Raw genomic sequence first — 70,866 nt, forward strand, 5'->3', positions numbered from 1 at the left:
ACATCCCCAAAGTCAGAGGCACAGGAACAAACACAAACTAAAGTGGCACTCCCTGGGAGCTCAGGGAACAACACTGCCTTCAGTAGCGGAGGTACTCAGCACTGAAATGGGAATCAATCAGATCTGTTATTGTAATCTACTTCCCAAAAGTTGGAGCAGCTAGCTGGATTGCCTGCTTTGAGCAGTGGTGCAGAGTGAGAGAGCTCCAAGGGCCTTTCTTTACCCCTTCCCTGCTCTAATCCTGCAGATATAATTACTCCAGACTCCTGCCCTGGTTCAAAGCAGCCTTTTCCTCTGGCTGCTGAACTCGTCTGTCTCCCTGCACTGTGGCTGCCTAAGGAGTGGAACTAATGCAGTTTAAGGGTGCATAATTCCCATTCATGTCAGGAAGGAGAGGATTTCTATGGAGATCAGCATCTCCTGATTGCATGGCTAATCACTGCCTCCCCACTTCACAGGCGAGGGAAATAAATATTTTTCCTGGGAGTGAATAAATGCCGAGGTGACAGCTGAAGTGATGGAAGTTAATGGGGAGAGCAGCAATTCAGTGGGAGGAGTGATAAATAAACCCTGAGCTCTCAGGACACTTCACCAAACCTGGGGGACAAGGCTCTGCCCTGCCCAGAGCATCCCACAGAGAGGAACAGGTCAGCCCAAAACCAAACAGAGAGGAAAAAAGGGGGAAATCCTTGGAGTGAGAAAGGTCTCTGGAATGAGCAGGGCTCTGGCTCAGCCCCATCCTTTCTGCACTCCTCAGGGTCCCAGAATCTGGGGCAGAGTGGAAGAGTCACCACCTCCTGCCTTGCTCTGGGGGGATACAGGGAATTTCACCATCTGCTGGGATCATTAGGAGCTCACAGGAAAGGGAGCAGCAACAGGGAGAATGCCTGGGCAAGCAATTCTGCACCTTGCATATCAGGAAAATAAATTTGTGTGTACTGGCAGGACTGCCTGGGGTTTATTCTTCTGATTAAAGATGGTACTGCCCTCCAAGTTTTACTTTCCAGAAGCATTTGAATGGTTCCATGATGGAAAACAAGTGGAGAGTGGATGGTGAGAACTGTGCCAACATAACCCCCAAACAGACCAGGCAGGTGACAGCCTCACCTGAGAGCATCCAGTCACCAAATTCAGAAATCATCCTCATGTTAAACCCCAGTTCCACAGCCTTAAACAGTTGTCTCACCTTGGTTAATCAGAACCAGAATGATCTGCTTTTATTTTTCTGTCCCAGCATGTTTTTTTTTTTTTAATTTTAGCTTTCCTGTTCACAGCCACAACTTAACATCTATTTTAACCACAGCTACGTCCCCCTGCCAAGAATAACTGAAGTAGCAGCTGGTTTTAGGTGCTCAGCAATTTGCTGGCTCCAGAGCAGGATCTCAGCACACCTTCTGCTGGCATCTCATGGTTCCACTGCAGAGCAGAGAGTCAGGAATATTTGATGTGGCAGGCACAGGTGTTATTAAATTATTGGCACTCTGCAGATTTCCAAGCTTACATTGCTTTTCATCTCTGGCTAAATGGCCTCATTCCCTGTTTGACCACAGGCAAAACCAAAGTGCATGCTGTGGGCACAGCAGAGACCAGGAGTGTTTAATTCAAATATAATCCATTCCCTGCGTGGTATTTACAAATCTTTATTCCATCTCTTTTCTTCAGGATGACAGAGGTTGTTTTTATTTCTTCTCATGTGTCCAGCTGAAAGATGCATTGCAGGAATTACACATCCCTGTCATGGCTTTGCTGTGTCCTGCTCCCCACAATTCCTGCTGCTCCCAGGAGGGTGGCAGCTCCTGGCAGCCCTTGCCAAGGACAGGGAGAGCACTCTGGGCTCCAAACAAAATGGGCATTTAATAAAGCAACATTAAAAGGCCCTTCCTTGCATTTGTTAAGATTTGTTAAGTTCACAGCAGAATATGTAAGTAGAGGACAAAAGGTTGGGAAAGTCAGGCCAGAAATCTGAGAGACAAAATTAAAGCAATTGCCAGATTTTAACTGTGGTTTGGGAGAAATTCTCCCCAAAAAAAAAAAAAAAAAAAAAAAACCCCCAAAAAAACCAAACCAAACAAAAAAAAAAAAAAATCACCAAAAAACCCAACCAAAAGCATCTTAATGAGCACAAGTAATTAAATCTGTTTTTATGTATTCTTTAACACATAATTTGTCCAGTAGGACCAGATCCTTCCCTGCACTGTTTTATGTGGTCCTCATCCCATTGTTTCTGAAAATGGCAGGATTTGTACTACAGGATTGTCCTGGGGACTGCAAGTGTGGCATTCCCACTGTGAGGATGTGGAAAATTAAATATTACAGAATCCTGGAATGGTTTGGGTGGGAAGGGACCCTAAAGCCCACCCAGTGTCCCCCCTGCCATGGCAGGGACACCTTCACAGCCTGGCCTTGGAACTCCAGGGATGCAGGGGCAGCAAAGAGGGAAGGAGTAACTCCAGGCTGGGCTGGAATAGAGCCTGGATGCCCAGGCCCAGGTGGGCATTGCTGGGTTCCTCACCTGAGCCCACAAATTCCTCCCACAGCCCCACATCCCTTCGGGAGTCCCGGGCGCTCCCCGGGTCCTCGGCAGCCCGGGGGGCAGGGGATGCGGGGGGGTCACAGAGCAGGGATAAACCCGGGAGAATTTTGGGGATTTCCTGCCCCAGCCGGGTCCGGGGCAGTGCTGGGCGTGGATCCCAGTGCCAGGACAAGGCTGGCATGCCGGGATCCCAGTGCCAGGACAAGGCTGGCATGAATATGTAAGTAGAGGACACAAGGTTGGGAAAGTCAAGCCAGAAATCTGAGAGACAAAATTAAAGCAATTGCCAGATTTTAACTGTGGTTTGGGAGAAATTCTCCCAAAAAAAAAAAACCCAAAAAAACCCCCCAAAAAAACCTCAAAAAAACAAACAAACAAAAAAAAACCCCCAAAAAAACCAAACCAAACAAAAAAAAAAAAAAATCACCAAAAAACCCAACCAAAAGCATCTTAATGAGCACAAGTAATTAAATCTGTTTTTATGTATTCTTTAACACATAATTTGTCCAGTAGGACCAGATCCTTCCCTGCACTGTTTTATGTGGTCCTCATCCCATTGTTTCTGAAAATGGCAGGATTTGTACTACAGGATTGTCCTGGGGACTGCAAGTGTGGCATTCCCACTGTGAGGATGTGGAAAATTAAATATTACAGAATCCTGGAATGGTTTGGGTGGGAAGGGACCCTAAAGCCCACCCAGTGTCCCCCCTGCCATGGCAGGGACACCTTCACAGCCTGGCCTTGGAACTCCAGGGATGCAGGGGCAGCAAAGAGGGAAGGAGTAACTCCAGGCTGGGCTGGAATAGAGCCTGGATGCCCAGGCCCAGGTGGGCATTGCTGGGTTCCTCACCTGAGCCCACAAATTCCTCCCACAGCCCCAGATCCCTTCGGGAGTCCCGGGCGCTCCCCGGGTCCGCGGCAGCCCGGGGGCAGGGGATGCGGGGGGGTCACAGAGCAGGGATAAACCCGGGAGAATTTTGGGGATTTCCTGCCCCAGCCAGGTCCGGGGCAGTGCTGGGCGTGGATCCCAGTGCCAGGACAAGGCTGGCATGCCGGGATCCCAGTGCCAGGACAAGCCCGGGCAGGGCTGGGTGTGGATCCTATAGCCAGGACAAGGCTGGCATCCCCGGATCTCACTGCCAGGACAAGGCTGGCATCCCGTGGCAGCCACTGGCATCACGCCCGGCCAAACACTCCCGGCTCCTCCTGCTCATCTCCTTATCCCCTTATCTCCTTATCCCCTTATCCCCTTATTCCTGTATCCCCTTATTCCCTTATCCCCTTATTCACTTATCTCCTTATTCCCTGTATCCTGCAGCTGGAAAACCAAAAATTCATCTCACCAGTGCGAAAAAATCAGTCTTGCAATGGCTTAGAGCAGATGAACCCCTCCCTCCTTTTACCTGCAAGATTCCCAGAGCGTAGAAAAGCCGGGAAAACACTCATGGACAAAGCAATCATCCTGAATGCCTCAGCACCTAATTATCTTTTTTTTTTTTTTTTTGGATTGTCTAGACTTACTATCTTTCTTTATAAGGTTTTTTAAGGTTAAAGTATTTAATTAAGAAATTACACTTAAATTATTTTTATTTTTAACTTAACTAATCAAGTCTGCAATGTGGACTTTTTTTGTCTAATTACAACATACTACTTAAACTTATGAAGGAGAAGGTAAAGGAGAAGGACTAGTTTCTGCCTTAAAATTTGTATCTTGTATTATAAATATTACTCTATTTTAAAGTTTTCTACTACGTGATATTACACACCTCTAATCAAACTACACACTTGCAATCCCAGCGCTATCCATCAATTTTGGAAGCCTCCTCCACAGCCTCAGGTCAAACGTAGTGCTCTTCTTCTGGGGGTCAGAATTTGCCAGCACAGAAAGTCTCAAACTCTCAGCATCCAGATCTCCAACATCAGAACCCACAGGCAATAAAAAGCAACCACAGCAAACTTCTCCCTGCATTTGTAAATCCAGAAGAGTGGAGCAATCAATAGAGCAGAGGTCTGGGTTGTAATCAGAGCCTTCTGTGTGAAACCAGCTTTTCTTTAAACACTACAGGCTCGTGGTAGGGGCAGAATATTCCCTAAAAACCAGAGAATGGTTCATTAGTGTTCATGGGAACAGAGGATCAATCTGCCCCTGTGAAAGTTAATGAGTCCAGCAGATTTCACACCCCGGCACTGATCTCTGTGCCTGAGGCTGCAGGGTTGTTAGCACTCCCCAAACTCAGCAGCAGGGCTCAGCTACAACTCTCCTGGAATTAATTCCATCTGTGTGACTATTTAAATAATTGCCAATCTGCCTGCGAGTCACAAACTTCTAGAGATGCTCACCTGCTTAAATATTAATGAAGCTTTTCTGCTGTAAGGTGCAAGGGAAAGGAAAACTAAACACAATTATAAGAATTAGAATTGACAGCAGGGAAAGCTGGAAAAATAAAAGGTGTTTCACTCAGACAAATGCTCAACCAACCCACTTTAATCACTGCCTTCCCTCAAGGAGGCAAAAATTGCTTTATTAAATCTTGATCAAGAAAAAAATGGAAGATCTCCCTTATTTAAGGGAAAAAAAAAAAGGTTTGAACAATGATAAAAATACTTCGAGGTTTTGAGCAACTTCTAGCAAGTCCTGGTGCAAATCCAGGTGTCCCTTCATCCCTTCAAATGGGAATGGAGATGATGTGACCCATCCCATTTCTCCCAGCAGCACCAGGATTTACTTCCAGCAGCTGTGTTGCCCTCTGCGCTATTTAAATCATGCCACTTGCATTTTGTTACCTGCAATAAAAACATCTACAAAAAAGAAATGCAATGGGAAGTCTTGATATTAGATTTTTTTTTTTCCTCATTAATTTGATTCCAAGATTGGCATTTTAGGAGCATTACCTGCTGTGGTCTGGACTCTCTCCCTGTGTGCTATTCCAGTTTGTTGGTTCAAGAACTGGAATAACTTCTCAGCGTGGATCTGAGCAGTGGGGTGAGCAGCTCCACTCTTCCTCCCTGCTCCCTTTTCCCCCTCCCCTAACACACATCCTTCCATCTCCCCTGCTCTGGCCTGCAGGTGCATTTTGTGGGATGAAAGGGCCCAGGGGTTCAGCATCTCCCTGAGGCTGAAGGATGTAAAAAAGGCCATGCAGGAATCCCATGGGGCAACTGAAACCAGTCTGTAAATTGGCTTTTATTGTCCTTTTTACCCAGAGCCCAACCCCTTGGTGAGGGGCTGTTTTTGTGCAGGGCAGTCTCTGGAGATGAGGAATTCTCAGGGATGTGGCACCCACTGAGCCCTGGAGCCCAGAGCCCCACAAAGGGCTTGCAGCACCTTTTCTGAGTTCTTCTCCAGCCAGAAGCACCTGGAGGATCCACGGCAGCTCCTGCCAGGTGTGCCAGCACCCATGGAGGCTGAAGAGCCAGCTCCAAACTCAGGGAGCCCTTCCCACTGCCAGGAGGCCATTCCCCCCAGGAGCAGCAAATCCCCTCAGCTTTCTGAGCCAGCAGGGATGGAAAATAACTTCACGTGCTGCCACCAAAAATCAAACCCAAGCAGCTTCTCCATCCTGTGCCATCCCCACCCAGTGACTCACAGCAAAGTGAGTCCCAGGCTGTTTCCCAGCCTTCCCAGGCAGTTTCACTGGCAAGAATAATCTCAGAGCTGGTTGATTTAATGACCCTTCATTTAAAGGCCAAGGTTAGAGTGGCTTTTTTTGGGTCTTTTGTGTAATTGGACTGTTCAGCCACGGCTAGCTGCATTCTATCAATCACTGCATGAGTGAAAGGTGAATAAAAGCATTTACTGGAATGTCATCTCCAGATGAAACAGCAGCTGCTGCCAGGGAGGGGATGCATCAGCAGAAGCAAACCTGGAGGATAAAGACTTATTAGTCACAACATGCCTTTCAATCCCTTCTTGGTGTGAGCAGTTCAGCTCTGGGATGAACAAAATCCTCATTTACAATAAATTAAGCTTATCTTTGCACTGTGGGGCACGTCCCACAAGGATGGCAGATTGATTTTACTTCCTTCAGAAATGCATCTGCCTGCACCACCCTCAGGGTTTGGCTTCCCTGAGAGCCTCCCTCCCCTCCAGCTCTGTTCCACAACATTCCTGCACTTGGAAATCCAGCATTTACCTTTTTTAACTCAAAGTCCCAGACCACGATTCTGGCCTAGAAGAAAATTAGCTTGTGCTAATTGAGTGACAAAATAAAAGAAACGAACACTGCTCCACAAATTGCATGGGACTTTTTTTTTTATTTTCAATGTTTACAGAGATGGAAATAAATACAGGAAAGAGGAGATTCTTTTAAAAGAAATCAATCAAGTCTTCAAACAGGAAAAATTGTATCCAAGAGCTGCTTCAAACTGGCCACCATTCCAGAGATCAGGAACAGGGTAACAATGATGGGAATAACTGAAGATAAGCATTGCCACAAACCAGTGTCAGGAGACAAAATAACCACACTACAGCAGGAGTCTCACATATTTACAACATACCTATCATACAAAATCAGTGGGAAGTGTTTAGGGAGTGATTTCTTCTCTGTCCAGTGTATATAAAAGATACACCAGAGGGTTTGGTGGCTTGGTTCCTCTCCCCAGCATCCACAGAAGCGTTTCTGCTTTTGGCAAAGTTTAAAAAATCCTTTGTATTGCAAGAACTCTTCATCCAGGCTGAACTTGTGTGCGTTCCCAGCCCTGGCTGTCAGCAGCACTGGCGTGCCCTGGGGCAGCTGGCCGGAGGACAGAGTTTGAGAAGCTCTGCCTGGATTTCTATCGGGGCTCTGACCTGCAGGCTGGGAACGTGTCCGTGCGGTGCAGCTTCAGCGGGCTGGAAACATCTTCAGAGAGCCAGGAGGAAACAGAACAGCCCAGTTAGACACAGCACCCCAGCCATGGTTTACACACACATCAATTAATTCACTCTAACCCTGCTTAATGTGCTGCTCCAGCTCAGAAATACCCACACAGATTTTCTTTGCCCCTTCCTTCAGAAAGAAACTTATGAAAAGTAAATTAATTTGTTTTCAAAGTTCTGGCTTGCATTTAAAAAGTAAAAATGCTCTTTTAGATCCTTTCTTCCCACTCTTAACAAGCAGGATGTTTTTCTAAACATATAACAAGTGGTTTGTACCCCTGCAGTCTATTTCCCTCGTGCCAGCTCCATGCTGGATCACTGATTTAATTAATGGCTCTGTGGAAGGGCACAGCAGGGCCAGACTGTGCCACAGGCTGCCACCAGCAGCTCCTCCTGCCATGCCCCCACGCATGGAACAGCTCTGAGCAGGCAGGGAAGCGCTGCTTTCCCCTCCATCCCTGCTCTGGATGGAGCTTTCCATGGGCTGCCTGCCCCCTCTAGTGTTGGAAAGAAAGAACCGGGAAAAATATTTCCTTTAAGGAAATATTTTTGTTTGTTTGTTTTTTCTGGGTTTTGAATTCTGAAAACAAACACAACTCCACGGTGCTGACTTTGGCCCAGCTCCTCTGAGGTCTGAGCACCTCCTTTTATTTCCCCTCATGTCCCTGCTCTGGGGGATGTGGTTGTTTTGAATTTTAACAAGTACACAAAATGAATAATGAAGGATCTCAGCACAAGGCAGCCATGCAGAGGAGGGGAGCCAAGGGGCACAAAAAGCATGAAGAGTTTGGGGCAGGTCTGTCCTGAGCCTCCTCTGCTCCAGGACGAGCACCCCCAGCTCCTCACGGGATTTGTGCTCCAGACCTTCCCAGCCGTGGTGCAAAACCTCAGCTGGGACAGCCGAGGTGCAGGGCAGGAATCCTGTCCTGCTCCTGCTGGCCACAGCCTCCCGAGCTCTGTGCCAACAGGACACGCCTGTCCCCAGAGAGCTGAGCAGGGTTCAGGCGAGTGCCACTCCCGAGCTCTGTGCCAACAGGACACGCCTGTCCCCAGAGAGCCGAGCAGGGTGCCACCCATCAGTGCCACCCCCATGAGTGCCATCCCCACAAGTGCCACCCCCATGGAGCACAGCAGCATTCAGGCTGAGTGTCATCCCATGAGTGTCACCCCCACAAGTGTCACCATCATGAGTGCCATCCCCAAGAGTGTCACCCTCATGGAGCAGAGCAGCATTCAGGCTGAGTGTCACCCCCCGTGAGTGCCACCCCTGTAAGTGTCACTCCCATGAATGCCACCCCCATGGAGCAGAGCAGCAGTCAGGCTCAGTGTCACCCTGGGACAGGTCACATGTGGCTCAGTGCCACCCTGGGGCAGTGTCACATGTGGCTCAGTGCCACCCTGGGGCAGTGTCACGGGTGGCTCAGTGCCACCCTGGGGCAGTGTCACATGTGGCTCAGTGCCACCCTGGGGCAGTGTCACATGTGGCTCAGTGCCACCCTGGGGCAGTGTCACGGGTGGCTCAGTGCCACCCTGGGGCAGTGCCCGCTGGCAGTGTCCTTACCTGGCAGGCCCAGCAGCTGCCCGGTGCTGTGCTGGCGGGTGATGTGGTGCCAGTAGGCGCTGCGGGGCAGGGGCACCACGGTGCTCAGTGACACTGCCCGCTCGCTCCTCCTCAGCTGCAGCTGCAAGGCACGACACGGGTCAGGGGCTGTTGCCACATTCTCCTCACAGAGAAAAGCAAGGCACAGTTCTTCCCAAGAATATTTCTGAGATTTACATGCTCTGAACCTCAGAGAGAGCGAAAGCACAATTCCTATCTCTTGCTGTGCCTGTGCTGTACCAGAGTGGAATGCAAGGTGGAGATTTTTCACCCAGAGTGAGGATGTTCTATCAGGGCCAAGTGTGTGTGTGAATCTGGACTGTCATGAGAGAGTCACGAGAGAGTCAGAGATGAGTGCGGCTCTGTGCAGTTGTGAGCAAGGGTGAGTGCAAGGCAGACTCAGTTTAGATGAAATGTACATAGTGTAGAATAATAAAGTAATTATTTAGCCTTCTGATAAGACAGAAGGCATCGTTCTCTCCCCTGTGCAGTGACAAGGGCCAGCCTGCAGCTCTGGGACAGCAGCCCCGGGCACGGCGGCACTGCAGGGCCCAGAACTGCACTCGGGGCCGGGTCTGAGGCTGGACTGGGCTGTGTGTCTGTTCCTGGCCGTGGGCACTGAGCTTCTGCTCAGTTTGCTTTATCTCTTCCACAACCAATCCGTGTGCATGTCCTTGCTGGTTTTATCCTTGAACAGGAATTCCAGTTATACAGATTGCTCTATATTTTATAATCAAGCAGAATATAATAATAATAATAGTAGTAGTAGTAGTAATAATAATGATAAATTTAAGAATAATAGTAAATTTAAGAATAATAATAAATTTGAGAACAATATATAGTAATAATAATATACAACAATAATAATGATGATGATAAATTTAAATTTAAGAATAATAGTAAATTTAGGAATAATATATAGTAATCATAATATACAATAATAAGAATGATAATAAATTTAAGAATGATAATAAATTTAAGAATAAGAATATATTTAAGAATAATAATAAACTTAAGAATAATATATAGTAATATTAATATACAATAATAAGAATAATATTTCAAGAATAATAATAAATTTCAGAATAATATATAGTAATAGTAATATACAATAATAAAAATGATGATGATAATAAATTTAAGAACAATAATAAATTTAAGAATGATAATAAATTTAAGAATAATATATAATAATAGTAATATATTATAATAATAATAATGACAATGATAATAAATTTAAGCATAATAATATATTTAAGAATAATAATAAATTTAAGAATAATATATAGTAATAGTAATATACAATAATAAGAATGATAAATTCAATAATAATAAATTTAAGAAAAATAATAAATTTAAGAATAATATATAGTAATAGTAATATACAATAATAAGAATGATAAATTCAATAATAATAAATTTAAGAAAAATAATAAATTTAAGAATAATATATAGTAATAGTAATATACAATAATAAGAATGATAAATTCAATAATAATAAATTTAAGAAAAATAATAAATTTAAGAATAATATATAGTAATAGTAATATACAATAATAAAAATGATGATGATAATGAATTTAAGAACAATAATAAATTTAAGAATAATAATAAATTTGATAATAATATATAGTAAAGTAACATACAACAATAAGAACAGTAACAATAACAAAACACAATTACACCGATAACGACGACTACGACAACAACAACAACAACAACAACATCAACCCCCCTGAGGCAGCCCAGCCTGGGTGGGTGCCCAGCGTGTCCCCTCCCAGTGTCCCCAGCCGTGTCCCTACCATGGCATCCTTGGCGCTCTGCAGCAGCCGCTCGTGCTGCTCGGCGATGGCCAGGGCAGCCGCGTGCACCTTCTGGTAGATGGCCTCGCCATGCCGGGTCTGGAAGATGAAGAGCCCTTCTCCCGTGTCACACATCCTGCCGGGGGACGAGCACAGGGCAGCCCAGTGGCAGGGGGAAGCTGCGGCCCAGCAGAAGCTCCCCGCGCTGCCCTGAAGTGCCCAACACAACGGGGAGGAAATCAGGAGGGGAACAAAGTTATTTCCACCTTTTTTCTGTCTTTTCTCAACGTGGAAATGGAACTCGGTGTCATTTAGTAAGGAGGTAATGTAAGAGTGGATAAAGATCCACCGGGGCACTTGTGGAATGATGTCCACCCCCACAGGGTGCACCCAGAGCCAGCAGAAGCTCCCCGCGCTGCCCTGAAGTGCCCTCACACAACGGGGAGGAAATCTGGAGGGAACAAAGTTATTTCCACCTTTTTTCTGTCTTTTCTCAACGGGGAAATTAAACTCGGGATCATTTAATAAGGAGGTAATGTAAGAGTGGATCTTTATCCAGGGGCAGTTGTGGAATGATGTCCACCCCCACAGGGTGCACCAGGACCCAGCAGAAGCTCCCCACACTGCCCTGAAGTGCCCAACACAACGGGGAGGAAATCAGGAGGGAAAAAAGTTATTTCCAGCTGTTTTCTGCCTTTTCTCAACGTGGAAATGGAACTCGGGGTCATTTAGTAAGGAGGTAATGTAAGAGTGGATAAAGATCCACTTGTGGAATGATGCCCACAAAATCCACCCCCACGGGGTGCACCCAGAGCCAGCAGAACCTCCCTGTGCTGCCCTGAAGTGCCCTCACACAACGGGGAGGAAATCTGGAGGGAACAAAGTTATTTCCACCTTTTTTCTGTCTTTTCTCAACGGGGAAATTAAACTCGGGATCATTTAATAAGGAGGTAATGTAAGAGTGGATAAAGATCCACCGGGGCACTTGTGGAATGATGTCCACCCCCACAGGGTGCACCCAGAGCCAGCAGAAGCTCCCCGCGCTGCCCTGAAGTGCCCTCACACAACGGGGAGGAAATCTGGAGGGAACAAAGTTATTTCCACCTTTTTTTCTGTCTTTTCTCAACGTGGAAATTAAACTTGGGATCCTTGAATAAGGAGACAATGTAAGAGTGGATCTTTATCCAGGGGCAGTTGTGGAATGATGTCCACAAAAGCCAACCCCATAGAGGTGAGGACATCTTATAGGTTTTAGGAAATGAACATAATTAATAAAAAGCACCAATTAGGAGGACAAGAGGTGATGCAGTTTTGCCATTCCCCCCAGGTCAAACCCCATCTCTGGAGTGCCCCCTGGCCCTGGCTGTGCTCTGCCCATGAAACATCTCTGGGAGTTGTTCTCAGCTTTGGTTCCCAGCAAGAGCCAAACGAGCACCGGGGCCCTGTGCCCCCAGGACTTGGAGATCTGGAATTCATTTTTATTTTCTGCCAAGGGAAAAGCCACGGAAAAGCAGCCACTGATACCACAGGCCACAGAGCTGCAAATGTAATGTGCAAAGAACACAGGGAACACCAAAAAAAAGTCAAAAACTGAAGGGCATCATTTCTGCCTGTGTGCAGCCCTGGTGCATTTACTGCCCCAGGCTGTGCTTGGGTTGCTCTCTCCAAACTCAGCTGGTCCTTCACAAGTGCAAAAGCTCTGCAGATTTCCTGCACAAACCCAGATTTTTTATATTTAGGCTCTATCTGGAATCTGTGCCAGGCAGGATTCATTTGTCTTCCCCTTTTGGACTTTTAATGAGTAATGCAGACTTTTGTCTTCCCCTTGAAACAATAAATACAAATTTTATTTGGTTTTTTTAGGGGTGTATATTTGTTTCAGTATTTTAACTGGGCTGCATATTTGTTTCAGTATTTTAATTGGGGTTTTTAGGGGGGTTATAATTGTTTCTGTATTTTAATTGGTGTGGGGGGTTATATTTGTCTGAGTATTTGAATTGGTTGGTTTTGGGGAGGGTTTATATTTGTTTCAGTATTTTAATTGGGTTTTTTGGAGATAATACATACTTCAGTATTTTAATTGCATTGTTTTGGGGGAGGTTTATATTTGTTTCAGGATTTTAATTGCATTGTTTTGGGGGAGGTTTATATTTGTTTCAGTATTTTAATTGGGCTTTTTAGGGGCTTATACTTGTTTCAACATTTTAAGTGTATTTTTTAGGAGAGGCTATATTTGTTTCAATGTATTAATATGGTTTTTTTTGGGGGGGTTATACATACTTCAGTATTTTAATTGCATTGTTTTGGGGGAGGTTTATATTTGTTTCAGGATTTTAACTGCATTGTTTTGGGGGAGGTTTATATTTGTTTCAGGATTTTAACTGCATTGTTTTGGGGGAGGTTTATATTTGTTTCAGTATTTTAATTGTATTTTTTGGGGGAGGTTTATATTTGTTTCAGGATTTTAATTGCATTGTTTTGGGGGAGGTTTATATTTGTTTCAGTATTTTAATTGTATTTTTTGGGGGAGGTTTATATTTGTTTCAGGATTTTAATTGCATTGTTTTGGGAGGGGTTACATTTCTTTCAGCATTTTAATTTGGTTTTTGTGCAGGGTTACATTTGCTTCAGCATTTTAATTTGCTTTCCAGGGGTGTTATATTTGTTTCACTATTTTAACTGGGTTTTTATGGGGGGGATTTATACTTGTTTCAACACTTAAATTGCATTTTTTTTTTTGAAGCTATGGATCCAGGCTGGCCTCTGGCTGCAGATCAGCTCCCACATCCTTGGGAACCCTCTGGAGGAGGCTGAGGCACCCCAGGAAGGCAGAGCAGGAGCAGAGGGTGACCTACCTGCCTGCCTCGAAGGTGAACCAGGCTGGGTCCCGCCCGTAGCGCCGCAGGGCACTGAGTGGCCACGAGACCAGTTTGACTCTGGGATTCTGGATGTCCCAAAGACAGATATTCTCAAATGTTATCTGCAAGGTACATTCCCCATGCACATCTAAATTAGGGGATGGCATCAAATACACATTGAATCTCTCTGGGAGAAAAACAAAAGGTTAGTCTAAAATCCCTGCCCAGCAGCACATGTGCAAGTCATTCAAGGAATTTCCTATTTTCCATCTCTATTTCTACTATTGCTTCCACTTAGAACTGTTCATTCCCACACAAAGAATTCCTTCCTGCAGCTCTGTAAGCCCCACGTTTGGGGGCAGTCAAATGCTGCACCCAAAGGGCATCAAATATTTGTGTGTGCACTCAGAGCCTGAGGAGAAGTGCACCAGCATAATCCCGGTATTTGCAAACAGCTCATAAAGTTGTGAGCAATTTGTGAATAAATCCATTGCCTGTGCAGGTAATGAGCTCATTTGCACAGGGAAGTGGAGTAGCCACGGGCTCAGGTTTTGCATGCAATTACTGTTATTTATTATTCTCTTTACAAAGCCTCAGCCACTGACATCACACCAGAAAACCACACAACAAATAGTTCCCATCTCCAGGAGCAACTAACTCATCTGAGAAAGGGAAGTGCTACTCCAAAATAATTCTAGATAACTTATTTATTATCTCTGGTAGCAAGACCCAAAAATAAACCCCCAGCCAACCAAAACCAACCCCCCAAAACAGCAAAGAGGGCTTGGAAAAACAGTTTTGCTCCTCTTTATTTCCAATACCCGTATGTACACTCTAAAAGGCTTGAAATTAATGCAATTAAAAATTCAAAAGGTCGGTATTTCTGTACCTACCACTCTGCTCCCTCTCTACTCCAGATGCCAACAAGTCAGGCTCTCCAAGGCTAATGTCATTAATTCGTGTTCCCAGGCACTCCATCTGCAGCACCTTGCACCACTCATCTGCCTCAAGCTCTGCAGAAATGCCCAGAAAATCTGCGTGTAGGTACATCATATTTACAATTTCACACTCCGTGCTCCGAGGGTTCCCATTTGACCCACCTGAGTCACAAGCAAAGGTTCTGGAGGTGTCATCACTGAAATAAATGCCCACTGCGTGTTTCTTGGTGCTTTTGGGCAGCCTCGAGATATTCTTCACGTTATTGAGCTCTGTGACCTGGAAAAGCACAATTTGGGATTTTAATGAGGAGCCTGGCAAGAGATCTGTCCATTCTTGGCTGGGCAAGGGGAGGAGAGAAGGGAAAGGAAGAGGGAGAGAAAGGTGAGACAGCATCAGCAGGCTCTGAGTGTCTGTGATGGAGATGCAGGCTGGCCAGGAGCCACCTCGGAAATCCCAGGGGAAATTCCATCCTCCACTGGGAGCTGCAGCAGCCACGTCCTCCAGCTCTCCAGGACATCAGTGTGACACCATCCTGAGGGAACTGCAGCCAAGGGAGAGGTGGAACCAAAGCTGCCTCCAGCCTGAGCAATATTCACACGAGGGGCAGAGAAACACCAACCTGGAGCAGCAGAAGCAAAGAGAGGTGGAGATGGAAACCCAAGGGATTCACCCACGTGGAGCTCCAGCACTGCCAGGTCCAGCACGGAGGGCAAAACACTGCTGAAAAGCTGCTCTCTGTATTATATTTTTTATTGAGGGAAAGTTGAGGATTTGTTAGACTGGTTCACTTCAAAAAAAAAAAAAAAAGGCAAAAATAAAGTCAGAGTTTTCGTTATCAGAAAGTGTTTTAGTGTTAAAGATTCAGAAACAGATTTCTGTTGTCTGGGTGCCAAACAATGATTGGAAAAATAGCTTTTACACCAAAAATATATAAAATTGGTATTACCTTGTGCACAGCTTCAGAAAATACACAACACAGTGATTTAATTTTTCTAGCATGAACGAAGCTTTTAAAACACCTCTCAGTTGCCCCAGCTCTGGGTCAGAAAAGGGCACAATCTGACAGAAGCCCTCTGGAAAAATCAGAATATCTGCCCTGCCCAGCCCCCCTGGCACCACAGATGGTCCAAACTGTCTGGCACATCCTCCTGGAGCTGCCACTGCAGCCTGCAAACACCCCACGCTCCTGGAACCAGCAGAGCAGGCAGCAAACACCTGCAAATATTTGAGGCTGAAGTTTGGGTTTTTTCCCCCCTTTTTTTTTTTTAATTTTGCATTTTAAAATAGCTCTCCTCCTGCCAGGCTCTTGCAAAACGAATGTTTTTGTGGTTAGTCTAATTCATGTGTGTTTTATTTATCTGAGATCAAAACTAATGTACATTTATCAACTGAGTTCTAAAATGGGGGTTACACCACAAATACCAGACCTGAGACAGTATTAACAGAGAAGCCAAAAAATGACATTTTGTTGAGGTTTAAAACCTCTCTTTGCATATTTCTCCCCTCCTTCTCCCTTCCAAACCTCCTTTGGATTAAAATGACAATCCACAGAATTGAAATGCATTTGATTAGATTAAAAACTCAAATACCTGCAGAGCTGTGCAGTGAGGGAGGTCTGAAGCAGCAGCAGGGATTAATCCATCAGTCACTTCCCAGCTGGCAGAACAAGCAGAGTTCCAGCCTGCCACATCCACTCAGCCAAAATTCTTCCTTCCATCCCTCCCATTTGCACCAAAAAGCATTCCAAGAAATGATCCTCAGCATTCCAAGTATTGTTTGAATCAGTGCAGGATTCTCAGGGATGGGGAGCACTCAGAGCATCACACCAGGGATTGCATTTATTGCCTGCACAACGCTTCCCAAGCACCCTGGGTTTTAATCTTAATTAAGGATTCGTGGCTCTGTCTTGGCTTACTGAAAATTGCCCCCATGATGAGAACCAACAAAACATTTCCCAGGAAACCCCAGGGGAACATTTAATGGAAAATATTATTGCTCACTCCTGCCTGCACATCTCTAACCTGCTGAGTATAAATAACAGATTTAATTTTATATAAAATCATGGAAGGGTTTGGGTTGGAGGGACCTAAAAGCTCATCCAGGTCGAACTTCTCCTTCTTTCTCTTCTCTTCTCTTCTCTTCTCTTCTCTTCTCTTCTCTTCTCTTCTCTTCTCTTCTCTTCTCTTCTCTTCTCTTCTCTTCTCTTCTCTTCTCTTCTCTTCTCTTCTCTTCTCATTTTCTTCTTCTCTCCTCCTCACAAGCATTCCACAGAACTCTCCTGGGTGGAATTTCAGTGCAGACACCAAAACCCCCTGAAAAGTTCCTTTAATTCTGCTGAAGGCCTGAACCTGGTGCCTCACTCCCAGCTAAGTGACAGCACTCATTAAAATAAATGTTCAACAGCTCCTCCTCAGCAGAGTGCTCAGACTGGAAACATTTCATTTGCCACTGATACAGTTTTGCCTGGAAAACAATTACAAGTTCCACAATCTAATTTTCCAAATGGATTATTCCATAAGCAGACAGAAAAGACTGCTTAAATGACTGACTTTAAATGAATGTTTAAATGACTCCTGCTGTTTCAAGGCAAGATTAATACAATGGGATTAAAACTCAGCCCTGGAGGGCTCAGTGTTTTCCTGTCAGCAGGAAACAATTAGTTCAGTTTTTATTGGAATATTGAGGATTCTTCTGGCACATCCCTAAGTCAAAAGAAATAAGAATTTCTTCCTTCCTCCAGTATTATTTATTCAAGAATGTGGCAATTTGTGGTTGCTTATTTATTTTTAACAAGTGAAAATCAGACATTCACCTGAAAAGCAACTCTGTGCAGATTTTGCAGCCTGAATTCTAATTATTTTCCCTCCCTTGTGGGACCAAAGGAATTAGGTGGGCAATTTGCTTTGTGTATGCAAATTCCCAGTTCACTCCATAAATCCCAGCTGACTGTGCCCACATTCCTTTATTTTAGGGCACTGTGACCTTTCCACTTTTAAAAAACAGAGCAAGATTAGATGAGAAAGGATTTAAAGGTCAATATTACACAAAAAAAAGTGCTTATTTCTGTTTTACACCTCCCTGGTGAGGATGCCCAGACTCGGGCCCTGTGCAGAGCTAAGACAAGGACACACTCAGATGCAAACATTTGGGACTCCCCAAAATAACAGAAGCAGCAGCAAGACAGTGCTGGCGACCCAAAATTCAAATGGAGAAGGAAAGGAGCTTCATCCTCAGCCCCAGGGATTGGAGCCACCACAAGCAGGGCCCTGCCAGCCCCTCTGCACCAACAAATCAAGGAAAATCTTGCACTTTAATCCACCCCAGAAAAAAGGACAAGGCCCCAGAAGGGAACACTTGAGTGAAGGAGGCAGGTGCTGCTGAAAAATGAGCTCCATTCATCATTTTCCTTTTCCCCCCTTTAGCGTTTTATGATGGATTAAACCTCTCCCAGGACTGATGGGCTGAGTGAGGGCTCTTCAGGTTTTGTATTTTTATCAATTATTGTATCAATAATTTTAGGTTATCAATAATTTTATCAATAATTAACTATGATTTCCATAAGAATCATTCAGCTACAGAGCAGCAGAGACAAGTTCTCTTTTTCCAGCAGCTCATATTTAATACTCTCAGAAGCTCCATCATTCAAATTTAAATTTCAACACATTTACAAGGCTTATTTTAAAAAAACCCTGCATTTTTATCCACCTGTGCTCTTTACAAATGAGCACATTTTGCCCAGAAATGCCATTTAATATTCATTAGCTCCCTCTCAGGGAGGTTTGTTAAAAATAAAGGAGCCCTGTCAGTTTGGAGAGCTGATGACTCTAAACCAGAGAACAGCCTCTCTCAACATCCCATCCCAGTTCCCTCTCTGCCTGAAAATATTCTCAAAATCCAAATGAAAATCAGAATTTTCCCGATTTCATCACCCTGGAAGTGTCCAAGGCTGGGCTTGGAGCAGCCTGGGATAGGGGAAGGTGTCCCTGAGGAAGAGCTGGGTCCTGTCCACATGATTGGCAAAGTTCTGATAAAAACCACACCAAATTTGTGTGTTAGTTCTCAGCGACTCATTTTGGACTTTGACCCTTGTTCATTCCTGTCAAATCAGCTACCAGAGAAATCCAGAAATTCAACTGGTAGGAGAAGCAGCAGTTTTAAATGAAGTAAGTGTTAAGGAGAGACAAAACTTGGCTTAAAACTGAAAATCCCACAGAGGGATTTTCATGATTTTCAGGTTTTTTCAGATTTTCATGAAAATCTGAACTCAATTTTCAGATTTTCATGAAAACCTGAACTCAGTTTTCAGATTTTCATGGAGCCAGTGAGGCTTTCCATGGTGCTTTGCTCTGCACATCCAGGCTGCTGTGGGTTAAACATCTGCAAACAGGTGCTAACCTGTGGAATTTCATGAAAGAAGAGAAGAAATTCCATGCTCATTCAGGCTCCTCTTGGATATCATATCCATTGCCCAAGTGCTACTCACATATTGCATTGACACAATGGGAAAAACACAGATTTGCATCAATTATTGACAGAGTTATAACAAAATAAATGCAGTGTTTGACACAGGGCTGCAGTTCCTGCACACACTGTGCAGCCCTCCCACAACAAAGGGAATAAAACCTCATTATTTCTGAAAGTTGCCTAATAGAAATGTGAATTATTTCTGGGCCTGACTTATTAGAAATAGCCAGGGGTTTTATGGCAAATCAATTCCAGGTTCTGTGGCATTCAGAGGCAGGATTCCCCCAGGATCTCCTCCCAAATGTCTGTCAGTGAGTGCAGAGCAGCCTCCAGCTCCTGGGAATTTATGCCCACAATTCCTAACCTGCAGTTTCTGCCTGCAATTATTATCAATTAAAAGGTTTCTTATTTCCACCTCCATGCCCAGGAGAATGACACATGGAAGTTCTCAGGTGAATGTGAGATGTGCATCATTCCAGAGCAGTGCCTGGGGGGAAATTCTTCATTCTTTTAACAGCAGTGAGTTTAGCAGAGCTCTGCACCGCTGTAAAATGTCCTTCATGTCTGCAGCTGCCTCCTGGCTTCCACAGAGGCAAAATCCCAGGAAATGGGAACCTCCAGGTGCCTTTGGAATTTTGGAATTCCCACCTTCCCTGGGATGGCTGTTCCTGTAAATATGAAGAGCCACTGCAGAGTATTTCAGATGTGATTTTAAAGGTCCGAGGAGAGGAATGCCAAATGCTTTAACAAATAAAGTCATTTTCCACTTGCTTAGCAAGATATTTGCTACAAAGAACATTTATTTTGCCTCTGCTTTACTGAATGAAAGCACACACAGAGGTTTAGGACCTTAAGAGTTAAAAAAAAAAAAAAATTCAATTTTCAGTAATACACAAAACTTTAGATTTTAGTAAGCAATAAAAGTAATCAAGTAATGGAAATTTGAGAGAACCTCGTGCCTTACCTTGTGGTAGCACCTGAAGTAAGCAGCTCGTTCATCTGAGAACTTCTCCAGCCTCTTGGGCCCTTTGCTTGAAGCTTTTTTGAACACTAACCAGCATCTCTGGTAAATCTGGAGACAAAAAGAATAAACTTGGCATCTCCACTGACCTGAACATCACCAACACTCACAGAGAAGTGAAATCCTGAATCAGCTGTGCACTCCCAGAAGTTTAGAGGGAACACAAGCCCAGGCTGCTGGGGAGCTCCATCTATTTTCTTTGGGTCCAGCCAGAAATTCTTGTGTGTGAGGAGTATTTTTGTGACTTCTGTATTTTGTGAACTCTGTGCATTTTGTGAATAACACAAAGGAGCAGGAACTGAATAATGGCAATGAAAAAAGCAGATTATTTAACTGTAGAACCCAAGATTTGGCTCCCAGGGTCTAACTGAATTTAAATCCAAGTCATTTGGGGCAGGCTCTGGTTTTCAAACCACCTTTTCCAGCTCTCCTGCCACCCTTCCCTGCAGCCCTCCCAGAGTTACCAGCCCTGCCAGCTGCTCACAGCCCACTCTCCAGCAGCAACTCCAAAGCAACACCTGAAATAAATCCCAGCTGCCACCAAAGTTAGTGGGATTTCAAGAGCAAAACAAAAAAATAACCAGACAGGCCCTCAGCAAGTGGTTCCCAGCACAGATTCAGTGATGACAACAGCCCAGTCATCAGACCTAGATACCATTTATTTAACTTATTCAAGCCAAAAAAAGCCATTCTCAACCTGTTTAGTCGATTTACCAGTAAACAATGAACCAATACCACAAAATATCTCTCCAAATCTTTCACAATTCATTACCAATCCCACTAAAAAGTAGAATATCTAAACCAAATTTCTCCCTAGAACACCCTTGTGAACCTCAAAATTTAAAATTATATTATATTGTGTTAAATTGTGTTATGTCATATTATGTTATGTCATATATAATTATTACATTATATGATATTATATTGTATTATGTTATGTATATTATGTTATGTTATATTATGTTATATTATGTTATATTATGTTATACATAATTACTATATTATATCATATTATGTTATGTATATGATAATATATTATATTATAATATATTATCATATATTATAATATATTACATTATATTATTCCTTAGTATGGCTGAGTAAAACGGAAAAAAACTCTTCTGATTTTCTCAGCTTGGGGATTTGTGAATATTCTGAGGCAGAGAGGGAATCTGAAACCAGGGGCTGCTGTGCTGGGTGATGAGCCAAACCCTGGAGCACCCTGGAAATGAGGGTGGCAGGGAGACCTGGCAGCCCTCAGCTCCTCAGTGAGCACAGCACCACCAGCCCTGCATTTCCTAGTGCCTCAAATGCTCCTCCTTATCTATGAAACACAAATTATCCCACCCAGTAAGCATGGAATGGAATATTCCACATGATAAGAAACACAAGGTTTGAATTCAGAAGTTGAAATCTGCATTACTGTGCCTCGACCCTCATTATTTCTGTTCAGGAACCGATTTAAATAAACATCTGAAAACGGCCAAATATTTAGAAATTGGAGGGGGGAATGTTATTTTTCACATCTTGAGGCAGGAGGGTTAAAATGGCTGTTTGAAAAACTAAGATACTATTATCTATTACTAGTATCTAAGATACTATTATACTGTTATTGTGGCTTCCACCACACTCCAGGAAAGCACAGAGATTTTACTACCAATACAAACAATTTCTGTTTGTTATTTCAGAGGGGCCCAGAGGTCACAAACAGCAGCACAAAATCTCATCTGGCAAATTCCTCCTCTGAGGACAAGTGAAGCTCCAGGGGCAGCTGCCCTGGTCTGTTCCTCTGCTGAGTTTTTCTGCACTTTGCCCTAAAACCAAGAATTCCAACGAGCTGCATTTCCAGGGACACTGACCTTGCTGTCAAACAAACACAAACTTTGCTTTTTTTCCAAAGCAGGAGCTGCAAGTTCTCCCAAGCAGCTTGGGATGCCTCCAGAAACCCTGGGACATTGCCAGGATTTAATTTTGTGACTCTGGTAACCTCCAGAAAGAGATAAAACAGTAAAGGCACAGCACAACGCTCAAGAAACTCCTCAGTCTCTTCTGAAATTTGCCTCTTTTTTAAATTTTATAGGAAAAAAGGTGCTGCCCCTTTACCCAAGGCTGGTAGAAGCTCTCACCCTGAGGGCTGCAGGAAAACCATTGGAGTTTTTGTTGGACTTTGGCAGGGAGTCTCCAGTGGGCTGGAATTCCAGTCCAAGGTCCTTCCAACAGGGAAGTTCACACAGGCAACCAGCCAGGGTTTGCATCTTCATTCTTCTATTTAAGGAAAAAGTCTTAATTTATCACTTCATGGTCCAAAGGTGGGAAACGAGCCCTGAAATCATTCCCAGTGCAAAGGAAATTCGGGAGGGGACGGGATGAAGCTGTGCCAAGAGCCAGGCTCAGCTCCTTTGTGCCATCCCACCAGGAATCTGCTCCCATGGAAAGCTGCAGGGCTGCTTCCACACAGAGCTCTGGGTACCACCAGCTCTGCTCTGTCTCCCGTCTGAACAGGACTGGCTGGCCCTAGAGAACACCCACAATCTTCCTAAGAGTTCACAAACTGTTTAATTGGAATTATTTCCTCCATAAAATTACAGCTTGCCTCTCCTTCTCCTACCCAGCAGCTCCTTCAGGCCAATCTCACCCTGAAAAGCCACAACAGAAGCATGGAACAATTACCAAGAGATGGATCACGGGGAAAAAAAAAATCCCTGGAGGTCTCTGGGTGGAATTGTGTCCAGCAGGAGTTGGGTGATGTCCAAGAGATGGATCATGGGGAAAAAAAAATCCCTGGAGGTCTCTGAGTGGAATTGTGTCCAGCAGTAGTTGGGTGATGCCTGCAGAGGGGAGCAGGGGCTGTGTGAAAGCAGCAGCAGAGCTGCCCACGTGCTGTCTGTAGAGCTGCTCCTGGCAGCAAGGCAATTTCTCTGTCCCAAAATACCCATTCCATGTGGCAGGAGTGAGCCACATTCCCTGCACCAGCTCACCATGACTGCATCAATCAAGGCTGCTTTGCATCCTGCTGTTCCCTTCTCCTGGGCACCACAGAAAATCAGCTCGATTTTCCTTCTCCCCTGAGAACACATTTGGGGAAGGATGAACCTCCCTCCTTCCCCACCATCAATGTTTTACAGCAGAGTCAGCCACAGCTGCTAATAGGGACTGAGGCTGTAATTTTGTTTCTGATTGCTCTCAGAGCGCACAGTGCTACTCAGAAAGGTTTTTTCCTCAAGTCACAAACCCCAGCTTTGGCACTGGCCAGGGCACAGAGAAATGCCTGGCAGACCCTGAGCAATCTGTGCACCTCTAACTCCTGCTAATGCAAGTCACAACAGATTGCTACTGCTCTGAAGCATCAGGCACTTGAGGGCTTTTCCCTTCCAAAGCTCTCCCCTCCCCAGCTGGAATCACACCAGCCAGAAGTGGGATTTTTGTTCAAGGTTCAGGCTCAGAGCCCTTTCTCCAGCCTCAGCTTCAAACACCAAGAGCTGCACTGGACCCACAGATGCATTCCTGCTTGACACCGTAACCAGAAGGCAGCTTTGTCCTACATCCTCATTTATTTGGGGTTTTTTGGTCCCTCAGGACTACACGGGGTTGATTCCAGAGAGAAGATTCCCTGCCAAAGCCCTGAAATCTGTGACACTGTCTGAGGCACCCAGAGCTGGGGAGCATCAGCGAGGCTGAGTGTCAGGAAAAGGTTTTTACTGGAAGAGTGATGAAGTACTGGAATGTTGCAGTAAGAGAGAAAAATCATCAAGAAAAGCTTCATAAAATCAGCCTGCTCTGGCTGGCCTGTCATTTCTTCTAAGGCAAGCTGGCACTTTGCAATTCCCATGTGAAGCAATCCTGGTGTGAGCAGTTGTTAACATAACAATCTGCTCCTGGGTGAAAAACAACTAGCACCTGTGTAAACTGGTTTTACACTGTTAGAAAAATGAAAACTATCTCTCACAAACAACTTTCCCTGCACTACACACCAGAGTTTGACCAATCAATACAGGATAACAACTTGTTACTGACCAATAAAGTGATTGGCAAGAAAGCTACTAACCCACAAGGTCTGTAAAAATGTATAAAAACCAGTTATGTGAATAAAGAATGGGCTTTTGGGGTTTTTTATAGACCATACACAGAGCAGGTTATAATTCAGGGCTGCTTAAGGCCATCAGGGGAGAGAAGAGCCATTCCAAAAGAAGAGCCAAGAAGCATTTACAGCAGAAACCCTCCCTTGGCAGTGACAGCTGAAAAAAACCAGCCAGGCTGGAGCTAAGTATCAGATTTGGCTCCTTGAACATCTGCTGAGCTTTGTACACGGGCACAGTTAATTCTGGGCATGAAACTGGATAGGAGAGAATCAGCCTGGGACTGGAAGTGAGGAGGAGAAATAGTAAAGGCTCCCCTGGAGGCTAAAGCTGGGCTCTGTGCAGGCAGCACAGCTGGATTTGCAGCTGGATTTGCAGCTGGGTGTGCTGCCCTGCTGGGCCAGCCATGGCACAACCCTGGCAATCAGCCCTGTGAGGGATCAGGGAGCTGCACAACAGGGTCTGCACTGATTCCTTTGTGCCAGAGTATCTGACTGTCAGTTCTACAGGCTGTGGGGCACTGCTGCAGCTCATTAACAGCTCACAAAGCTCGCTAATTAGGACATGGGATGCTCTGGGTGACAGCCACCCCAGCTGTGCCAAGGACAGTCCTGCTAAGCAGGGCAGCAGGGAGGTGTCCCCAGCGGGCACAGCTGGGACCTGCCCCTTGCCTGGACTCGCTCACAACTCACCTTTTCATCCCCCCACAGCACACAAACACCAGTGGGAGCTGCATTTCAGAGCTGCACTTGTTGCATTTCAGAGCTGGACTCGTAATTTTCAGATGACACCTAAGGAGACCCAAAAAAAGGGCAGAAGCTGCACAGGAACGAGGCCTTTCTGTCAGTAAAACAGTTTTTCCAGCACTGAGCTGCCAGCATCCAAAGCCAGCCATGGGAGAAGGGCTGCAGCTGTACCTGAAAACAGGATAAAAACCCTGCAAAACTCGGGTAATGATGCTTGTTAGGAGCTGCCTGGAGAGCCGAGGTGAAAAATGCCCTGCAAGCATCCCACAGCAGATGGGATAATGGGAATAACTTCCCACTGCTGGCCTGCTGTCCCCCTCTGCCATCCACCTGTGAGCTGCAGGAAGAGCAGAGCAGTTTCTGTGATAAATGCAGCTCCTGCCATCCCTGCAGACAGCTCCAGGTGTGCAGCCGAGCCCTGTCTCAGCACGAGGTAAATTCATCCCATTCCTTCCACATTTCCCCTGCACTCCTGGCATCAAACCCTGCAGGCACAGCTCACTGCCCGGGCTGCTGGGCAGCAGCTTTGAAATCCAAGGGAGTGGGCATGAAAGAGCAAATGGTGCTGCCAGGGAGTGCCCGCAGGCTGGGCTGCACCAGAACCGGGCTCTGGCAGCAGGGGGAGTGACACTGCCCCTCTGCTGGGCACATCTGGGGTGACACTGCCCCTCTGCTGGGCACATCTGGGGTGACACTGCCCCCCCAGCACATCTGGAGTGACACTGCCCCTCTGCTGGGCACATCTGGGGTGACACTGCTCCTCTGCTGGGCACATCTGGAGGGATCCTGTCCTTCCCCAGCCTGTAGAGCACATCTGGAGTGACACTCCCCCCCAGCACACCTGGAGTGACACTGCCCCTCTGCTCAGCACACCTGGAGTGATCCTGTCCCTCTGCTCAGCACATCTGGAGTGAACCTGCCCCTCTGACCAGCCCCATGAGGCACATCTGGAGTGCTGTGTCCAGCTCTGGCCTCCTCAGGACACCAAACTCCTTTTCATTTGTTTTTATTTCTTTTGATTTAGGGGAATGGACCAATACTGACTTAAAGAAACACTGAACAAAACAAGGATTCCAGAGCCAGTTTTTCCCTGGTAGAATTCCAAGGATTCCAGAGCCAGTATTTCCCTGTAGAATTCCAAGGATTCCAGAGCCAGTATTTCCCTTTTCCACAGGCTCCTGCAGCCCTCCTGCCCTTTTCCAGGTTGCTCCATGGAGAAACCCAGCTCATATGAATTTCTCATGTCCCAGCTGGGTAATTAAATACAGAGTTCAGGAGTTCATTCACATTTAGGAAGATCCAAACTGGGGAAAGCTGCATTAAAATGTCTATAAAAGCTTTTCACTCCTCCATTTACCAGGGAGTAGCCACTTGTATTTTACCACAAGCACCGTGCCAGGAGTCTGCCACTCAATGGGATGAGCTCATTCAGAGCATATTAATTCAGAACATCAGCAAACATCCCCCCTCACCTTCCTGGAGACATTCACAGGAAATTTTCCATTGCCAGACACAGAGAATTCATGGAGAGTTCCCCAGACAAGCATTACTTGGCAAGTAAAGGGACAATTTCACCTCTTACATTGACATTACTGAGGGGAAATACCACTCTTTTTACCCTATTGATCTTCTGAACTGAAACAAGTGACATTATCAGCAAAGTGAAATAAAAAAAAAAAAAAAAAAAAAAAAAAAAAAATGAACCACCAATATTCATTTCAACAGCTTGAACTCTCACTGGTATTTCTGACAGCACTTGATGAAGCCAGACAAAAAGATAATGGAACAGTCCATCATCTTCCCCAGCATTCCTGAAGCTACACAAACACCAAATTAAGATGTCAGGCTCAAATTAAGATGTCAGTCTCAGGAGCAGCCCTTGCATCTGTTACTTTCTTTCAAGTGTTTCCACAGCCTCTGCAAAATGTTATTTATCCCTGATCTCACTCCAGGGCAATGCCCCTGCACAGCAGCGGGAGAATTTCACACTGGGAAAGGAATGATGATGAAAAGGCACCAGAACCACCACAGAGTGAATTTCACCTGTTTATTATTAGGTTTTCTTTCTTTTCACTGCCTGTACAATCATCCCTGACACACCCTGGCAAGACTGGGGCTGTCACCTCCAGAAATCACAGGTTTTTCTACCAAAGGAAGGCAAACAGGGAAAAGAGAGCCAGAATCCACAACCAGCAGGTCAGGGAAGTGTTTGGGATAAAGGAAAAAGGGTCAGATTTGCTTTAAACTTGTTGCAATAAAATATATATCTTAAACAAGACAGCAAATGGGTAAGAGGCACTTGTTTGGGAGTCAGTTCAGCCCATGAAAACATTTGGAATTGATTGCTTGACTTCAAAAACTCAGCTCATCTTCCAAAGAACACAGAAGGTGATTTATCTGAAAACAGGCTGGAAAGCACAAAAAAAGCCATTCCTCCTCCTAAAATGTGCCAGCATCAAAGCAAGAGTCTCATACTCCAAATCATGATCTGTACAATGTTTTGGGGGAAAACCAGGAGTAGTTCTGAGGTTTGTCCTTTTTGGGTTTTGGAGGGGTTCTTTGCGAACAAATTAAGACCCTCTTCACTCCATGCTGTTCCCACAAGTCAAACACTAAAAGAAACAAAATGTAATTCCAGCATGGGAGCTCCAACACTTCCCTTTACCTCCCCCAGAGCCAGGCTGAGCACCCTGATCCCCCAGCACAGGGGTGACACGGGGTGACAGCACCCAAAGGACAAACCCTTCTCCAAGCCCAGAGCTGACCCCACAAGGACACAGACCTGGCCTCTCATCCCACATCTCTATGCCACAGAAAACCCAAAGAGTTTTCTGTCCCAGTGCCCAGAGAGAGCTGCTCTGGTCTTTACTGGGATCCCTCCCCTCCTCAGCTCCAGGAGAATGCTCCAACTTCCCCAGGAATGTTCTGGATCCCATCCCTGCTGCCACTGACAAGCTCCAAGCAATAAGAAATCTTAATATCTGTGAATATATTCTAACACGTTATCTGGCAGCTCGGGAGAACTCTGAATTTCCAGTGGGATTAATATCCTGCAGGTTGCAGTTGGTGCCTGAGAAATCTGTTCAGTTTTTCCCTCTCTCCAACTTCCAGACTGAAAGGAGCTGCAGAGGTGAACAGTTTTATTAATAAAGCTGCTTCAAATGAAGAGACAGGCAACTTTTTTCCTTCTCCTTCCCCCTTCCCCCAGCCTTACATCATTCTTCTTTCCAGTTTTCACAGCTCAGGCTCTAAAATGCTCATATTAACTTGCTGGCACATGTATTCAAGCACCAAATCTTTCCCACCATATGGTTCCAGTCCTGCAGATTGTCTCTCCCCCACTCTACCTCTCCTCCCACAGGGTTTCACAGCATCAGAGCTGTGCAGAACTTGTCAAAGTACATGTCACAGGCAACGTGCAGCACCAGGCTCCTCAATGAAGCTGCCACAGGACTCACTCTAATTAAAACCAAGCACAGCAAACCCTGAGAGCTTGAATCTCTCTGCAGCTTCCCACAATCAAACGTTTCTGCTGAATTGGACAAGCCCTGAGCTTTATGCACGAGTTTCTCCAAATTTCTAGGCACGAGGCAGAAGTTTTTCCACCCAAAATGAGGGTGTGCAGCCAGCATTGGTGCTCTGCTTCCTCAGGAACAACCCACAGGACAAAAGTGCTGGATGCTCCCAGCTCAACCTTGCACAGGGAACTCCTCACCCAACACTCAAATAAACACAGGAAGGCTCCACACCCTCCACACCCTCCTCACTTCAGGTGAAAGTTTAATACTGCCACAAAATCACTAATCAAAGCAAAGCAGGCAATCCAGAAAACTAAGAATTATTTTTTTCCGCTGAGTTTTTTAATCAATCCAGAAACACTTGAGCACTGCTGACACCGCTTCAGCATTTCCCAGGAACAAACAGCTGGCTGCAGAGCTGTGGCAGCCTCAGCTCCCCCCTGTCACAAGCTGAAGGCTGAATTATTAGAAACCCCGAATGCTGCAGGACACCCCTGACACCACATTCCTTCCCCCTGATGTGATGAAGATGTTTTGGGGCAGTCAGGCCCATCATGCACAGAAACCTGACCCCCTCAGATCCCATTGCTGTCCTCAAGGAGGGTCACACTAAAGAGGGAACAGCTCCACTGCTGTAGTCCCAGCAGTCACATCTTCCACCAGAGCTCAGGAGTGGACACAGGAAGGAGAAGTTCAGCCCAAAAAGTGAGCCTGGAAGCAGCACAGAGCACTGGAGCCTCCCACCCTCCACAGAGCCTCAACTCCCTTTTCCCTGGTACAGCTCCTCATGCTTACCAGTGCTGCAAACCCCTCCAGCTCAAATATCTGCTCCTGTTTTGATTTTAATTGGTATTTTTAATTGAGCCAGCCCAACCTAAAGAGAAAGCTCAGGTGTGTTCGCATCCCCCCCACCCCAAAAATGGAAAGCCAAGAACAGGTTTTCCAGCAGGGAAACATCCCCACGATGCACTGCCCCTCAGGAAGGTCACACCTGTACCACAGAATGAGGCATGATCTGAAAATCATGAGCACAAAAAGGACTTTTTAGACAGAGAGAAGCCCTGCTTCATGCATAGATATAAATGCCTTTATCAGCTACAAAAGCACTGAGTGTCCTCCTCCCCACACACAGCTCCTGGTGGTCCCTGACAGAATCCCTCCTCCCAGAGCAAAGCTGATTTTTTTCCTGGTTTAAAGAACTCTGGGAGGTGGTTCTTCTGCCCTGTCAGCAGTTTTCCAGCACACAGCCTCCTGTGTGTCACTGCTAATGACACACCAGCCCCACTGGCTGAGGGAATTATTTTCCTCCCTGTAAGGATGGAAAGAGTGGGGAAGAGTGAGCTTTCTCCTGAATATATTTGGCTCTGCAGAAGACACATGTGATACAAATGTTGCTATGGAAACTATTCTATTAAATAATATTCAATTAAACTCACACGTTTGAAGCGTGCAGAAAGAGTTCAGGTGCAAAACTAATTAGCCTAAATTCAATTTTGGAATTACAAAGTAGGGCCTTCCAGAACTGTCACGTTCCTTTCAGAAGAGGCTGGGATTTGAGCAAGCTGCTTCTCTGCACCCCTTTCATTCCAAAGGCAGCACCTGCACCCCAGCTCCTCAGGAAAGCCATTTCTCAGGTAATTTGTGCCTCCAAGCCCTGCTCCCAGTTCCCTTGGAGATGGAATTAGCACAGCACTAGAGAGGCAAAGGCAGGAGCTGCCTCCAGCCTGGAGGGACAATGCTCTGACTACAGCTGTGCCACCAGAACACGGGGATGGATTTCAGTGGCTCCCACTCACATCCTGCACACAGGGAGGGGGTGCTGAGATCCCTCTCAGTTAGCCAGCATCCTGCAGCAGCCTGGTCCTTCCTGATGGTTTCACAGCGTGGGGAAGTTCTCTGAAAGTTACTCTTTATACTCTGAAGTATTTTTTTTTTCCCTTTTCCAGCACCTGGGTGTCCCACAGCCCTGCCCAGCACAAAAACAACCTGTTGGCATAAATTCCTCATCCTCTGAGGGAGCCAAGCTCACAGCAGCCACTGAGTGAGACTGAATTCAGCTCTTGCTCAAGGCAGGAGCTCAGCCAGCTCCAGGTGTCCCATCACCCCTGCAGCCAGGAGGAAGGGGCACCAAGGAGCAGGGACAGGCTCCAGCCCTGCCTTTAGAGACCCACACTGATCATAATTACCCATTTCTGCTTGGCTGCTGCACAGCAGGGCTGTGAGCAGCTTACAGAAAATGCTACAGGAAGAATCTGCAGCCACATCTGCTCTCAAGTCGTGGGCCAGCTCTTCCCAAGCTGGAAACTAAGCAGCCCTGAATTATAACCTGTGTAAGATCTATAAAAAACCCCAACAAGCCAGCAAACCTACACTTTGTAGGCTGTAGGTCCATGAAAAAGAGGAAGAATATTTCAGATAATGCTCTTTCTAATGATACCACATCCAACTCATCAGTTTTGCAGGGAGAGCAGGCTGGAGACTCAAGTCTTGCTTTTAATGTCTTTTAGGGTGATTTAAGAGACACCTCCCAGTGTGCACTGAGTAGAGGAGGGAGAGAAATGACTCTTTTACAGCTGTCACATGCACATCTCCTGAGAGGGCATCCAGCATTTCCTCAGCAGCAGCAGCACCCTCAGAGTGCTCTGGAAAGCCTTAAAAAAGGAAAAGCACCAGCACTGACAGCATTCACAACTACTGGGGTTAGACAAACCTTATTCATTGAGCTTGCTGTTACAGCGTGGAAAAATGCATCACAGTTTAATCTTACTCATCCTTTATGCCAGAGCAAACTGAACACTGACATGTGTTCGGTAATGAGACTGAATCAGGACACAATTGTGCTCAATTCACTACAAGCGCTCTCCGAATGACATTCCCTCAAAATGTCACAGAATCCCATGGTTTTACAGAATGAGCTGTGCCTGCCAGTGCAGGGATGAGAAATCCAGCCTGGTGGAAGATTTCTCAATCTTTCCTGTTTCCAAAGCAGCCAGGGAGACACAAGCTTCTAAAACTGTGGAGAAGACACTGCCCACAGGTACAGCGAGAGAAGGGAACTGTAATTGCAGTGGGGCAGCAAAAGCTTTCAGGGGACCACAGACACTCCCCCGAAACGAACAAATCCCGAACTGCCGACCCAAGAGCTTTTAATAAACACAACAAATCAGTTTCTTTCCAGTCCTGAGGGGCAGATACACCAACTGAAATGCTCTATACACACAAAGCCTCGCTCCAGGTGCATCCTCGTGGGCCAGGCTCCCCCAGGGACACGGAGCTCTCCGGTGCCATCCCCTGCCCGCTCGGGGCAGCCCCTGGACTGCAGGAGCAGCCCTGGAATTTCAGAGCTCGTTCCAGCCCAGGTCCTGCGGGGAGCTGCCCTGCCACTCCCGGCACATCCAGCGCGCACAGCCGGAGCCGGGAACACGCCACGGCAGCAGAACAACCTGGAAATAACTTCAGTATTAAACCAGCAGCTAAGGGCAGCTGCGGGAATTTTCATTTCGCGCAATTCAAGCGACTCTAAAAGCCCCGGAGACACCGCAAAGCTTCGGCTGTCCCACGCAGGAGCCCAGACCCTGAGTGGCAGCAGGAACCGGAGCAGCCGAGCGGCTCCAGGCGCTCAGCCCAGCCCTGCCCGGAGCAACCCGCACCCCCAGCCCCGACCCCGGCCCCGGGTTCCTCCCGGAGCAGCGCTCGGAGCGAAGGGCAGGGACGGCGGCGGAGGCAGCGCAGCATCCCCGGCTCCTGAAGGGAGAGAGAGCAGAAAATAAATATATCCATCCACACCTGGATATAGTACATATTCAGGTGCCTTCATTCCTCTCTCCTCATCTTTTTGTTTCCTGCGGAAAAACCCACCCAGCTCAGTTTGCAAAAAGAGGACAAAGGAGTGGCAGGGAAAAGAAATAAATAGCAAAATGCCCAGCCCTGGGCAGGCTCTCCAGGGCACTCACCCCCAGCCGCCGGCTCCGGATGCGCACGTAGCCCTGCTTGACGATGTCGTTGAAATTGGAGGCCATCCTCGCCCGGGACAGGCGGCGGCGGCGCCGCTCAGCCCGCCCGCATGGCCGAGCGGGGCCGGCCGCACCCGGGAGAACAGCGAGAGAACAGCACCGCCCTGGGAGGGACAGCGAGAGAACTGCACCGCCCTGGGAGGGACACAGCACCGCCCTGGGAGGGACACAGCACCGCCCCGGGAGGGACAGCACCGCCCTGGGAAGGACCGCACCTCCCACCGCACCGCCCCTCCGAACGCCCCGCACCGCCCCGGCCGGGACCGCACCGCCCCGGAGCGATCCGCACCGCCCCTGAGTGAGCCGCTTCTCTCCGCACCGGCCCTCTGAACGATCCGCACCGCCCCGCACAGTCCGCACCGCCCCTCTGAACGATCCGCACCGCCCCCGGAGCGCCTCCGGAGCGATCCGCACCGCCCCTCTGAACACGCCGCACCGCCCCGCACCGCCGCTCTGAACACCCCGCACCGCCCCTCTGAACACCCCGCACCGCCCCGCTGAACACGCCGCACCGCCCCGCACCGCCCCTCTGAACGATCCGCACCGCCCCTCTGAACACCCCGCACCGCCCCGCACAGCGCTGTGGAGCGATCCGCGGCACTCCTGGAGCGATCCGCACCGCCCCCGAGTGTCCCGCATCCCTCCGCATCGCCCTCTGAACGATCCGCACCTCTCCCGGAGCGCTCCGCAAAGCCCCGCACCGCCCCCGCACCGCCCCGCTCCAAACCCCGAGCGCCCCGGGGCGGGGACAGAGCTGCCCGCATTCCCCGTCCGCACTCCCCGTGCGACCCCCGCTGCCCCATCCCGCAGCCTCACCCCCATCCCGCACCGCCCCGCAGCTGCAGGTGGCCCCGCCGAGACCGCCCTGAGCAGCCCCTCCGTGCTGGGCCGCCTGCCTCAGAGCTCTCCCCAGCGAAGTGGCGTTCCCAGAAAGTCTTTCGGGCGCCTGAAATTCAGGCGGGATTCTCCGGAACCCCCTCCCAAGGACGAGGGACGGGTAACCCGAGCTGCTGCCCCGTGCCTCCCAGGAGCCTGAGCCGTGTTTTTACGGTGCAGTAAGGACAGACCTCGCCTGGCACCGGGCCCTGGGGGTGCCTTCTGTGGCTCCAAGTTCTCCTTTTCCAGGAATGTGCAAACAGTGCCAAGAACTCCGGAGATGCAGCAGAGAGGGGCTCCGGTGGCTCCACACGGGTTACCTGCCAGTGCCACGCTATAAATACCATGGCCTGGAAAAGGGACTGCTCAGCTCTGCACAACAGCTTTTAATAGAGCCACAAATACAGCCCAAGGAGGTCAGCCAGACACAGGGCTTTGACTTTGGCAATTATCCTGAGGTGGAAATCACAAATGGGACAGCAAAGATGGCAGAGCAGGGACACACCATGGAGCACACCAGGGAGAGCAGCCCCAGCTGGGCAGGGCTGTGGGGAAGAGCTGCCCATATTTATTTAGGTCACAGAATCAAAGAATCATTTGGGTTGGGAAAGATTATCGAGGCTAAATCCACCTCTGCTGGAAGTGGCCCCTGCCTGGTTTGGACTTGTGGCTCCTCCAGGAGCGACGTGGTGGCAGCATGGTGCTCGCAGCCCTTGCTTGAAGGGGTGATTATACTTTGTGAGGCTTTGTGAAATACGAATTGATGGAGTGGATTTTGGAGGGCTCTCCAGCTGAAGGACTGATTCACTGGGGACAGAGGAGGCAAGTCTGCACTCCTCACTTTGGGATTTTACACTTCCCGCTCCTTTTCACAGAGCTTTTTTTACAGAATGCATAAAATAAAACAGCTCCACCCAGAAACAGCAGGACCTTCCACCCCCATGCACCAAAACACACCAGAAATTAGAGGAATATTCTGAGGTAACTCTGGAATACGACCTTGAGGCCACCAGGCTGATCAGAGGGATGGAGCATCTCTCCTATGAGGAAATGCTGGGAGGGCTGGGATTGCTCACCTGGACAGGAGAAGCTTTGGGGTGAGCTCAGTGTGGCCTCACAGGGTCTGAAGGAGCTGCAGGAAAGATGGAGAGAGAGTTTGGACAAGGGATGGAGGGACAGGACACAGGGAATGGCTTCACACTGAGATTGAGGAGGGTTACATGGGATATTGGGCAGGAATTCCTCCCTGGCAGGGTGGGCAGGCCCTGGCACAGGTGCCCAGAGCAGCTGGGGCTGCCCTGGATCCCTGGCAGTGCCCAAGGCCAGGCTGGAGCATCCTGGCACAGTGGGAGGGATGGAACAGGATGAGCTTTAGGATCCCTCCAGCCCAAACCATGCCATGAAATCCCCAGAGAGCAGCAGCTCATGGCAAAGCCCAGGCTGCAGAGTTACCGAGAAATGCACTTTTGTTCAGTACTAACGCTGGAAGCATCGAGTGACTTCTAAGCCCGGGATTAAAAAATTACAATAATAAACAAGCCCAGAGAGGCTTGGCTGGGTTTCAAAGACATTTGGAAGAAATGACAGGGCCACTTTAGATGGCTTTTCAACAAGTTTAGACGTTTCTTCTAATCCTGGCAGGACCTGTAAACACTCACTGCTGGTTTCATCAGTCACTGGCAAATTCCTGCAGGTAAACACATTCCTGAGAGCTTGGCTAAGTCAAGGTGGATTTAAGCCTGTGCTTATTCTTTGATGAATGAGGATATTAGAGGCCACTTACATCTTCCCTTTGAACAGCATAAATCCCTTACACACGCCAGGGTTCAAAGAGAAAATGCACTTTAATTCCCATGTGGGCAATGCATTCCAAGAATGTGCCAGAAAATCTCATTGTTCAGGTTTCCCACTCGGTGCTATCTCCAGAAAAAAGAAAAAAAACCCAACTCGTTTCCCCCTTTTTAATGTGTAAATGTGGGCCCTGGTTGGTTTGACAGGAATCCTTTCCTTTCCCTGGGCTCTGCTGACCATTAGCCCTCACCACAAGGAAATGCAGCACTAAATTTATCTTCATCCACATTCCAATCTGTCAGAAACCTCTTTAATAAGCTGTCACTGAAGCTCTTTTCCTTTTAATGCCAATATTTTTGCTATTATTTCTGGGGAAGATAAGAGCCAAGGGTCACTTTGAAGCACCAGCCTGTTGTTAATAATTTAAGTGGATTATTGTTGTATTTTAATCTCATCAAAACTCTCATTGTGCAGCCCTACAATGAGCTCCTTGCTTTTAGTCCCCTGCAAACACAAATCACAAATTTTTAACTCAGTTTTCCCCAAAATGCCATCCTGACATTTGAAAAGAAAGTTACATTTCTCTTATTTATCTGCAGCATGAAACCCTTGGCTCTTCCTAAGAAATAACAGCAATAATATTGGCAATAAAAGGAAAATAATTTCAGGAAATTATTTCATTACGGCTGAAATCTGCTAAACATCTCTGGGACTTCCCAAATTAAAGGATAAAAAACTACTTAATTTCAGGAAGCAGTATTTACCATGGAAGTCAACAGGTAATGAGTGAAATAAGAGACTAATTCTTTATAAAAATGGATGGGTTTTCTCATGTTCCTGCAGACTTAGAAATCCCTTATTCTCCTTCTGCAAACTGCTGCCTTGAATCATTTAATTTTGGAGAAAGATAAAAAAAGAGGAGTTCATCCCGAATTTATTTCTTTCAGAATGCAGAGATTTGATTAATTTTGCCTCATGACTGTGGCTTGTTCTTCCCTGGTGCAAACACTGGATCCACAGCATAAAACTGCTCAGAAATTCCTTCCCCACTTATGTGTCATGGTGCTAATTAATTTTGAGTGAATGAATTCTGCTGCAATGAAGATTTCTCAGGTACTTTTCCCTGCTGTTCCATCTCCTCCTGTACATTTTTCTCTGTACATCATCCACAATCTGTTTCTAACACTCAGGCAATGTCCAGCTCTGTCAGGCTGAGGAGTTGTGCGCTAGGTCACAGAATTTAGGAAACACCCATAAAATTGGGCATAAATTCAAGCATTTCCCCAGTGGAGTGAGGACAGGACCCTTGGTTAAGACATCTTTATTCACTCTGGGGATTTTTAAATGCACCAGGTAGAAAATTGCATTAGTGAAATGCACACGGAATTACTATGCAGATGTCAGTCAGTGCCAAAACATGAAAATTCATGAGACTGAACATTTAACTGATGAAAAAACCCCATCCTAGCAGCAGCAAGGCACAGAGCTCGTTGTGCAGCAAGCAGGGAAGTGCCTGCCAGCAGGAACCACTGATAATCAATATTTAATGACAATAAATAATCAATTAACAGGGCTGCCATATCACTGTGCACAGAGCAGGATTCATCCCAAGAATTCTGCAAGGCAAATCCTTCTCCTGCCTCAGTGCAGCTCTTAGCATTTATTGCTACAGAAAATTTACGCTTGGAATTTTGTTTTTTGATCTTTTTATTGCTGTTAAGTGAGTTGGGGAAAAGGAGATGTTCTAAGTATAGCCCTTGCAGATGGCATTTGGAAAAGACACCCAACAGTGCCAGTTTACCAGGCAGTTTGTTATTTTGTGCTGCCTTAGGAGCAGTAGATTTGGGGGCTGGATTTTGCCATTTCCTTGGGCAGGGTTAAATTTGCATGAGCATTTGGGTTAAATAAAATAAATAAATCAAAGGATTGAATTGGAGAACAAAGAGCATTCCCCAGGAATGCAGGTAGCAAAAGCCAAAGTTGTCCTGACCCCTGGGGCTTGGGAAAGTGGGAAAAGTGGATTTTGTCTTCCTCCCTTTGCAGGGAACAGAATTTTGGCAGAGTGGATTTCAATTCAGTGCCAGGTCACCCAAAAGCAATGCACTAACTCAGGGGTTCTCCATCCCCTGGAAATTCTCTCTCCCCATCTTTCCTGCAGCTCCTTCAGGCCCTGCAAGGCCACACTGAGTTCACCCCAAATCTCCTGTCCAGGTGAACAATCCCAGCTCTCCCAGCAGAGCTGCCCCATCCCTCTGCCCACCCTGGAGCCTCCTTTGGACCCTCTCCAGCTGTCACACTCACATTTTCTGGGAAAATCCCTTTGCTCGTGATTTTGCTCCAGGGAAGCTGAGAAGCCTCAAAGAATAAGGAAAACAATTCTTATCTCATTTGCTTCTCCTGTGTTTTGCTGCTTTGGAATGTGTTTGGGGATTGTTTACCCACAGGTGATTGTTTCATTGGTTTCATGTGAATTATTTTGACTCTTTGGCCAATCAGGGCCAAGCTGTGTCAGACTCTGGAGAGAGTCACGAGTTTTCATTATTATCCTTTTAGCCTTCTGTAAGTATCCTTGCTGTATTCTTTAGTATAGTTTAGTTTAGTATTCTTTAATATAATACAGTATCATAAAATAATCAATTAGCCTTCTGAGAACATGGAGTCAGGTTCATCATTCCTCCCTTCACCTGGGAACCCCACAAATACAATACTCCAGCAGCTCCAGGTCCTGGCAGTGCTGGCTCCAGAGCTGGGTGCAGGATTCCAGGGGGGCTCTCACCACGTGAAGTTCTCCTCCTCAGTTAATTTTTCCCTGCAGGAATTCACCCAGGATGGAAAACGTTCCTGCAGAAGGTGGGGACACCAATAATGACATCCAGGCTGTCAGGGCCACTCCTTTGGCCACCAGCAGGACTTCCAGGTCAGCAGTCCCCTGGATCTGGAGAGATGTCACCCACTAATCACTTTTCTGGCAGCTTGCTCCCTCTTTTCTGGACATCCTGGAACAGCACATGAGCCAACAGTGATCCCTGGATGAAAACAGGGCTGACTTATCTCATGGCACACACGGAGCTGTCTGTGGCCCCTGGGGACACTTTGGTCACCCATGGCATGGCCAGGCTGCTGAGAGAGGATCCAACAGCTCCTTGGTTAATTGGGAGGGCTAATTGGGAGGGTTAATTGGGAGGGTTAATCTCCCCTGCCTGGTGAGATGCATGTGCCATTGCATGGCTCAGTCAGGATCCAGTTCCCAGCTGTGGTTCAGCTCAGGACAGCACAAGTGATGCTTGGATGGAGCCAAGGCCATAAATCAGGATGAGGGTTTGTTTCCATGGCACTGGAGCTCTGCTGTCACCCTGCTCCCACCCTGGGACACTTCATTTCCCTGACACCAAACTTTAACAAGTGTTATTTCCTCTGATGAGAACCAGCCCTTTCTGTCAGCCCTGCTTTGGGCAGCTTGGCTAAAAAGCATTTCTGGGGAATATTTAATGTTGCCATCATGTTTTCTGCTTTGTTTCAAGCTGTTTGCCACTAAACAAAATGTATAAATGCAAATCTAATTACATGGATTGCCTTTATAAATGTGCTTAGTAACTCGGTGTTTTAATGAGCAAAACACAAACCTATTATTGCTATTATTCAAGGTTTTGTGACATTTCTTACTTTAAAAGTGTAAGCAGTTGGTGATTTGAATGGATAAAGTTCTTTAGTGGCTTTTCTCCTGCAGCTTTTTTTCCTGTATCCAATTTAAATTAAGGAATTTGACTCCACTGCATTGTGACAAACCCTTGAAACCACTGACAGGAAAGAATAAAATTTATATCCAGTGGAATCTCTCCGTGCATTTTAGATACATCCAGGTGTTGTTGCCACCTCTCAAAACTCAAAAAGGTGAAAATCTGACTTTTTTAAAGCCCCAGGCCCTTTAACGTCACTAGTTTGTTTTTATTAATTTTATAGATTACATTTCTAGGCATTTTCATTTCAGAATAACAACAGGACCCTGAAGAACAGCTTGGTTTGAAGCATTTTTAAGCTACCAGAATCAGAATATGTGAGGGAGTTTTGATTTAGTCCTGCCCATTCCTTAAAGGACATCTCAGCCCAGACCACCTCAGCAATCCCAGAAAACATTTTCAAATGGATTCACTGCCTTTTTTTGCTTGTGCCTTCATTTCTAGAAGAAAGGCAGGAAACCTTTTTCTATATAATTCTGTTGATTTTCCTTTCCTGGCTCTTGTTGTGGTTAATGCTGGCAGCTCAGCAGGATGAAAATCTGATCAGGGCTCAGTCACTTCCCTGAACTTCAGCAGAAGCACCACAATAAACTCCTCTCACATGGGCATTTTTCCTCTAAAATTCCTCATCCAAAAGGAGGATTATCCTTTCACTCAACAAGTGGCAGTGCAGAAGATAAGCAATCCTGCCAGCAGATTAGAAAGACTCCAAAATCTCCTTGTAAAATAAACTATTAAAGGCTTTGATGCGTCCTTATCTGGCAGGGAGAGATTTTCCAAACATTCCAGAACAGAAACAACTGCACTGCAGGACTGGAAGGCAAAGCAATAAACTCTGGGTGCACTTTTGGAGCTGAGTCAGTAAAAAAAGCAGCTCAGCCTTTAAGGAAGCACAAACTACACATTAAAAAAAAAAAAATCTATATTAAATAAAATATACCTTGTGCATATGGGAGCTAAATAGCTCCTTGTAGCTTATTGCAAAGGATTCACTGAACTGGGAAATATTTTTACTGATAAATATAGGAAAGGGGGGGAAAACCTCCTAACAGCTCAATAATATAATTAAACAGAAATAATTTAACATATATATGTTATATATATGTAAATAATATAATTTATACAAAAAGTATCAATGAAATCAGCCTATATGAACTTTGCAGTATTTTCAAGGATATTTGGGCAAAAAGGTTGCTCAAAACTCATGAACCAGAAGCCAAAATCCAGTGTGGTGAAGCCAAAAGGCAGGCTCTGAAAATATCAAAAAGATCAAAAGGTTTATTTAAAAATCTGCTTAATTGAAAGTGAGTAACTGCAAACGGCCACGCTGGCAGAGCATTTCATCCAGAGAAGGTTTCAGATGGTTAATGGTAATTATAAAATATGTGACAAATTAACTCAAAGCAAGTGAAGATATACATGACAGATAAAAGCAAATATTACAGCTCTGCTGACAACTCCTCAGTCTTTCAGTGACAAGAATTTTAGCATCAGTCAGAAAGTACTTGAAAAAAGAAAAAAAAGGAAGATAAAAGCAGTCATTTGGAAGATGAAGCCACTACAATGGAACCGTGCATCTTGATGTCCCCAGGCACTGAGGGGCTGATCAATCTTCATTTGGGGAAAATTAAGAATTTTTTAAAACACCAACCCAACAACCCAGTCAAAAAATCATATTTGTCATTCACATTCCTCCCTGTAAGTCTGCTTCACTGTCCCAGACAGGGCTGGGAAGAGCCCTCAGCATCTCCAATATTGCAGAGCAACAGGAGCTGAAGTGACACCTAAACCCCAGTGGCTTTCCTTTCTGCAGCCACCCTCACAACATCACATTTTTATCATCATTAAGGGGCGGAATCTCAGCTCTTCTCCTGCCCCTGACATGTCAAACCCAGCACAAATTCCAACAAAAACGCTGCTGCCCTTTGGTGCTGTGCCAAAAGCACTGCTGCTCCAGCACAACCCCTCACAGCAGCCAGGAGGAGGCAAATTTTGGGGTCTGCCACCCCAAAACTTCCCTGCAAAGGGGTTTGGAAATGTCCCCTATCTCCCTCCAGCCCTCCTGGTGGGGCTCTGCCTGGTCTGTGCAGAGCAGGTTGGATTACAGGAAACATCCTTGCCTGAATCGCTGCCAGATAGAGGAGCACGAGACAATTAAAAGCATCCTTTGTTAAAGCCCCATAATTGCATAAAACCCCATAAAGCTATGCCATGTAGGTATTGAGGTTGTGGGCTTTGGGGGCTTTCTTTTCTTTGGTTGGTTTTTTTTTTCTTTTTTTTTTTATTTGGTTGGTTGCTTTTTTTTAAAATTTCATTGGGTTTTTTTTTTTTATTTAGTTCTTTTTTTTAATTTGGTTGGTTGTTTTTTTTTTTAATTTGGTTAGTTGTTTTCGGTGTTTTGAATTTACAGGTATTAAAACGCAGGCGGAATGCTAAATCACCTCTTCTTTTTTCAGCCCAGTTTCGAAATGTTAAATCACCTCTTCTTTTTTCAGCCCAGTTTCCCTGTTCTGGCGTTATCCCAGCTCTGCAAGCGATGCTGGCGAGCAGACAAGGAGCATGAGGAGCACGACACCCAGCCCAGACAGCAGCTGGTGGAGGCTCTCACCTCTCCCCAGCAGGGAACAGAAGGAAAAGCAGCTCTGCAAGAGGAAGGAAAAGCATCCAACACACACCGGGAGATTCATGGGTTTTGCATCAAACCTGCAGCTCGTTGAACAAAAGAGAAAAAAATAAGACAAAGAGCTTCATTTGTCTGCTGGAAGGGAGGAAAAGAAAATTCCGGTGATGGCATCCCTGGGAGGGAAGAGCAGGGTAGGAAGGGGAGCTCAGGGTGAAGATGTGAACAACCCCAAAGCTGGCTCATTTTAGTGAGCTAAATGGAGATCTGCATTTCCCCAGGGGCAGGGAAAAGCTGAAGGTGGCAGGGGATTTTTTTGTGGAAATGTGAGCAAGCACCGAGGGAGGGACGGGGCCGGGCCCAGGCGGGCCTGCCTCAAACCAGGCCGCCACTGAATTAAAACCCTCCTTCAGTCTTGCTCCAGTTTTTCACCTGGGACTGCAAAGAAATTCACACCACCACGTCCTTTTGATGCCTTTTCAAACAAAAAACCAGAATCCCAACAGAATTAAGGGAATAAAAAGCAGTTGTATTTATTGTAGGGCCTTCAGGTACATATAGGGCAGATGAAGCCCACCAGGGTCTACACTCAAAAATAGATGACACATCATGGGTTTGTACACTTTTATAAGTTTGGTTCATTTGCACTTTGGGGGTCATCTGTTCCAATTACAGCTTCAGCTAATGAAGTCATTTACCCCCAGTTTGCTCCCCCAACTCCCTTTTGTTTCCATCTCTCAGGCCTGAGGCAGTGAGGAGCCCTTGGTTCCCAGCCTGGAGAGGAATTGTTGTGTCTGCCCAAAATGGGAAAGCAGCAGCTCCCACTGTGTGTATGGAATTTAGAGTTAGACACTAAAGAACTGCAGGATTACAAATAGATGAAAAATATAAAAGCTAAAATCCTACAGCATCACCGTGGGAGGTTTTTACTCCTGCTCAGGACCCAGAGGTGGTCCAGACGCAGGGAAGTGCCTCAGTGCAACATCCGCACACTGTGAGTGACCCCTTTGTGCCAATGTGCAGTGGGGGATTTCACCCCAAAATCTGGATTTTCTACAGCTATTTAATATGGCAGAATTAGGATGGACTGTCACCAAACCAGGTCACACCAGAGCAGCCCTTTAATTTGAGATCTGCATGGCCACAAGTGTCACCTGCTCCCACCAGGGGACCTGGAAGCTGTTTTGATAGGGAAATCAGTCCTGAGGATTGTTGTGATTCCTTCAGAATAATCAAAAGCATCAGTGACATGGAAGTAGAAGAGGAACTCATTTAAAATTAACAATTATTGGTGTGGAATGATGGCATGAGGTTAAAGAGATGTCTCAGTGCAGACGGCTCATGTTTGAAAAAATTCTCATTACATTTTACCCTGGAGTAATGATTTATGCAATTAGGATGTTTCCTTCAGCTAACCTCTCTCCCTCTACCCAGCTTTTCCAACCATCTTCATTATCCTGGAGCACCCTCAATGCAACATTTATGGCAATGATCAAATCTCCAGCAAGCTCATGTTCAGGGTTTTTTATTTTTCTTAAGTGCCTCAAATTGAGGACTGAAGACAACAAAATTATTTCACTGCTCAGTCTTAAAAATGTTGGAAGGACTAATCTTAAATCAATCCATGGATCCCTCTGGTCCATCACAGAGACCACTGACAGCGATGTAGGAATGCTGAATTTCTGTAATGCTGCAGCTCAGCCACATTCCTGGATTCCTGAAGGATCATTCATTTTTGTTTTCCAGGACATTTAAAGAAATTCTTCTCAAGCCAAATGTATTTGTTCTCCTCCCACTGTTTGATTCTCAGTCCAGTGCATGTTACACAGATCACATTACACTGAAGTGAATCACTATAATCTGAAACCACAACGTGCTGCCACCTCCTTTTGATGGATTTGTTCATGAATATGTACCAGAAACCCAGAATTTTCCTTTTGGGCCCGAGCTGATCCTCCTGTGGCCGTCACACAGCAGCATCCCAGACAAGGATCTCACTGAGAAAGGGTCCAGCAGCATCTGCCAGCACCTTCCCAGGCTTCCAGAGAACAGAGAAGCTGCATAATTAACAAGTCAGCACCCTGCAACCAGCCCGAGGCAATGTGAGAGCTAAAAATGACTGGAGAAATGCAAGGAGTGGCAGAAGGACTCGTTCTGCTCGTTCAAATAATGAATTGGCTTCAAAGAATCGAGCGGAGCTGTTGTCTTAGTAACCCAGTCCGAGAGAGAAAATCTTCTGGGAAGTTGGCAGGCAGAGCCTGGAACATCTGCACACCCAGGCAGGCTGGCACATCCAGGTTCTCTGGCAATACCTGGCAGGAATTGTGTTGGAATTTAGTAAATGCTGAATTCGACAGAACAAAAGAATTTGGTTTTGCTGCCCCTATGGCACTCATTTCTTCCCCCACCAAAAAAAAAAGACAGAAAAAATAAAACTGGCAGGTCAGCTCAGGACACACCTCATTGGGATGTATTTGGGGTTTTAAATAAATGCAAACCCAAAATGCCACTCAGTCAATAAAACCCACTAGTGACCAAAGTTGTGGGGAGGAGAGCATTTTCTGTCATCCTGTTTGAAAGGATTGTCAGTGCTGTGCATTTGGAGCTGCAAAAGAGAGTTATCAAAATACCAACTAAAATCAGAAAGTGTGTTCAGGCACTGAGCTGTGCATGAGCTCTCTGCCACGGAAATGCGTGCTGCAATTACAGTTTGTTCAAAATTCATCATTCCCTCGGGCTAAACCATCTGCAGGGATTAACTCACCTTCGTGGACAAGCCAGGATTCCATCGACCTAAAAAACCAGAAAAATTGTAGCAAAAAAGAGTGTGGCCAGCAGGAGCAGGGCAGGGATTGTCCCTCTGTCCCGGGCACTGGGGAGGTGACAGTGTCCGGTTCTGGTCCCTCACGAGAGGGACACTGAGGGGCTGGAGTGTGTCCAGGGCAGGGAATGGAGCTGGGAAGGGAATGGAGAATTCCTGAGAGCTGGGAAGGGATGGAGAATTCCTGAGGAGCTGGGAAGGGATCAGGCAAAAGTCACAAGATTCTGTGATTTACAGACGTAAAAAACCTCCAATCCAAAACTCAATCTACAGAAACCAAACTATTCTTTTCCCACACCCACTGTTATTGTAAAAGAACAATTACTGTGGCAAATAGAAAGATTTAACTGGAGTGCCTGCAATGATCTCTCCTGAACAATATTTGGTAAACACGCCTGTATTTCACGGGTTTGCTCTGCAAACAGCAGAGAACTCTGCAAGTCACACAACAATCAATCTTCTGCAGCGTCACTTTGATTTTTGAGTGATCTGAAGTGAGGGTCTAAGAGCCAATAAAGCGTTTCAGATCATCTGGGATCCCTTGCTGGAATTTTAAATGTGTTCCTCAAAGAGGAGAGTGGTGCTCGTGAGCCCAGAGTTCAATTGGCTTTAGTGGTTTAAATGCAAAAGAAAGTTAATTAGTCATAAAAAAAAAATGCTCCATGATAAACATGGCAGCCCAATTTGTATTCAAACATGACTTTTCTGGTCTAAAATAGAAAGCAAAGCAATTAGCCTGCAAAGGCATTAACTGCTGGGGTTATTCAGTGGATAATGAGCAAATGCAGCCACCCGCCACTTCCCTCTGCAATGCTGTTTGTCATTGCCTTTAATGCATTCCTAACATTAGGGATTGTTTACCATTGTGGTGATTAACAACAGGATCAAACCCCGCTCTCAGCTGCCTTACAAGACCAGGAAATTCACTGCAGGAGCTGCACTTGGCCCACTGCAATCCCTGAATTTCAACCACAGCTCAGCAGAGAAGCCATCTGAGCGCTGAAAAGCCTCTTCAAAGTGTGCAGGAAGTGCTGGGAGCTTGACTTGGTGGCTTTTAAAATGTAAATAAGAAATTATCAGAGATCTTCAGCTCACGGAATGCACGGAAATCAACAGTGTTCTCACTGAGAGAAATGCAGAAGAGATGGAAACAACCTAGGAGAGAAGCACTGGGCAGCCCAGGGCAGAGCTGGGCAGGACAAGGACACTCAAATAAACCCTGAACCTCCTCCTGGTGGCACAAACAGGCAGAGTTCCACTGCAGCTGGACATCCCACGTGCAGAATGACACCTTCATGAGGCTCCTGAGGGATTCAGAGGGAGGAATCCCAAATCTTAAGTGATTTAACCTGATTTGAATTGCATTACTTTCCTTCTCCCTCTCGGAATATTAACTGGGATTTTTGACAGATCAGTTTGCTGTCAGTGAGATGAAAGATATGCCTGTCAGGCAATGTTTACAAGGCAGTCTTCAAGCTGAGAGAGAAAATTAAAACCATTACCATGCCACCAGTCTGAAGCCAAACTTAATATCACACCACATATTTTGCAATTAAGCTGAATTAGAAGAAATGAAGGAAAGACTCCTTCACCTCGGCTGGAATTGGAGTTTTTACCTCAGCACATTGTCCAGTCACACTTAAATCACAGATTTGAGGAGAGGGGAGAGGGAAAGTGAGCCCACCAAAACATTCTGTGTTGTGAAACCATGTTTTCAGAGTGTTCTTACTCCAAACCCTCCAGGAAGTTCTGCTGGGATCAGCTGGAGATGGAGCAGGGTGTGGAATCTTCTGGAATTTCTGGATTGCTCCACTGAATAACACCAGCAGTTAATTGTGCAGGTTAATTGCTTTGCTTTCTATTTTAGACCACATTTGAATCCAAACTGGGGTGCCAGAGCATCCTTGGGATGTTCTGGATTGCTCTGGGAATTGTTCTCTCTGCTGCTTTTGCCGAATTCTCACCCAGTTCTGCCAGAAGCACAATTTGAGCCTTATCAAGAATCTCCAGAGAGAAACAACAGAACCACAGACATCCCTCAGCTTCCTCCCCCTCTGCCTCTTCCTCACCCAGGGCAGGCAGAGTGGGATCAGGGACAGCAGGATGGGACCTGTGCCCACCCAGCACTGCCCAGGGAGGATTGCCCTGCTGGGTCCCAGCAGATTCCAGTCCAGGACAAAGCCTGGATTCCCAGTCAGGACAAAGCCCGGATTCCCAGTCAGCCCCAGGATAAAATCCAGAATCCCAGTCCAGGATAAATCCCAGATTCCCAGTCAGCCCCAGGACAAATCCTGGATTCCCAGTCAGGATAAAGCCTGGATTCCCAGTCAGCCCCAGGATAAATCCCAGATTCCCAGTCCAGGATAAATCCCAGATTCTCAGTCTATCCCAGGATAAATCCCAGATTCCCAGTCACTCCCAGGATAAAATCCAGATTCCCAGCCACTCCCAGGATAAATCCCAGATTCCCAGCCACTCCCAGAATAAATCCCAGATTCCCAGTCACTCCCAGGATAAATCCCAGATTCCCAGTCACTCCCAGGATAAATCCCAGATTCCCAGCCACTCCCAGAATAAATCCCAGATTCCCAGCCACTCCCAGGATAAAATCCAGATTCCCAGCCACTCCCAGGATAAATCCCAGATTCCCAGTCAATCCTGAGATAAATCCCAGATTCCCAGTCACTCCCAGGATAAATCCCAGATTTCCAGTCAGCCCCAGGATAAATCCCAGATTCCCAGTCACTCCCAGAATAAATCCCAGATTCCCAGTCACTCCCAGGATAAATCCCAGATTCCCAGTCACTCCCAGGATAAATCCCAGCTCCAGCTGGGGCCCAGCTCAGCTCCCAGTGAGGAATGGTTTATCTGGGGCCACCATTCCTGGTGCTGGGCAATACCTGGATGAGGCAGGAGGAGCCTGGGGCTCTTCCCCAGGCCCATGTGAAGCCCTGAGGCAGAGCAAAGGGGACTTTCAGCCCTGGTTTGTCTCTCCAGCAGTGCCCATGGTTTGTCAGCAGTGAGTCAGTGCTCCTGACAGATACAAAGGTCGATTTTCCCCTCCCTGAGCAGAGGAAACTGAGGCTGCTGGCTCAAAATAAGATTTCCAGTCACTGGCTTGGCTAATTCATCATCAGTTTTGTCCCAGCTTGAGGATGAAAAGCTGGAGCTGCTGGGAAGAGTGAATTGGGGTTTTAAATGCTCTCAAAAAATAATATTTGGTGTCTGTTTGAAAGCATCCAGAGTAAATGGGAAGGGCAGGTAGGGAAGGACAACACTGAGGGAAGGAGGAGTGGGAAGAGAAATCTGGTGGGGTTTTAGCTCAGAAAAAATCCTCAAATCACAGAATGGTTGGGTTGGAAGGGACCCTAAAGACCACCCAGTCCAACCCCCTGCCTTCCACCAGCACATTTTGTGGTTTTGGTTAGTGGTTGGAACGACATTCCAATTTAACCAGCTCCAGTTCCTTTTTCTCCCACAGCCTTGTTAACATTCCCTGGGCTGTGTTGCCACAGATTTTAGCAGATTCACAGTTTGATTGCCACAAGGCTTCCCAAAGTAAAAAACAAAGATAAAATCCCTCCTATAAGAGCTCAAGGCATTTAAAGTCTGTGTTGCAGCTCTGAATACTGATATAAAAATCCTTTGGAACATTTTGGAAACATGGGAGCAGAAAACAGAGTCGATATCTTGTTACCTCAATCTTGGCAATTTTGTGACAAGAGCAGGGGGACATTTTGTGAGATTTTAAGAGCTTGTTCAGGGACTTAATTTAAAAAGGATTAGCTACCACTACCCAAAATGGTGTTTTAGAGGGAGGAATTCAGGGGTTTAATTACCTTCATGCCCCTCATTCTGGAGCTTCAGACCTGAATCAGACCCAAACTGAGCTGACAAAGTGATTTTTGCACTTGTTCCTTCTGTGACCTGAGCAGAGCAGGTGAGCCCCACCCCAGGCTGGCACAGAGCAGGATTCTGCTCACCCCTGACAACCTGCTGGGATTTCACACAAGAGTATTTGATACAATATATATTTTATGCAATATATATATTTTACACAACTTGCTGGGATTTCATACAAGAGTATTTGATACAATATATATTTTATACAATATATATTTTATACAATATTTATGTTACACAACTTGCTGGGATTTCATACAAGAGTATTTGATACAATATATATTTTATACAATATATATTTTATACAATACATGTTTTTTACAACCTGCTGGGATTTCATGCAACAATATTTTATACAATATATATTTTATATAACCTGCTGGGATTTTGTACAGCCCAAGGCAGCACACTCCTGCCCTGGTGCCTCTAAACCTTCCCTGGAGCTCTCTGGGTGGATCAGGAGCTCAAAAACCAGGCCAGACAATGCCAATGCTGGAACAGGTGGTCATTTTCTTCTCCAACCTGTCATTTTAAACCATTCCAGCCTGGATGTTTGCTGTGGGCATGCAGGAAGAAAAAGGGACAATCCAAATTCCTTGTGCCAGTGGCTCATGCATTTTCAGCAGCCAGCACAGGAATGAGTTCATTTGGAATTGAAATTAGCTCATTATATTTTCTTTTATTACTGGCTCCTGACCAAGCAAGGAAATGATTTCTGATATTCAGAACATGCTGTACAATTCACTGCTTTACAAACAATTGGAGAAAAAAAAAATATTGTGATCAAAAGATGATATTCTGGTTTGGGTTCAGTTAGACTAGAAGCAGGAGTTGGAAAACATAGAGAAAGTCACAGATTTTGGTGAAATTATTCCATGAGATTTGTGCTCCCCATGCTACCTGTAATATTTCAGTAGTAATTAATACAGCAGTGCTTTATGAACCTCCTTGCTTTCCTCTAATTAAGCTACACTGGCATTGCTTGTGAAGAAAAAAAAAAAAAAAAAAAAAAAAAAAAAAGAGAGAGAGAAACACTTTTCCGAGCATTTAAAAAACTCCAGCAAAAAAATTCTGCTTTCCACTGCAACATGGCCCCGGTGAGATTCTGACTGAAGAAAACAAAATTTGAATTTCTGGAGGTAATTCCAATGAAAAAATGGCCAAACCAGCAACCAAGGTGCTGGGCACTGCAGGGAGGGGATGGGAATAGTGCCCTGCTTTTCCCACCTGCATTCCCTGCCTCCCAAAAAAGCAACACCTGGAGATGTGGATGTGCTCAAACCAAAAATCTTCCCATTTTTCTGCAGGCCCAGAAATTCCCTGATGTTCTGTAAACCCTGGCTGAGCTTGTGGCAGCACTGGGATCCTCCAGAGCTGTTTTATTGCATGCAGAGGTTAAAAAAACCCCACCAAAATTCCTTATGGCTGGAGCATCCCAGCAGTGAGATAAGGAGCTAAATTCTTATGAGGGCCAACTGAAAGGACACATAATTAGATAAAAACAAATTAGGATTCTATTGAATTCTGTTAATGAAACATTCATTTCAGCAGCAGAGAGTGTGCATTAAGGTGTCAGAAATGTAAATGGCTGAAAGCACAATGGGGCATTTGGGAAAAAGCACATTATCCTGGTGTAAAATTATCCTGGTTTTACATTATCCTGGTGAAGTGCAAACAACTCGAAGGGGAAAATAGATCCCTTCACCAAATTTACATTGGAACTGTCAGAATTAAGAAGATCTCTGAAGGATAATGTATAATATCTCCATTTTCTCAGTCAATATTTGACAAAAAGTCTTTCCCCCCCAGTTTCTCAGTGAAGTCAGACTCCTCCTTTCCCTGTTCTGTTGTTCCCCAGTGCAGAGGAGGCTGTGCACACCAGGAGGGAATGTGAGAAATGGATGATAAATGCCCAGCCCTCCCTGCCCTTGCTGGGGACCTGCAGCATTGCAGACAGCTTTGGTTATTGTCAGAAAGCCAGGCCAGGGCAAACCCCGCCCCACCTCACACAATAAATCTGTTTCCTCTCTGGTTTTGATCCCTCCACTTGTGCTCTGCTGCAGAAATAAATGTTTTCCTTCAGCACTTGCAGGGCTGGGATTTCTTAGCAATGAGAAAAGTCTGACAGGAGCCACATGAGCAATCCTGGGACCCAGACAACCTGGCCTGCTGAAATTAAAAACTGCCTCTTGCTCCCAAGGATCACAAGCAGTGAGAAAGAGCCTGAAAGAAGAATTTAGCTGACAATCCAACATCAGGAGCCTTTTTTCTGCCCCCAACAGCTCCACTTTGGATCCCAGCTGTGTTTACTGCCGTGGCAGAAAGCATTCTTTGGCTTGTAAGCTGATTAAATTTGACCCAGAAGTTAGAGAAAAATGAATGTAGCATTCTGTTAATCCATTATTTTTTTTGCTAACCATCCAGCATCTCATAGACAGCAAGCTGAAGAAGTGGGAACAGTTTAATGAAATATTACAGCCTGCATTTAGTCCGTGCTGAAGGGAGAGGAATGCTGTCAGAGCTGCTGCTCCAGAGGTACCAGGGATCCAACCCAGCACCAGAGGGAAAGAGACTGAGCTGAAAAATGACCTGGCTGGGATGGAAGTGCCACTGAGCCTCACCAAGATCCTTTCCCCACTGCTTTATTGGGATATTTTGGTGGGAAGTGCTGGGCTGTGCTCTGCCCTCTGGGGATGGGGCAGGTTTAACTCTGCCTTGCTCAGCAGTGCTGTTTTTTTGTTTTAAACAAAACTCCAGAGGATTTGTGGGGCTGCAAAGGAGTTTTCAAACCAAGGAGGCACTCAGGCTGGAAACTGCATTTTTGGCAGCAACACCTGAAGTGAGCCCTCTGGATCTGGAGGGATGGAGAAAGGCAGGTGTCCTGTATTAATTAATAACCTCTTTAACTAACAACTAGATTTTCAATGCACAAGGAAATGGGAAGGAGTGGAGGGAGTCTATGGGAACAGCAGGCTCCAGGGTGTTACTTTTGGGAATACATCTGAGCCTCAAGGTCTTGCTGCAAAACAAAGTTCCCAACACCTAAACTCCATCTTTTCATAACTTCCTTCACCTAATTTTGAAGGCCCAACTTCACAATATCCATCACTTGAGGCTGTGAGCACTCCAGCCTGAAGAAGTTGGAAGATAAATCCCTTTTTTGAGGCTGGGATTCCTGCATGCCCTGAAGCCCTGTGGAATTTTGAAGGGTGTCTAACACCTATTTCAATCCCCACCTCTGAGTTTGCATTTATTGGCTCAGCAGCTGGCTCAGAGAATTAAACCAGCTGTTCTTTGGGAAATGAGGGCTGCTCAAAAGTCCTTTAGCCTTGGCAGTAAATTCATCCAGACTGCAACTTGTCTTTCCTTTGCTGCTTCTCCTCAACTCGAATATTCCACGTGTCAAGAGCCTTCCTAATGGCTTTGAGGAGTGAGGGATAGCTCAGATCCAAACTGCCAGCTGAGTAATTCCTGGGCTGCCTTTTCAAGTGTCTGAAAGTGATTTCCTTGTCAGACAAGCAGTAGGCAGAGAGGTTCATTAGTTTAATTATGGGTTTTGAAGATAAATGCAGGAAAATGGGAAATAGAAGGGCAGAACATGGAATACAGCAACCCTCAGCATCACCTGTGCTTTATGTTCAGTACTAAACATTAACCTCAATCCCTCTGAAAACTGATCAGGGGATTACTCAGGGCTCTAAATCAGTGTCATTGTCCTGGGCAAATCAGATGGAATTTGGAGACTGTCACTGGTTCTTTGCCTTTTCAGGGTTGTGACCTGGAGAATTTTACCTGCTTCTGATTTTAAATACTTCAATTGCACACCTGATTTCCAAGAGCCCAGCAGAGATACAAAGCTGGAAAATCACTTACAGGTCCTGGTTCACTGCCTGTTTATTTCCTTTGGTAGAAATTGCTGAAATACTGTCAGGATAATTTAAAAATATCCCATATATAAATACTTAAGATGATGATTAACTGTTAGAAATGAGATTGATACCACTTGATTGCTGTGTAACTTCAGATATTTAAAATTCCCCAGATTTGTGCATGCAAATGCTCAGCCCTGTAGCTCTATTAGGAGCAAACAGGATTTATTATGTGAGCTGTCAGCTCCTTTGATCTGTGCATTCACTCAAATGCTCTTTGCAGGCAAGTGCAATTACACATGTAAAGTGCAGAGGAAAATGGATTAAACAGGTTTGCAACCTCTCAGACAAAAATTACCCCATGTAAACTTTAAGCCACCCTTTTCACAGCAGCTGAAATGAATTCTATTTATTTTAGAAGTGTAAAATTCTATTTATTTTAGAAGTGTATTGCAGTTGCCAAAATCCACTCCAAAATTATCGGGGGTAGGGATAATGATACATTGGTTTACACGTGATTTTGGGAACTGAGGCATCTCTGAGTTCAAGGACAACACAACCAGGATCAGCCACTAGAAACTGTAACTCCTTTATGAAAAATTAAAGGAGCAACTCCATTATGAAAAATTAAATTTTTGTTGCTTAATTTCTTTTTTTTTTTTTTTTTTTTTTTTTGCAAGGCCCTGCAATGATTGCCTGCCCAGCTGCAGCAAAGTTAACAGAAAGTCAGGCTGGAGAATTGTAATTAAAGGCACTGTGCAGCAGCACGAGGGGTGAAGGAAGGAAGGCAGAGTGGGCTCAGTCTCTGACCCAGCCACTGAATTGTTCATGGAAAGGATCTCAGCATTTTTCCCAACCCAAAGAGCCCCGAATTCATCAGTGCCAGAGAGGACAGCGATAGCTGGGCACAGGTAGTTGTGCAGCTAATGACCTGGGCCAGGGGTAATTAAAGCTTCACTCAGCACTTCCTGAACTCTGAGCCACTCGGTGATGCTCTGCTCATTAAACCTGCACCGTCATTAGCTCATTAACAGCTCAGAATGCAAATGAGGAGAGCCAGAGGCAAGTTAATGTCCCTGTGGTTGTGAGGAGTGTTCAGAGCTGGGCTGATAATTTTTACAACTGCTGCTATTACAGCGGTTCTGTCAACGAAAGCAGCTCCAAAAAATGAAAATGAGAGCTGACAGGAATTAATATTGCCCTGTTAAATAGCCAGCAAATCGCTGTTCTGAAAGGTACAACTCACAGTGCTGGTGGCTCTAATTTCCTGAACCAAAAGGTGCCTTTTTTCTGTTTTAATACAGAAAAAAAAGCCCTGTGTCTCTTCACCAAGGCTGCACCACTCTGAAACACAGAGCTGGACAGAGCTTGGACAGAAAAATCTGGGGAGAAGCTGGAGTGATCCAGGCCCAGTAATGAGTTACACACAAGGATGAGGGCCAGGGGCATTTGTCCCCTGCTTGGGCCAGAGCAGGAGCAGTAAAGAGGAATCCTGGTGGCATCAATCTCATTTCTAACACGTAATCGTCATCTTAAGTATTTTTGTATGGGGAGTGATGGGATATTTTTTAATTATCCTGACAGTATTTCAGCAATTTCTACCAAAGGGAATAAACAGGCAGTGAACCAGGTCCTGTAAGTGATTTTCCAGCTTTATGTCTCTGCTGGGTTCTTGGAAATCAGGTGTGCAATTGAAGTATTTAAAATCAGAAGCAGGTAAAATTCTCCAGGTAAAATCCCACATCCCCCAGGTCTGAGCAGTGCCCTTTTCTAGGCAGTTCAGCTACCTTTAAAAAATGACTCCTTTTACAAGTACCAGAGCAAAGGAGTTAATTAACAGGACACTTAATCACATTTCCTGGCACCAATACATCAGCTACAGGTGTCATTTCCATTAACATCCTCCAGTATTTATATTTTTCAGGACCCTGTAAAAGTGCTGTTAATGGAGTTCAGAAGAAGAGATAATTTTCTTGCTGCAGCCAGTCTGTGTGATGAAGTGCTCAGGCTCTGGTAACAAATGAATGCAACAACCTTTAAATCCTTTCCATACAGACAAATTAATGTATTTCTCATAATAATATTGCTGGGAATCCAGACAGGCCAGTGCATCTTTGTGACTTTCTCTGCATGAGTCAGATTTACACCGCTGCACTGGAGGGGGGAAAAATAAGAAAAAGGCTGGGATGACAAGTTGATAAACAAGTTAAAATAATATCATTTGCACTGTGCCATTTGTATGTTGTCAGCACGCACATAATTCCAGAAATTACTGAGGATAAATCCATTCCAGGCTGCTGCTGGCTCCAGGGGTCCTGATGCTGCCTCCTGTGAGGAATTTGCATGGCAGAGCCACCCAGCCCTTCCTGCAGGAGCAAAGTGCCACTGCTGCTGCCATTTCCATTTGATGGCAGTGTTACAGCCTCATCCTCATTTCCAAATCCCTCGTGCTAATAGTGCTTAAGACTTAATTGCACATTTAATCATCAGAATTGCAACGTGGCTGGGGGACGCTGGATGGGAAAATGCAGTGGGCAAAGACAGCAGAGCAAATCAAACAGCAGAGGGAGGGAAAAGAAGTCATTTTCTGGTTGGCAGAAAATGTTAAACATGTTTTTTAGCCAATGGTGGAATGAGATCCCTGGAAATATCAGCTTGGTGCTGAATGCTCTGTGCTTACTGGAACTACTTATCTACAAATTTATCTGTTTACCTACAATCTAAAGGACACGCTGCCATCAACTAAACACAAGCACTAAAAATGAAAAAAATTGAGCTCTGGACTCAGATTTTTCTGTAGCTGGCTGAGTTCTTTTAAAGCTCTGCGTAGCAAATCTCCACCCCACACAAGAAGCGTTCGTGTTTGAAGGAAAAGACAGATTTTTAACTTGGTAATTACGTGACTGCAAACAGAAAATCCATCCTATCTACAGGTTCTCTGAACCCAGCATTTCAAGAGTCTCAAGGAACTTGTTAAATCACTTCAGTCACCAAGGAAATAAAGGGGACACAGCTGGTGAAATAATGAACTGAAACTGGGAGCTGGGATGTTGATGCTGAGACGTCAGCACTGCAATTCCTGTCTCAGTGCCTGATCTCCTGCAGAATAATTATTTTGAGAAAAGTCAAAACCAGATTTGAAAACGGTCCACAGACAATAGAATAATTCTTACTACAGGTTTGTTACTGACACTTCTTCCTCCAGTCTTTTGGTGGCCGTGTAATTTCTGAAAAATGAAACTCTGACTTCATAACTGAGCTGCCAGCTCCAATCACTTTGTTAGAACCGGGTAAAAATACATCTCCCTTCTTCAGAAAAAGTTGTCCTTTTCTCACTGGAAAGCAATTTGTTCAACAAAACCTTTAAAAGCTTTTTCTAAATAATCCAAAGGTATGAAGCTGCTCTGGAGGCTGCCCAAAAAAGAGGATGAAGGACACAATCCAACCCCGTGTCTGACAGTGGGAACGGGTTTACTTTTGTATCCAGCTAAAATCTGCACTCTACCCCCAGAAAATCAATTCCTCCTCTGGTTTAACTGCCACCGAGCCCAAATTGATACTGCAGGGGAAAACTGGAGTGATAAATGAAGGTGGGTTTGACCTTTTCTCTGCAGTCTGGCATTACAGAGATGAGCACCTCTGAATCACCCGCAAGGCCGGCTGTGCTGCATCCCCAGGTGTGAACAGCATTCCTGCCTTTCCTGGGAGCCCAGCGAACCCTGGAACTCTGCCCTGTGGGGTCTCAGAGCTTTGCTTTGCTATCAGCCACGTGTTGCTGCTCAGCCCCCAGCAGAAATTCCTGGTGGGAATTCCCAGCTCTGCTGACACCAGTGCCAGCCTGCCTGAGGTTGTCCTTCTGTCTCCCTTCCCTTGAGGATTTTCCTGCCCCTGCCCTGCTGACATTTCCCTCTTCCAGTTCACCAAATGCCATCAGATTTGGAAATTCAAACTTGTCCTGCACACGCAGCAGCCAGAGAATGCTGGAATGATCCTCGTGGTTCCAGCTCCCTGGAATCCTGAGGTGCTTTACAATGATTGGAAGGAAAATTTCTTCTCCAGTGCACTGGGTGACGAGCAGATGAAATCTCTCCTGAGCCCTATGAATTATCAGTAGCAAACCTGTGCCTTCTTGATAAATCAGATAAAGCATCTACTTTGCAACCTTTAATTAAATCTACAGACTGTTACCATATTGCTCCAAGCTTTATATCTTAAAAAAAAACCCATGAAAGATGGACAGGCTGTGCTAATGCTATTTGACAGCTCTTTGTCCACAAGAACAGACTCCAATAATGCATTTCCAAAGAGCAGAGATTTCCCTGGCTAACATTTGCTGGGAGCTCAGATGAATAATGACAGGCTGGGGTACAAAATGACAGGGATAAAGGCTTCCTCTCCCAGGTTTATCACGAGCCAGAGCCTCTTAAATCGAGCTCAGCAGCAGCTCCGTGGTTTTTTGTGTGTGTATGTTCTTGTTTTGGTGGGGCACTTACCAACAAATCAATGGAGCAGACTGACAGAGAGGAGGTTTGGATGGGATATTGGGAAGAAATTCCTCCCTCTCAGGGTCAGGAGTTTGCCCAGAGGAGCCTGTGGTGGTTTTATTTCATTTATAGATATTTTATAGCTTTAACTCTTTGCTTGGCTTGGATTAGGGATGGAGCAGGTTTGATCTGGGCGTGGAAGCTGCTCAGAGCTGCATCCAGAGCCCTGATCCAGCCCAGCCCTTTTCTCTCACTCTATTGACATTTCCTCAATCAATCTGGGCTCATCTGGGCTCAGAGCTGGAGCTAAACCAGGCAGCCAGGGCTCCGTGTGCATTCCTGTTCATGCAGCCCTGGTGTGACAGAAAAACCCAGATAAAAACCTTGTGTGTAGTCTTTGGGGCTTTCAGTCAGTAGATAGAAATGCAAATTTGCACTCAGATATTTAGAAGTACATCTTCAACTGTAGATCTGTCAAATTAACAAATAAGTTGAGGAGTAAAATAAATTCTGTAGTTGATTTTCCTACCACTTGTCTAAAATCAAGTATTGTGACTGCAATAAAATGTGTCATTGGGACCAAAATTCTTCTACAGTGAAGTCCATTTTGTTCCTTTAGATAAAAAATAGTGATTTTTAATATTTAGGTTTTTAAATAGTAATTTTTCATATTTAGATTTAACTTCACACATGTTGCAGCAGCATTTTCTGCAAAGGAAAAGTCAACTCCTATAAATGCCATGCTGAAAATCTCCAACTGACCCTTGACTCCTCAGGAGCTGAAATGAGCACAATGATTTGTTTTGGGTAGCACACACACAACAAACACCTGAACACATAACAGACCCCTACAATCAGGGACAAGCTTTAGTTTTAAACCTTTCCCAGAGGCTGTTTGATCCCTGATATGTTCAACATCGCTGCTGGGAGGCATTTTCAGAAGCAAAGCAAAGCTCTTCTGGCTGAACTTTTAACAGCAGGATTAAAAACTGGAGGGGAAAGTGCTTTCACAGCAGCAATGGAACTGAATGTTTGATTATTTTCCCCCCAAGTGTTAATAAAAAGGAGTGTTGGAGCTACCAGCAGTCCTTGGCCATGTGTGTTGGGATTAATGATTTTCCTCTGAGTTGATTGTACCCAAAGGCAGCCAGTTTTATCTTAAAAATAAATATATTTTGTGTGCTATAGGTTGTTGGTCAAAGGCCAGGCTTTACACAGGAGTTTGGTTAAATTCAGACAAATCCCAGATACCCAAGAGACAGCAGAAATTTAAACTCTGAACAGAATTTTAAAAACCCCAAAACTGTGTGTTGTAAGCCTGGTGTGCACAACCCTGATTGTTACAGAAAAAGCAGGAAAAGCACCCAAATTTGATGATTTGATGGAATTCTGGACTGTGCTTGAAGGGTAAAACTTGGCAGACTCTAAAACTCCCCTGAATAAGGTTTTTCCTCCCTTTGCTGGGCTGTGTTGAGAAATCCAACAGGAATTTTCCCTTAAGGAATGGCTGGGAGCAGCCCTGGCCTAGCCTGGAGTCCAACACTGAGCACATCCTGGTGCTCTCCTCATGTTTATGATTTTTTATTCCATTTTTTATTCCACCTTTTATCATCTGGATGAAATTCCTCTTAATGCTGGGGGAACCCTTCCTGGCTGTGTTTGGTGTTCTGTGCAGCCCCACCAGCAGTCAGAGTTTAATTAGAAAATAATTTGGTTTTCTGCGTGACTCACACAATCTAAATAAAGACAAAGTTGGTTGTAAATAATTTTTGTCAGGCCTTATTATGCCTATATATATTCATATTTTTTTCTCTCTCATGAATCAGGCTATTAGAATAACATTAGAGAAATTATCTGAACCACTGACTCATGCAAACTAAACTGCTCAGTTCTGTTGTTCCTACAGAAATGTGGATTCAGTATTCAGAATTCAGTCTCTTTTTGCCCTTGGATGTGATTTTATTACCACAAAATTATCAGTGCTTCAGATACACACCATTTCCTGTAATTACTGAATAATTATCCACCACATTGATATGGTGGAGTGTAAAGGGAGCCCAGATCTGCTCTAAAAAATGGGGATTAATAAAGGTTTCACTGGAGATCATCCCGTGGGAAGATAGAATCACAAACCAGGCTTGCAAATCCCCTAAGTGCAGGAATTGATCCCACTGTGCCTGACAGAGGTTTTACCAAGCTTTAAAAATCTGGGAGCTCCTTGACAGCAGGCACCAAAATGAGCTGAATTTCACCTGTATTTTACTGCTTTAATTGCTGCAGCCAAGTGAAAACCCAGCCATGGGTGACTCTGTGACTTGCAAAACAAAACCTGTATTAAAATTGTACTTTAAAACAAGATAAAGCTGAAAAGGTGATTCCATGAGTAAGGGATCCTCAGCCCAGTGCTCCAAAAGCCCCGAGATGAAAGAACAGCACTTTGTGACACATTTCACCCCCAAGGTTCCCTACAAGTCCCTTGCCAACACAGAGGACAATGAACTCTTGGCATTCTGACCAGGACATTTCCACATTTCTATTGCCAAGTGCACCTGAATGACTCGTGAGGTGTTCAGGGGTGAACAGAGCACCAGGGTTTGGTTCATGGGCTTCTGTCACAGTTCTCTTGTTCAGGTAAAGGGAACATTATTATTAGAGATAAGATTCCAATCTGCCAAAAATAAGAAGCCCTTAGAACATGGGGTGCTGAACAGAGTAAGTGCCAACTCAGAAACAATTGCAGATCTTCATGACAGAAAGGTTATTAAAAAGCAAAATAGGATGCTGTCAAATACTTCCAAGCAGCTGATGCACCATCTGCAAAGTCACTTCCACAATGACAACTCTAGAATAAAAAAAGTGTTTCCTGCATGTTCTGCTTTACACATATAAAAATACCAAATGATGGCTTGGCACAGGAGCTCTGCAAAATACAAAAATTCAGAGGCTGAGCTGAAAAACGTTGAGATGTGATGACTTGCAAACAAAATTGGCCAGAGCACACGAGGAAATTGGACATCCCAGGTGCAAAAAAACCCTCCCATTTCTGCAGCAAGGACTAAGCCAACAGGAAAAATGCACCACACCCATAAAACCCTAAAGGGAGAGAAAACAAGGAGAAAATCAGATCTGTGGCACTGAACGATCTTCCCTGAACACAGCACTGTGTTTATGGCCAATCCCAGTTTTAGGATCAAAGAGCAGCAAGCTCTCCACACCCTGCCATGGCAGGAGGGCTGGAAATAAAATCATCATAAAATCATCTTCAAGGTCCCTTCCAACCCAAACCATTCCAAAATCTTTTATTTTTCCCCCACAACGAAGCCATATCCATGCTGTGGCCTAGCTGGAAGTGCCAATCATTTGAAAGCCCTGCAGGGCTGTGAAATGCTCAGCACAGCAGTGACTCTGGAACTGTCACCATCCAATTAAAGCCCTGCAGCCAGAGCTTCTTCACCTCAGGCAGCAGTGGCACTGCCAGCCTGGCACGGGCTGGCCCAAAATTGGCATTCCCAGATCTCTGATGCCATCTGCTGGGTGCTCCTCGTTATGGGTCAAACTCCAGCAGTGAAAACACCACTCTTTTGTGTTTTCTTTGGTTATAAAGACAAATTAAGCCAATTAAGACATTTAAAAATTACATTTAACTCCTCCTAGTGATGGAGGCACAGATCAGGGATTGATGCTGACACTGCAACAAAACCTATGAACAACTGTGACATCAATTTGCTACATGAATATGGACTTAGGAACTGTTCAGGGAAATTAGAAATTAAGACTCAGAATTGTGACTTGCAGCAGTTTTTGGATTCCCAAATACAAAGCAGTAAATGAGTGACTATGGGGGCTCCAAAAGATTTTCCTCACTACCAAAGTGAGCTTTAAACAACCCTTGTTTGTCCCCTGGCAAATTCCTGACACCTGAGCTGAGGGTGAAACACAGAGGAGGAATTTAGGAGCTCCAGGAGGGCTCTCAGAAACACCTCAAGAGCATCACTCCCTCTGGTCCCCTGTATCACACAGCTTTTATCCAACAGCCACTCCAAAATTCCCTCCTTCCATTTGTTTTAAACCTTTTCACGAGTGGAAAACAAAACCCAGGGAAGTCCAATACATGCCTGGCTTTATTGCCTTAATAAACAATGCAGATATTCCAATCTTGATGCTTTACCAGCAATGTGAAGTCAGTGTTTTCCTGAATAAATAAATAACTGCAACAACCAAAATAAGAAAGTTCTTATTAAATATAAAGAACATTACAGGGAAGTAAAAAAACCCAAAAAAAACCAAACCAACAAAAAGAAAGGGATGGATTTTCTGTTCTCAAATATAATTGCAGTAATGTTATCAAAACATTTAATAACCTAAGGAAAAGTTGGGTGTTGTGTTTGGAAAAGCTTTAACTGTCCTCAGCCTCCAGATTGATGTTATTTCCAAACTTTGCATAGAGCTGAACTTTGAGGTCAGACAACACGCTCTGGATGGACTCCACTCGGGACTCCAGCGCTTCAATTTCCTCTTGTAAACTCCTCTGGAAAAGAAAAAAGAAATAAACATCAGTTCTGCACAACAAACTGAGCCAGGTTTGTCAGCACACAGAACCAACAGAGAGGTGCCTCTTTTCCAACTCATCCCCAGGTCTGGCTGCAGGATTTATTGCTGGAGTGCCTTGGGAGCGACTCAGATCCCAAATCCAGCAGAGATTCCAGCCTGTGAGAGCTCCAGAGGATGCACAGACCCCAGCCCAGTGCCCAGCACAGCCCAGCAGCTCCAGACCAACCTTGGCCTCCTCAAGCATCTCCTGAGTCTCCTCCAGGGAGTGACTGATGAAGACATCCCCAATCTGGTAGGGAATCAGGTGGGAGTCAGCATCATCCAGCAGCATGATGTCATCACAGGCATCCTCCAGGTTCTGCAGCTGCTTCTGTGGGCCAGGACACAGAAAGAGGCTCCCTGGGCACAGCCTGCCTTGGGACACACGGCCACAGCAGGATAAGGAGCCCAGAGAGGCTGGATTTTGGGAACAAATCCCACCCAGCACCGGCACACCCCAGAGATCAGGTTCACAGCTGGAATTCAGCAACTCAATCCAGCAGAAACTCCCAGTCAGCACTCATTATCTGTCATTAACACAATAATTAACTGTCCAGGCAAGGGCAATACAGCAGGCTTAAATGTCACTAATGTCTGATATTAGTGACACTTATTAATTAATCTGATATTTTACCATTTTCTACTTCCAAAGTATCAGAAACCTCATATCAGAACCCGAGCATTACATAAACTCACAGTAACTCACTGCTGCTAATTTCCTATGTTCCAGCTGAAAATCCAATGAAAAGCTCATGAGATCTGAAGCAAATATACCTTTTTCACTTCTATTTCTTCTTTCAGCTCTGTGATCCTGCTGGTGTTTCTTGCAAACTTGTTAATTTTCTGTTGATCTTCAAAGGTGACATTGACATCTTCTGCAGCCTGCGAGGAGGAGAGGTCAAAATGATGATTTCAGTTCTTACATTACCTTGAGTCTCCCTGCAAGGATACTCCTACAAAGTGATGGAAAATAATCTGAGAGCCACTACACTCTGCTTATGCACCTGGCTGCTCCAAGTGCCTCTTTGAGGACACCAGAAATACCCACATTTAGCTGGGTACATCCAATTAAAACTCTGGCCAACCGCAGAATCCTAAAGGAAAGGTTTCCTTGGTGCTGATGGCTGAACTGGACACCCTGCTCTGCTCTGCAGAGAGACGAGGAGATGTCAGAGATGAACAGGAGCAGTTAGTGACTGGCAAAGCAGAATGGCTTCGAACTGACAGAGAGGAGGGTTGGATGGGATATTGGGCAGGAATTGTTCCCTGGCACAGGTGCCCAGAGCAGCTGTGGCTGCCCAGGATCCCTGGCAGTGCCCAAGGCCAGGCTGGACAGGGCTGGAGCAGCCTGGGACAGTGGGAGGTGTCCCTGCCATGGCAGGGGTGGGATGATGGAACGAGATGAATTTTAAGCTCTTTTCCAACCCATGATGATGACGACTCCATAATTAACCACCCTCCCAGAGAATAAATTTCTCCTCACATCCACCGTGCCCCTGCCCTTGTTGTTTACCAGCAGAGGCTTCACAACGCCACCGACCCCGCGGGACAAGCGCAGTGCCAGAGCCCGGTGCCACAGCCCGATCCCAGAGCCCGGTGCCACAGCCCGATCCCAGAGCCCGGTGCCACAGCCCGATCCCAGAGCCCGGTGCCACAGCCCGATCCCAGAGCCCGGTGCCACAGCCCGATCCCAGAGCCCGGTGCCACAGCCCGATCCCAGAGCCCGGTGCCACAGCCCGATCCCAGAGCCCGGTGCCACAGCCCGATCCCAGAGCCCGGTGCCACAGCCCGATCCCAGAGCCCGGTGCCACAGCCCGATCCCAGAGCCCGGTGCCACAGCCCGATCCCAGAGCCCGATCCCAGCGCCCTCAGCTCCCCAGCGGCGGCCGCGCCGGGCCGGGCAGGGCTTGACCCGGCCGCGTCCGGGGCTGCGGGAGGTAGCGGGACACAGCGGCGCGGGGGGCAGCGGAGGATCGGGGAGGGATCGAACTCCTCCCGGAAGGGACCAAATCCTGCTCCAAAAGACCGAATCGCCCCCGGCCCGCTCCCCACTCACCGCCTTCTTCATGGTGGCGGCCATGTTGGCGCTGAACCATCCATGAGGGGCTGAACCATCCGCCCTCCGCGCAGAGGAGGACCAGCGGGCATGGGAAAAGAAAAAAGAGGAGGGAAAACTCCAGAAAACGGTCGGGACCCTGTGAAAATCGGGGATTATCTCTATTCGCACCGCTCGCAGCGCGTCGGGATGTCCCGAGCGGCCTCGGGGAACGGAATGACTGTGAAGGCACCCCCACGGCACTTGGTACGGCCCGATGGGAGGGGCGGGAGCGGCTTCGCGGCGCTGGTCCGCCAGGGGGAGCCCTGAGACGGGAATGGACGGGATCCGTGGGATGGGAGAGTGGGAGAGTGGGATAGAGGGATAATGGGATAGTGGGGGAGTGGGGGAGTGGGATAGAGGGGTAGTGGGATAGTGGGAGAGTGGGGGAGTGGGATAGAGGGATAGTGGGATAGAGGGGTAGTGGGGGAGTGGGATAGAGGGATAGTGGGATAGAGGGGTAGTGGGGGAGTGGGATAGAGGGATAGTGGGATAATGGGATAGTGGGATGGGATAATGGGATAGTGGGATTGTAGGATCCATGAGATAATGGGATAGTGGGATATTGGGATAGTGGGATTGTGGGACCCATGAGATAGTGGGATAGTGGGATAATGGGATAATGGGATAGTGGGATAATGGGATAATGGGATAATGGGATATTGGGATAGTGGGGAGCGGCTTCGGGGAGCTGGTCCGCCAGGGGGCGCCCTGAGACGGGAATGGACGGGATCCGTGGGATGGGAGAGTGGGAGAGTGGGATAGAGGGATAATGGGATAGTGGGGGAGTGGGGGAGTGGGATAGAGGGATAGTGGGATAATGGGATAGTGGGATGGGATAATGGGATAGTGGGATTGTAGGATCCATGAGATAATGGGATAGTGGGATATTGGGATAGTGGGATTGTGGGACCCATGAGATAGTGGGATAGTGGGATAATGGGATAATGGGATATTGGGATAGTGGGATAGTGGGATGCATGGGATGGGATATTGGGATAATGGGATATTGGGATATTGGGATCCATGGGATACAATATTGGGATAATGGGATAGTGTGATATTGGGATATTGGGATCCATAGGGTGGGATATTGGGATATTGGGATCCATGGGGTGGGATAATGGGATATTGGGATATTGGGTTGAGATGGGATGATGGGATGGGATGTTAGAATGGGATGGGATCCATGGGATGGGATGGGATCCATGGGATGGGATGGGATCCATGGGATGGGATAATGGGATGGAATCCATGGTGTGGGATGGGATAATGGGATGGGCTAATGGAATGGGATAACGGGATGTAATAACAGGGTGGGATGGGATAAGGGGATGTAATGACAGGATGGGATGGGATAAAGGGATGGGATGGGACAGGATACTTATTTCTATAATATTGCCTGAAATAAAATGATTTTTGTTTGGTTGGGGTTTTTTTTTTCAGTTCGAGGCTGCTCATTTCAAAACTCCTGTTCCAAACCAGTAGGAAAGACAGAATAATAAAAGATATTTTGGGTGGCCCTCAGGCTGATGTTACATTTTATTTTGGTGCATCACCATCATCACAGTGCCTTGTTTCCCACTGAGGGAAGAAGTGCATCACCAAATTTCTCCCCAGAGAACCACATTATTATTAACTTCTATAAAAACATAATCCCAGCTCTAAGCCTCTCTTTTCCTCAGAAAGCAAACTCTCATCCCTCTGGCCATGCTCGTGCTCTTCCCGAAGGATCCTGCTAGGAAAGGACACAGCTGAGCCCTGGTTATTTCCCTGGCTGCACTCTCTGCGCAGCACACGCAGCCAGAGCAATTTCCCTCAAGAGAAAAGGAGTGGATTTCACAAGAATCCGATGACTCCAAGGCTTTGAAAAGCAATCTCTTTTCACCCACACGCTCGGGCAAGCTCTGTGGGGTGAGCCTCGCCAAGAGTAACTCACTGCAGACCTCTCTTATGTAAATAAAAGTGAAAACAGCTCACGAGTGCAGCCAGCCCGCGAGGAGTGAGAGGAACCCGCTGAACCCAGTGCCCTCGCTCCTCTCCCAGTTGCATAAAGGACTTGCTCCTTCTTGCTCTGCTCCCTGTGCTGTTTGGCTTCCCCTTGCTGGGATCCCTTCCACGCCCTGCCCTCATCTCACGGCTCCTCTTGGGTTATTTGCAATTTTCTCCTGCCTTGCTGGAGCCCTCTGCAGCCCAGCTCGGTGGGGAAGAGCGTTCCCATGCTTCTGCTGCCAGATTTTTGGAGTTCCCAAACTCTTCTCCCCTTTCCCTGAAGCTCCACAGACCTTCCTCAGCCTTGGTGATCGTGGAACCCCCACACACCAACACGGTTTGTGAATTCCAGGTGCGCTGGGAATGGGGATGAAGTGGTTCACTTTGAACTTTGAGGTGGATGAAGGGGATCACTTGGAGCAAAAGCCACACAAATTTGTCCTGTTTCAGTTGTGCCAGCACAGTAAAGGAGGTGGCAGTGCTCTGACATTCCCAATATTTGGGATTTATTGTGGAGTGCAGTCCTTGTGCCTGCCCTTCTTGTACCAGCATTGCAGGGGGAATGGAGGGTAAAGAAAAAAATCCTTTTCTAAGGGTGTTCATCTTTCCCAAAAAAGACCTTAATGAGACAGCTCCTAATTATTTATATGGCAAATCCCCCAGTGAGGATCTTTTCATTATTTTGCAATCTGAGGGAAGGAAGGCAGACTTTCTCACCTTTCTACCCTCATTCTTTCAAAATACCTCGTGTTAGTCAAAAGCAACCTCACCATTTCACCATTCCAGCCTCCTCTACATTCACACCTATTCAATATTTGTTATTAAATTTCATTAGGTTCAGGGACAACCCCTACTAACCCTTCAAAGCTGGTCTGGGATGCTTCCAGGGATCCCTAAATACTTCTTCTTTTAAAAATAAATAAATACAAAAGCTTCCAGCCTCCTGTTCAAAGAGAAATATTCAGCCTGGACTGAATGGACTGTTGCACAAACCCTTCACCTCCCCTCCCTGCTCAGGCAGGGCAATATTGCTAAAAGAGACAAGAAACTGTAACACCCCAGCAAGTGACTCTAATTTCCAGAAAAAAAATGCAAAACCTGACAAGTCCTGAGAAATTCCAAGCTGACTGTCAGGGCATCTTGTCCTGGGGCTCGATTTCTTGCTCTGCTCTCACCATTTTCTCCCTGATTATCCCAGGCAAGCTCCTCTCTAGAGGATGCAGCGTGTGGAGCATTGCTTGCCCATCTAAAGCAGATAATAAATGTTTCTTCACCAAAAATATGGTCCAGTTTTTATTTTTTTTTAACCAAACTTTGCTTGGTTTAAGTCAAGAAACCTTTTCATTTTCTTGAACCACTGATTTAGAGGCTCCCTCAGAGTGTGGCAATGTTTATGGCTGAGGTGGGTATCTCCACGCAGGGCATGGCCAGCTGCAGGATTCCTGGGCTGCTGGAATTTGAGTTTTCATCCACTGCTGCTGTCATCTCGGAGAAGAGTAATCATCCAGAAGGTGAGATAAGAAGAGGAGTTTGGTGTTAAAAGCCAGTATTTGAGTGAAAATAGAATAAAGGTTTCTTTTTGCTTTCATTTCATGGTGAACATGGATAACTTGGAGATCTCAGTTTTCAAAGCCATTTCAGTTTCTCTTCTGGAGAACGGGAATTACTGTACTTTCCCAACAATATTTACAAGACTCAAATATCCTCAGCTGGAAAGAGAATTGAAGGAATTAACATGGAATTAAAGGTGTGTAAACAAACATGAGCAAACCCTGCAATAACAAGCAGAGCTTGCGAGTTGCAATCCATTTGCCTTCCCCACATTGTGAAATACCTTCCTGTGACACTCTCCCTGTTAATCTCCTCCTGTGGCACTTCAACACGTTGTATTAATTTAGAAAATTCAGAGATTTCACAAAAATTTTAAGGCCAAATTAGCAAAAATCTTTTCCCAAGCAGGAGAAAGAGCAGAGGCCAGGAGACAGGAATTGTGCAATATGTCACAGAGCAAACCTCCAGGAGTTACAGGCATTAAGAGTGAAAATCCACTCCCAACATAAAGCTGTTCCCCACTGAGGAGTTATTTTGGTGATATTTGATGTATTTGAAGTGAACTACATGAAAAACACTCAGGTCACTTTCCATGAGCTCCAAGGTTTTGATCTGGAAGTTCAGAAGTTGTTTTTAATGAGCTTCCCAAGCACACCTCAGTCCCTTAAATCCAGGGCAGGAGCTCTGAGTTTGATGGGATTTCCAATGTTTATTCAAATATGTTACAATTATTTCCAAAAAATTAGGACCAGAAATTGAATCAGCTCAGAAGGCACCTCTAAAATTTGGACTAATTAAATATTTAGTGGTGGAAAACTCTGAGCCAGCTGTGTGTACCTGCACAGCAGATCTTCCACAGAAGCATCCCACTGGCACATGGTTCTTCAAGGAATATTCTCTCCTGACATCCAAGAGAGCAGAAATCAAACCAAGAGCAAAAGAGAAGCACAGAAAAATCAGCTCTTCAGTTTTGATCTTCTGCTATTTCCTGGTCTTTGACCCAAAAATCCTCCTTGCCATAGTGGAGAAGTGAAGAGAGTTTTTAATTTTCCACTCCCAGCTGCCTTTTGCTGTTATATTGGAAAATATTGGGAAGTCTTGTGGATGGACACCTGTGGGATGGTGGTGACACCTTCACAGTTCAGGTGCCTCAGTGGGGGAAAACACCAAAAATTCAGCTCAGAAACACTTTTCCAGCTTTTGTCTTGGAACTGATGCCTTGTGCAGGCTGCCCTAGAGCAGAGGCTGGACAGAGCTACAGAATAAAGAAGGGATTGATTAAAAGGATCTCCTCCATGGATCCACCTTGGGCAGCACAAGCGCCCAGCCAGGGCTGCACCCAAGATGAACCCAAATGGTCCCAAAATGAACCCAAGATGAACCCAAATGGTCCCAAAATGAACCCAAGATGAACCCAAATGGGCCCAAAATGAACCCAAGATGACCCCAAATGGTCCCACAATGAACCCAAGATGAACCCAAATGGTCCCAAAATGCACGATGGTCACGGGGTCTCTCCCTGGGATCAGCTCTGCTCCATGTGCACATTGCAGTTCAGTGTCCAATTCCAGCTCAGCCCCTGCACTCCCATCCTGCTTGTTTTTCTCTCTCCAGCCCACGGGGTTTGTGCTCCTGGGCTGAGATTTGGATCATTTGTCCTTGGTGCCCAGCTGGAGCAGGAATTGTTTTGTCTCCCTGCTCTGTGCACAGAGCTCACCATCCCATAATATGAACCCAGACCCACACACTAAAGCAGCACAGAACCTGAAAAATAGAAAAGCCAAAACCTGAGACATAACCCTTGATAGGTTAACTGAAAATTAAAGCTTGGGTTTGAGATCTCTTAAAAAGGAGGGAAGAAGGGGAGGCTGCAAGCACCCTTGGACTTGCACTTGAGCAGGAACTGAGGAATCACTTTCTGTCCCAGCTCCCAGCACACCAACTTCCCTGCCAGGGACTTACAGCCACAGGAGTGAAACACAAGCCTTTCCATTCTGTCATTCAAAAAGAGCCTCAGAGAGAGAGGATTTCACATTAACAGGGTGGTTTCCTCCCCGTAGCTGTGAAGAACATGGAAAAATTGACCTGTGCCCAGTTTAGTCTTGACTTGCCTGTTCCAGACTCTTCAAAGACATGGTTTCACAGGCACGAAGCTGTGACCCTTCAAATGAGTTCATTCTCATTCTTTAAATAGGCAGAGTGCACAAATTGTCTCTTCTTGTCTGGTTTCTCAGAACTCATCACTGAATGGAGCCTGATCTGCCTACAAGGACAGGGAGATATGTTTCAGTAGCACTGCTTCAAAGCAAACAAATCACAGAATGGGATTGTGGTGTCCCCCCACAAAAAATACAAACCTTTGAACCAACTTTAACTTTAAAGCCTGACTGGGAAGTGCTCTGACCCTGTGGCCCACAAAGGATGATCCCATTGCAGGAAATCACCTGGGAAGGATGTACAGAACTCCCAGAAAAATTCTGCAATGTATTTTCTTTTCTGTGGTACATTTTCTCTCTGCTGATCACTGCTGCCTTGGTCTTTGCATTGTTATTAATTTGACTTTGAGATGTGTGCCTTTTTGTGTCAAATCCATCTTCTGATCATGCTCTGTCCAACACACCCAGAGTGTCTGCACACTCTGCTTCTGCCACCCCCTCACATGAAGGGGATTAGAGCCAAGTTACAAAAGGTACTTGGGAAAGAAGGGAAAAGGTAGTGTGGGGTGCAAGAAAATCAAATCCCCATTGTAGCCAAGCTGTCTTTCCTGGAAATCCTCTGGATTACAGGTAGCTCTGTCTTGCAGCAGGATCCAACTTTTCTCTTCTCTTCTCTTCTCTTCTCTTCTCTTCTCTTCTCTTCTCTTCTCTTCTCTTCTCTTCTCTTCTCTTCTCTTCTCTTCTCTTCTCTTCTCTTCTCTCCCTCCTTTACCTGTTCTTCCTCCTCTCAGCCAACTTTTCAAGCTTTTCAATGCAGTTTCTGATTAAAAGACTGGGTGGGATTCACTCATTTTTGTCAGGATTTAATGGCTAACAACACTCACAGTGAAGGGAATTTTGCCTTCCCCGGTGATGCCCACATGATCTTTTCTGGTTACTCAACCAGAGAGGGTAAGGGCAGTTCACACCCCACAACTTCTTGTTCCTCAGCTCCCTGCACTTTCTTATTCCGTCTTTTTAAAGTGCAAATGCTCCGGGAAAACTGAACTACTCTGCGCTCCGCAGGACGAACACCACAGCCCTCCGTGCTCACGCGGGTGCTCGGACTCTAAAACACGCATTAAAAAAAAGAAACAAAAGAAAGAAAAAAAAAGAACGAGAGAGCTACGAGACCGCTCGCACGAACGAAAGGCAAGGAGCGGAGCGGCTGCCCGCGGCGTGGCCACTGCTGCGTCCCCGGGGACCGATTCCCGCATCCCCGGATCCCCGCGGGTCCGATCCGCTCATTCCCAGACTCCAATGGGTCCGACCCACTCATCCCCGCATCCCGGCGGGTCCCACCCGCTCATTCCCAGACCCCAATGGCTCCGATCCGCCCATCCCCGGATCCCCGCGGGTCCGATCCGCTCATTCCCAGACCCCAATGGCTCCGATCCGCCCATCCCCGGATCCCCGCGGGTCCCACCCGCTCATTCCCAGACCCCAGTGGGTCCCACCCGCTCATCCCCGGATCCCAATGGGTCCCACCCGCTCATCCCCGGATCCCAATGGCTCCGATCCGCCCATCCCTGGATCCCAATGGGTCCGATCCGCTCATTCCCAGACCCCAGTGGGTCCCACCCGCTCATTCCCGGATCCCGGCGGGTCCCACCCGCTCATCCCCGGATCCCAGCGGGTCCCATCCACTCATCCCCGCGCTCCCAGCGGGTCCCACCCGCTCATCCCCGGATCCCAGCAGGCGGAGGCGCTGGCACGGTGCCTTCCCTGCCCCGCCTGAACCCTTTCATGACCCGCCTGCCCCGCGGGCTCGGCGGGCAGGGCCGGGGCAGCCGCCCCACCTCACCCCACCCAGGGCTCCCATTGGCGCGGATGAAAGTCCAGCACCTCGGGCTGCTATAAATGCACCTATTTGCGCCCGGGGGCCGGCACCGCGGCCATGGCAGGCTGCAGCAT

The 70,866-nt window shown here is 46.2% G+C and overlaps 3 protein-coding genes across 6 annotated transcripts in view; 1 reads left to right on the plus strand and 2 right to left on the minus strand.

Annotated features, from left to right (window-relative positions):
* Positions 1 to 6,767: 6,767 nt before the first annotated feature.
* DOK5 (docking protein 5) lies at positions 6,768 to 33,430 on the minus strand. 4 transcript variants are annotated; one of them, XM_041478570.1, is made up of 9 exons: positions 33,245 to 33,430; positions 32,369 to 32,532; positions 20,019 to 20,126; positions 14,752 to 14,866; positions 14,545 to 14,664; positions 13,649 to 13,838; positions 10,794 to 10,929; positions 8,953 to 9,073; positions 6,768 to 7,374 (listed from the first exon to the last, which is right to left on the minus strand). In XM_041478570.1, exons 2-9 carry the CDS (start codon positions 32,432 to 32,434, stop codon positions 7,307 to 7,309), a joined length of 924 nt encoding a protein of 307 aa, XP_041334504.1. In that variant the 5' UTR covers positions 32,435 to 32,532; positions 33,245 to 33,430; the 3' UTR covers positions 6,768 to 7,306. The 4 variants fall into 4 exon arrangements, with proteins under 4 accessions (XP_041334504.1, XP_041334501.1, XP_041334502.1 ...); XM_041478567.1 differs by having other exon boundaries at positions 32,369 to 32,563; XM_041478568.1 differs by lacking the exon at positions 33,245 to 33,430 and adding an exon at positions 33,005 to 33,021 and having other exon boundaries at positions 13,649 to 13,799.
* A 27,202-nt stretch (positions 33,431 to 60,632) lies between these two features.
* PFDN4 (prefoldin subunit 4) lies at positions 60,633 to 63,314 on the minus strand. Its single transcript, XM_041478441.1, has 4 exons — positions 63,176 to 63,314; positions 61,894 to 62,001; positions 61,307 to 61,450; positions 60,633 to 61,057 (listed from the first exon to the last, which is right to left on the minus strand). Exons 1-4 carry the CDS (start codon positions 63,197 to 63,199, stop codon positions 60,926 to 60,928), a joined length of 408 nt encoding a protein of 135 aa, XP_041334375.1. The 5' UTR covers positions 63,200 to 63,314; the 3' UTR covers positions 60,633 to 60,925.
* A 7,535-nt stretch (positions 63,315 to 70,849) lies between these two features.
* Positions 70,850 to 70,866, plus strand: part of LOC121359459 (1,25-dihydroxyvitamin D(3) 24-hydroxylase, mitochondrial) — a 10,153-nt gene continuing 10,136 nt past the window's right edge. The window contains exon 1 of the mRNA XM_041478405.1: positions 70,850 to 70,866. This exon is cut by the window's right edge and continues 175 nt beyond it. Within this exon, the coding sequence (XP_041334339.1) occupies positions 70,850 to 70,866 (17 nt within the window).

This window comes from Pyrgilauda ruficollis, unplaced genomic scaffold, assembly GCF_017590135.1.
Source record: "Pyrgilauda ruficollis isolate IOZ18807 unplaced genomic scaffold, ASM1759013v1 scaffold45, whole genome shotgun sequence".
Lineage (NCBI taxonomy): Eukaryota > Metazoa > Chordata > Aves > Passeriformes > Passeridae > Pyrgilauda > Pyrgilauda ruficollis.

Excerpts from the sequence above, each read along its gene's own strand:
- DOK5 (XM_041478567.1), bottom strand. Across the intron at positions 14,665-14,751 it reads AACCTTTGCTTGTGACTCAG|AGCTTGAGGCAGATGAGTGG; the intron begins GTGGGTCAAATG and ends GCATTTCTGCAG. Across the intron at positions 7,375-8,952 it reads GCAGCTGCTGGGCCTGCCAG|ATGTTTCCAGCCCGCTGAAG; the intron begins GTAAGGACACTG and ends GGCTCTCTGAAG.
- PFDN4 (XM_041478441.1), bottom strand. The coding sequence starts at position 63,199 with ATGGCCGCCACCATGAAGAAGGCG. Across the intron at positions 62,002-63,175 it reads CCGCCACCATGAAGAAGGCG|GCTGCAGAAGATGTCAATGT; the intron begins GTGAGTGGGGAG and ends TCCTCCTCGCAG. Across the intron at positions 61,058-61,306 it reads AGATGCTTGAGGAGGCCAAG|AGGAGTTTACAAGAGGAAAT; the intron begins GTTGGTCTGGAG and ends TTTCTTTTCCAG.